Genomic DNA, 71,489 nt, shown 5'->3' on the forward strand with positions numbered 1-71,489 from the left:
TATTTAAGAATCTGGTCTTGGTCTTACAGACAGCCACCTCTGAGAGTCTTTAGTTCTATTTGGATGTTCAGGATATACAGTTAACGTTGTGTGAGGTAGGAGAGTGTGGATGCAATTGCTCTCCCTGCCCCCAACATTGGGGGATCAGAACCACATACAATCAACTTTCAGTGAGCAGACCGGTGTGAAATTCCCACCCACCCTTGCCCACCCTAGTTGCATGGGGCACAATTTAAGTTATTTTCTGCTTTCCTGTTACAAAACAGAAAGCAGTGGTGGCTGCTGCCTATTGGGACTGGTGGGGCGGAAGACTGGGAGCCCACAGCAAGGGAGCCAGAGTCAATGACAGGTGGAGGCCACTAATTCTTGTTTTGCCTCCATTCTCCTCTCTGTGGAGTTCTACAAGGGCACAACTGAGACTAAGGAGGGGGAGGAACCTGACAGGCAGTGCCACCCTCTTGGATGGTTGTAAAGAGGCTGGCAGGTGGGGGCTGGCTGGGGGCAGAGTGCAGTTGGTGGGGCACTGCTCCATTCGCCCTAGCGGGCCATCCTCTACTGGCACAAACTCTGAATTGATGGAATGCAGATGCATCAATGATTGCAGAATTTCTGTTGTCATGTGGCTAATGAAGTTACAGTATACATCATCCTTTGGCATGAGCTGTCTCATGATACAACAACCCTAAGGCAGCCTTGGAACCTTCACAGCATGAAAGTGCCCTTAAGCTTTGCGCCCAGCTCTGCCCAGTTGCTGCCATGCGAGTTCCGACAAACGCTCGCAAGCACATGTGCCAGGCTTGTGCCCTGCCTTTTCTCTTTCCTCATGAGCTTGCCTTTCTTGTGGTCTATAAGATTCCCTGATATTTTGGAGAAGTTGGACATCATGTTGCCCATCATTTTCTGGAAGGAGGCATTTTGTTGTTATTTTCACTATTATGTGCATATTTACACACCTTTTCCCCTAATGTAGGTACACATTGTTTGGATAGAGAACTGTGTTTTACATTATTCTCAGTGGTATTGTATTTGCTGGCATTTTATTATTCAGCCCAGTCACATACACTGTAAAACGCAGCTCAGGATGAACGCTTGTGATTGCCTTCCTTCTGTCTGACTGGCACTTCTGCATCTAACAAACAAATCAGAAACCTATTGTATAAGGGGAGAGGTGGGGAAACTGTGCACTTCCAGATTTTCTTGGACTTCAACTCCTATTAGCCCTAGCCAGCTTGGTAAATGGTCAACTCCCATCAGTTCTGTCTATCAGTTCTCCACCCTCGAAATTTAGTGTCAGAACATAGGAACACAGGGAACTGCCTTAAACTGAGTCACACCATTGGTCCATTTTATTCACATTTTGTCTGCAGTGGCTGGCAACAGCTGTCTAGGATTTCAGACAGGAGTCTTTCCTATCCCTGCTTGGAGATGCCAGGGACTGAACCTGGAACCTTGTACGTGCAAAGCAGATGATCTATCGCTCAGCTACAACCCTCACTCAAAGCTGCTTAGCACTTAACCTTCTGGACTACAAGAGAGAAGGTTATTATCAGTGTTTTTTTCAGTTCATTTACAAAGGGTATTAATCAGGTTGGTAGAACATTAATAATTAATTATCAATAATAATTAATATTGTAATCAGTGATGGCTGATTGGGCCTGGTGGGGCAGAAAGCAGAGAGCCCAACAGTAGGTGAAGGCAGAGCTTATGACAGACCGAGCCAAGAAATGCTAGCTTCTCCCCCATTCTCCTCCCTGCTGAGTTCTACAAAGGCAGCACTGGGGAGGAAGCTGAGAGCCAGGTGAATGCACAGGAATAAGAGTTCTCCCCTTTGCCCAGTGGCTATTCATATTCCTCATTTGTCCTCATTGTACCTACCTAGAACAATTAAAATCCATCCTAGAAACAATCAACAGTGTTTATCAGAAGAAGATGGCCAGTAATGATCTGACCTTTGCCTTGGGCCAAAGAATGACCGACTGTTCGTCTGCTCTTTCTCTATTTCTATATGTCTGGTACAAAATCTCTTCAAAACCAGAAAAAAAAGATCCTGTTCCAGCAGAATTCTTATCCCTTTCAAAGCCATTAGCCCTAATAATAGCACTGTTTCATTGATCATGTGAGTAATGGGAAGTCAATTACTTATGTTTCTTCTGACACCATATATGCGATGGATGGTGATCGTCAGGTTCAAGGGCCGAATGTGGACCACCAGCCTCTATATCTGGCCCTTGGCATTCTCCCCAGACACCCCCCTCCCCAGGCCACATCTCCCACCAGCCTTGCTTTGCACCTTCCTTGAATATTTTGGCTTAGGCGGAGTGTCTCCTTGCTGGAATGGAAGAAAGAGATGCATGCATTTGGAAGCTTGCCTACAGTAGAAAGGAAAAGTTCGTATTTATTTCTCTGCCCATCACTAGCATATGGCCCTTGGAAGGTTGTCCAGAAAGAAATGTGACCCTGATCTGGACAAATATAAGTCTCAATGAATTAATTACAAAAATAAAATGCCTCACAGCAGACAGTGAGATAAATAATGTAGTTTTTGTCAGAAGCTGAAATGCAGCAGAACAGAAACAGAGCTGCGACGAACACGGATTGGAAAAAAATAGATGCCTTCTGACATCCCTGCTTTTAAAGAGGTTTGTCCAGAATTGACAAGTTGTGGGCATTCCAGAGTCCTTTTCCCTCATGCACCTGCCCAGGTCATGTCATGGTCAAATAGCTGGAGATTATCCGTTTCCTATGCAATAGTGTGCAGTCGTAATTTGTTTCCTGGAGCAGCATCCACACAACTCTCCCTCTATACAAGTTTTTCTCTTAACTGTGAGTTGGTACATTTGTACCCTGCCCTTCCTCGCAAGATCTCAGAGGTGCATTGTAAAAATCCCTGCATTTTCCAAGTATTCAAAAGGACATATTTTGTTGTGGCCGCTACTCATCGCTTCTCCATTCTGCAGTCCCAAAGTATACTTCACTACCCCAAGCAGCACTGACACACAGGCCAGGAGGCTCTTCATTTCAGCCTTGGGGGAGCCTAACAAACTCTGTGAGAAAATCCACGAGTCACCGATAATCAAAACACGTTTTGTTTACTGTAATCATCATAATTACACAAATATATACAATCTGAGTGAACTGATCCTTGGTCACATAGGACAGCGGAGACCCAATATAGGCATCTATTTACAGTATAAGAAAACATAATACAGGAATGTTTTGGGATGCTTCTTGGCTCCAGTCAAGCTTTCGTATAGACCAATTCATGGAGGATAAGGCTATGGGCCACGTTGGCTGGGTTCTACCTCTACTGTTGGAGAACTGAATACCAGTTGCTGGGATTCACAAGTGAGGAGAGTGCTGTTGCACTCAAGTCCTGCTTGAGGACTTCCCGTAGGCATCTGGTTGGCCACTAAGATAACAGGATGCTGGACTAGATGGACCTTTGGCCTGATCCAGCAGGGCTCTTCTTACGTTTTTATAGCCTCAACCATATGCAAACAAAATAATTTTATTGGTTTTCGTCAAGAGGACATCAAATGTACCCGATTGGTCCAACCGATAACTTATGAATTATCACCAAATCAAGAAGTACGAGTGTGTGCAACTGTGCTTGGATATGCTAGAGAGGTATAGTTGCTTGAAGATAGCGCGCTGGGTGCTTGTACATTCATCAGTGTATCAAGAAAGCGAGAAGTGGCCCTTTGGTTATAACCACCTTCCCCAAGCTGCTGCTCTCTAGATGTTTTGGAAAAACTGGACTCCAACTCCCATCAGCCTCAGCCAGCATGGCCAGTGGGTCAGGCATGATGGGAACTGTAGTCCAAAACATACAGAGGCCATCAGGTTTGGGAAGACTGGTTTATCACGTGCGTACAGTCCCACCATAATCCTTACTGGAACTTCCAGTATAAAATTGAAGCAGTTTCTGATTCTTAGTTTCCCAAGGCATACATGGGACTTTTATCACAGGGATGCAGAAATAGAGTGTGGATTCCTGGCTAGCCCAAAGTACATAGTCCAATGTGGCTATGGTTTGTTCCCTTTAAAATGCCCCTTTCCTTTTTTTTAAAAAAAAGCATCAGCGTCTCACTGGAAGGAGAGGAGATTGGTGAGGTGGCAGCTCAGCACTGCACTTCCTGGGACTTCATTCCTGGATCACCATTCCACTGGCATGGGAGTGGGTCTGCAAGAGGGGAAAGCAAAAAGACAGGCAGGTTGTGTATCTTCACTGGGAGTCGGTGTGCTATAATGGTTTGGATGTTGGACTGTGACCTGGGAGACTAGGGTTCAAATCCCCACTCAGCCACAAAGCTCACGGAATGATCTTGGGCCAGTCCCTGCCTCTCAGCCAAACCTACCTCACAGGTGTCGTGGGGATTAAATGGGGAGGGGGAGAACCATGTATACCACCTTGAACTCTTTGGAGGAAAAGGTGGGATATATAAATGCAATGAATAAATAAATCTTCACTGGCCTTCCGCCAGACAGTTCTGCTGAGAGGGCCGGAGAGAAGGAAACTAAAAGAACATGTCGCCTTGCCCTTCCACAGCAATCAGTTGTTGCATGCTCACTTGAGACCTTTTGCACTGGATACTCACTAACCAGCGGAACACGGCAGTACAGGAGCAGAGAAGTTCCGGCCCGCGGGCCTGATTAGGTCTGACGTGCATCCCAATTTGGCCTGTGATGCTGTTCTCCTCAAACCACATTCCCCTGATTCCACACATGGCAAAGCCAACTTGCGCTTTGGCTGAAATGAGTTTAGGTCCACAAAGCCTCATGCCACAATGTACTTCTTAGGCCCGCAGTCATTGATGTGATCGCTGTGGGTGCCAGTGTGCCCGCCACTCCCTCCTATGGCGCCCATGAAAGTCTCAGTAAAAATCCACAATCTTCCTGGTCAGTTTCTGTTTGCATTGACTCATCCTCTCCTACATTGAACACTTCCCTTAAACATTCCCATATTGCATTGGATGCCAGGACAGTCACCCACCCTCCCTTCCATCCTGTACAGTGGAGAAGTGTGAAAGAGCATGGAGGGTACTGGGGGGGGGGAGGCCTACGGTTTGTTCCCTTTAAAACATTCCCTTTCCCCCCTTCCCTTTTTTTTTCAAGCAGCAACGTCTCACTGGAAGGAGAGGCTGCACCATTTTGTGGCCCTCTTTCGTTTTCCTTTTTAGATATGGCACCTATTTTGCATTAGGCCACCCTCTCACAGCAGCCATTTTGTGTTGTGCCGTGCCCCTACAGCAGCCATTTCATGACTGGTGCCTCCAGCACTTTCCCGAATCCCAAATGTGTCTACTTGCCCAAAAAGGTTGCCAACTCCTGTCTTCGGCCCTGTCTGCACTATACACTTAAAGCACTATCATACCTCTTTAAACAGTCATGGCTTCCCCTAGAATCCTGGGAACTGGAGTTTGTTAATGGTGCTGACAGTTGTTAGGAGACCTCTATTCCCCTCACAGAGCTGCAGTTCTCAGGGTGATTTAACAATCGATCCCAGAGAAAACTGGGAACTGTTGCCCTGTGAGGGGAATAGGGGCCTCTTAACAACTCCCGGCACCCTTAACAAACTATCCTTTCCAGGATTCCGTGGGGGAAGCCATGACTGAGTGCTGTGATAGTGCTCTAAATAGATGGGCCTTAGTCATTAGGGTGCCAGAAAGCTCTGTTGCTTTTGCTGCAACCGACTCAGCCATCTACCCTCTGTAAGAAGCTGCACCCATGTGTGCTTTACCTTCATGGAACGATAAATCCATCCTTGGAAGTCGTTGACCTTGGTGTACACTCCTGGCTTATTGGCCAGGGCACAACCAGTGCCCCAGCTCACAATGCCACAGAGCCGCCAACGGGAGGTCCGCGAGATGCCATCCTCGCACACAAAGGGGCCGCCGCTGTCACCCTGCCGCGTGGAAGGAAGCAAGGGTTACAACCTTTGTTCATTCCAACAGGCCCTAGTAGGGCACAGAAACTAGGATCACGGGGATGGTAAGGACTGGGGTCAAAAGCAGAAACACAGGCCGATCAAAACAATGGATGAAAACATTTATCTACGGGTTGGAATATGACTGCAATGGCACCTTTGCAGGCAAATCTAAGTTTTGGAGGGGCAAGTTACAGCAGGTAAGTGGCACAGGGAAAGGGTTAGCCTGGGTGTTGATCCAAATCCGATGCCCACATTGACTCCCATGGCTGCCATTACCTAAAAAAGCATAAAATTAAAAGCCCAGGAGAGACCATCACATAGCAAACATACCATCTAGTACACCCCAAAGGGTCATCAGCTAAAGCACATGAAGGGAGAAACACTGATAGAGCCTCTGTTACTCTTCACACCGGAGAGGGGGGCGTAAAAAAGCCCTTTGCCCTCCACTCTGGCTGGCAAAGAAGCCAAGGCAACTTTCATTATTAAAAGCATCCACAATTATTTCTGAGGTCTAAAAATTGTGAGAAACTGAGGCCCCATCTGCTCTCTACGTTGATATACATTTAAAGCAGTCTTATGCTGTGGTTTGTCAAGGGTTGATGCTGAGTAGGGTTGCCAGGTTCAGGGCCTGAGACTGATCCTGTATCTTTAGGAGGAGAGAAAGGCAGCCAAGTGCAGGTGTTCCTGCAACCCTGTAATGGGAAAAACCACAAGCACTTGGCTGACTTTCTCTTCTCCTAAAGATACAGGATCAGTCTCAGGCCATGAACCTGGCAACCCTAATGCTGAGAGTTGCTAGGAGGCCCCTATTCCCCTCACAGAGCTACCATTCCCATGGTTCCCTGGGAAGAGGGATTGACTGTTAAACCAGTCTGGGGATGGTAGCTCTGTGAGGGAAACAGGAGCCTCCTAACAACTCTCAGCACCCTTCACAAGCTACAGTTCCCAAGATTCTTCGGGAGAAGCTACAACTGTTTAAAGTGGTATGATACTGCTCTAAACGTATAGTGCAGATGGGGCCTGAGTCGCTGACCTGGGCCCCATGATTTTTTCCCCCTGGGTCACTTTGTGCCTAAACAAATTCATCATGCATCCTACTATGCTCCGTTTCTCAGAAAATCTTCTCCTAACACCAAGGATTGGAGAATCTGTGCTGCACCCCCCCCGACTCCCAAGTCCCAAGAGCCCGAGCCAGCAAGGCCAAAGGTTAGGAATGATGGGAGTTGTAGTCCAGCCACATCTGGAAGGCCACCAGATCCCCATCCCTGCCTAATGCAAACACACACACCATATGCCTTGCTGTCTCTTGTTTAAGCACAACCTCCCCCTCTTGCCCATCTTCAGTACCTCACCTTCTCTGGCTTCCCTACCACGGCCATAACCCATTGCCAAGCACAACCTACCTGGCAGGCATCTGTGCCCCCAGCAGCAAAACCAGCACAGAACATCCTGGGCCTGATCTGACTGCCATAGTAGTCGGGGCTATTGCAGACGCTGGTGCTGATGATGGGCACGTTGGCTTCTTGCAGCACATCTGACTGTTGCCCTGGGAAGGGGAAGAACCGAAGGGTCATAGGAAGCAGCCTTATTAACAGGTCAGACTATTTGCCCATTGACCCAGTATTGCCTACTCTGGCTGGCAGCAGCTCTGTAGCACCCGAGGCAGAGGTCTTTCCCATCCCCTGCTTCCTTGATCCTTTTAACTTAAGAGATGCCAGGATTTAAACTTGGGACCTTCTGAACGCAAAGCTTGTGCTCCACCCCTGAGCTATGTTCCCTTCCTCAAAGAGGTGCAACGTGTAAAGGGAGTCTGGAGAAAATGGACAGCGAGATGCTCTTCGTCTTCTTCCATAATACTAGAACTCGGGGACATCCAAGAAAGCTGAATGTTGGAAGATTCAGGACGGACCAAGAAACAACAACACTTCTTCACACAGTGCATAGTTAAACTATGGAATTCGCTCCCATAAGAAGAAGCAACGGCCACCGTTGTGGATGACTTTAGAAGAGGATTAGAAAATCTCATGGACAACAAGGCTATCAATGGCTACTAGCCACAATAGCGATGTTTCACCTCCATTCTCAGAGGCTGTATGCCTCTGAATACCAATTGCTGGGGACTGCAAGTGTGGGGAGGGCAGTTGCACTCAGCTTGTGGGCTTCCCATAGGCATCTGGTTGGTTACTGGGAACAAAAAGCTAACTAAACAGGCCTTTGGCCTGATCCAGGAAGCTCCTCTTAGGTCCTTATGCCTTGCAGCTTTTCCAAAGCAGGCGGTCAAATCAGGGACCTCCCAGCTGAGTGGCTTCGGCAAAAGCATCTGAACAGCAAGCACTCCATCCCTCCTCTAGTCTGCTGGAACTGAACACCAGCACCTAGGAACTTTTACCGAGTCATGGCCCATCTAGCTCAGTAATGTCCACACTGACTGGCAGCAGCTCTTCAGAGTTTCAGACAGGCACTGTTCCTTGTCCTCCTTGGAGATGCTGGGAGATTAATCCTTTTGCACGCAAAGCATGTGCTCTGCTACTGAGCTACACTTCCAATATCCTTAAAGTGTTGAAAGATGCTGCGACTGACACAAAACCTTGCATCTCAGGCTGGGTACACACCTTACATTTAAAGCACACGGCTTCCCAAAAAGAATCCTGGGAACTTTGGTTTATCCCTCACAGAGCAACCATTCCCAGCACCCTTAAACTACAGTTCCCAGGATTCTTTGGAGCAATGATATGTGGATGATATGAGGAGGGCATTAGATAGGGAAGAATTCACCTTTCTTCTCCTCCTGGATCTCTCAGCGGCTTTTGATACCGTTGACCACGGTATCCTGTTAGATCGCCTGGAGGGACTGGGAATAGGAGGCACTGTTTTACAGTGGTTCCGATCCTTTCTCTCTGACAGGCATCAACAGGTAGCATTGGGGGATGAGGTCTCAGACCCTTGGCCCCTCATTTGTGGAGTGCCACAGGGCTCTATCCTCTCTACCATGCTATTTAACATCTATGTAAAACTGCTGGGAGCCATCATCAGGAGTTTTGGGCTGCGGTGTCACCAATATGCTGATGACACGCAGCTCTATCTCTCTTTTAAATCCTCACCAGAGTTGGCTGTGGAAACCTTGTCCAAGTGCCTGGAATCCGTGAGTGGGTGGATGGGAAGGAACAGGCTGAAGCTCAATCCTGATAAGACCGAGGTGCTGCTTGTGGGTGACCGGGGAAGGTTAGGTGTTGTTGACCTGAAGCTTAATGGGGTGAGTCTACCCCTGAAGGATCAGGTCCGCAGCCTCGGGGTTGTTCTTGATTCCAAGCTGTCCATGGAGGCTCAGATTTCGGCAGTGAGCCGGGCAGCTTGGTATCAGCTACACCTTATACGGAGGCTGCAACCCTACCTCCCTATTCATCAGCTCCCACTGGTAGTACATGCTCTGGTCACCTCTCAATTAGACTACTGCAATGCGCTCTACGTGGGGTTACCCTTGAAAACGGTCCGGAAATTACAACTGGTGCAGAATGCGGCGGCTCGTCTGCTCACAAACAGCCGCCGCCGTGATCACATTACGCCAGTATTATTTCATCTACATTGGCTCCCAGTTGTTTTCCGGGCCCAATTCAAGGTGTTGGTGTTAACCTTTAAATCCCTATACGGTCTCGGCCCAGTTTACCTGAAGGAGCACCTCCCGTACCACCAACTAAGCTGCCTGACTAGATCAGCCACGCAGGGCCTTCTCTCAGTCCCACCGACGAAAACAGCTAGGTTGGTGGGGACTAGAGAGAGGGCATTTTCAGTGGTGGCCCCCACTCTGTGGAACTCCCTCCCGTTCGATCTTCGCCATGCCCCTTCCCTGGATATATTTCGCCGAGCCTTAAAAACTTGGCTCTTTGGACAGGCCTTTGGGATCTCCGGGATGGGCTAAAATTGTTTAAAATTGTCTATTGATTGCCCTACATTGTTTTATACTGCTGCTATTTAAAATGGTTAATGTTGACTGCATTGTATTTTATGCTGTATTTATATTGTATTTTATTGTATTTTAACGTGTACGTCGCCTAGAGTGGCTTCGGCCAGATAGGCGACACAAAAATTAAATTTATTATTATTATTATTATTATCAAGTCATGAGCTTTAAATACATGGGGTGATATCCCATGTTACTCCTACTCAGAGTAGACCTACTGAAGTTAACGGGCATGACTAACTTAGGTTCATTAATTTCAATGAGTCTACTCTGTGTACGATTTAGCAGAATATAATCCATAGTGTCTGTACAGCTATACAAGCCTGCAACCAGAACTGTACATATCTTGCATTTAAGGGGAAGGGGGGGGGAACATATCAAAAGTTCAGTGCCCAGAATTCTGTACCTTGGCAAGCTGAATTCTGCACCCTAAGAGAAATTAGGGAAAAAGCAAGCAAGCACGCAAGTATCTGCCTGCTTTGTATAATTTATTCAGCATCTACTGGTGAACTATAGAAATCTGTAGGGTGCTTAAGCCAGACTCCTGCCCCTTCAGTCAGATCTTTATTTGGCTTTAGAGAATTTTTCCAGGCATGGCCTACATAAGTTAAGTTAAACTGTCCTTAAGGTCTACAAATGTGTTAAAAAAAGTTCTCCCTTATGTTGGTTGGGTTGTGGGGATCGGGGTACTTACTATCATATGATTTGGAATTGTCAGTATGTTTTTGAATTTTAGTGCGAGCGATTAGTGAAATTAGTTTCAATTATTGGACGGGAAGTTACTTTAGATCCTAGATTCTGTCTGCTCTCTATTTTTGTTGGTCCCAATTCAGAGTTAACGTATAAGGAGTTAATCATTTATTTGCTAACTGCAGCGCGATTAGCTATATAGCCCAGGGCTGGAAAGATGCCTCTTCGGTTTCATTGGACACCTGGTTTCAAAAATCCCTTTTCCTTGCAGTTTCTGAGAAACTTAACTTATCGCCTCAAGGAGCTTAAAGGACTAGCAGATCCATTCGACTTTACTGCCATATGGTGGCCTTTTATGACTTACATGGAAAGGCAAACACATGGATGGACGGTTCCAACAAAATATGGTTTTATTTGGTTCTCCTGAAGACCGGTACCTAGCTTTCCCCCTGCTTTTTTAATATAAGATATCCCTTTTTCTTTTATCTTTCAATCCCCACAGGTACATTTGATGTTCTCTGTTTACAATCTGTATTCCCCCTAGTCTTATCAATAGTATCCGTTCAGTTCTGTTCCATCCACTCAGCTGAGAATTATGTCATCTTATATTTGTTATAATTTAAAAAGTGTCTTTTGTTCCTTAATTAATCTGTACTGTATATTTCAAATAAATATTGTTAAATAACAACAACAACAATAATAGACAACGGCTGAAGTTTTTAGGTGGATTATGCAACCAACAGCAATTTCTATATTTGCATAATGAGATTGCAAGATGCAGACAGCTCCATCCACTGCAACTTGTAAGGGCTGCAGCAATATAGAAGTGGCAAGAGGTACTTACCATAGTACTGGGTGTTGCCCCAGCCAGTAACTGTACAGGTCTTGCCATCCACCAAAGGTTGACCCAGTGCTGGGAGGCAGATGGGCTGGATGAATTCTGTGGAGAGAAAGTATCATCATCAGCCAAATGAATCTTTCTACCCTGTCTCCTAAGGTTCTGTTTGTTTTTTGTTAAATTTATACCCCAGCCTTCCTCCTGAATTCCCATGATCCCTGACCACTGGCCCATCTCTGGACTAGAGCCAAGGTTCACTTTAAGAAGGATGTAGACAAAGTGGAACAGGTTCAGAGGAGAGCAATGAGAAGGGGACTGGAAACAAAGCCCTATGAGGAGAGGCTGAAAGAACTAGGCATGTTCAGCCTTAAGAAGAAGGAGGGAGATATGACAGCACTCTTCAAGTACTTGAAAGGCTGTCACACAGAGAACGGTCAGGATCTCTTCTCGATCATCCCAGAGTGCAGGACACAGAATAATGAGCTCAAATTGTGGGGACCCAGATTTTGGCTGAACATCAGGAAAAACTTCCTAACTGTTAGAGCAGTATGCCAATTGAACTAATGGCCTAGAGCCAATTGGTGGGCTCTCCAACTTTGTAAGCATTCAAGAGTCAGCTGGACAGCTACCTGTCAGGTATGTTTTAAGTTGGATTCTTGCATTGAGCAAGGGGTTGGACTCAGTGGCCTTATAGGCTCCTTCCAACTCTTACTATTCTATGATTCTAAGATACCCCCACCTTCCCCATCACCATCTCCACCGCAGTGTTCTCACCATTAAAGGAAAAGGGTGTCGCCAAGTGCATCAGGGCAATGTCGTTGCTGTTTTCCTCGCTGTTGGGATCCAGGAAGGGCTGGTACCCACCATGATACACAATGCTTGTCACACCCACCTGCAGCCCCTTAGTGGAGAACTGGGAAACGGCACCCATGAACACTCGCCACCGGCTTGCCACTCGATTCCTCCTGCAGAGAGATCCGGGGGGGGCAGGAGAGACACAAAAAAGAGATTGGTGAAGGACGACAGCCATACAGCACTGCCAGGATTGACAATGGACTGCAGGCACATGAAAGGGAAGCAACCAGCCACGCTAGATCCTTATTCCTGGTTCTGCGAGGCTACTACTGCTGAAGTGGAATAATAGTGGCATAAATGTATGGTGCGAATGAGACCGAAGCCCCACAGAGAAACCTAAATGGAGTAATGAAACAAGCAAGCAAACATACATTTGCACAGATTTGTTTCTCATGATTGAACCCAACAGGGCTGTTCAATTCAATTTTTCCATTTGTTCCTAAACTCATGCATGGAAAATGGAAATGGACTGCCTTCAAGTCGATCCTGACTTATGGCGACCCTATGAATAGGGTGTTCATGTTAAGTGGTATTCAGAGGTGGTTGACCATTGCCTCCCTCTGAGGCTAATCCTCCCCAGCTGGCTAGGGCCTGCTCAGCTTGCCACAGCTGCACAAGCCAGCCCCTTCCTTGTCCGCAACTGCCAGCTGGGGGACAACTGGGCTCCTTGGGACTACGCAGCTTGCCCACGGCTACACATGTGGCAGGGCACGTAACCCCTGAGCCACTCCCTGTGGGGGTGACCTTTAGCTGGCCCTTGACACCCGGGAGACACGAGCGGGGATTTGAACTCACAGACTCTGGACTCCCAGCCAGGCTCTCCTCCCCACTGTACTATACCCCAGCAAACTTCCTAAAACTGCAGGTCAGATCCTGAGACTAGCAGCCTTACAAAGCTGGAAGCCATACTCATACTCAACACAAATTATCAGTGCTTTTTTTGTGACAGTACTCACTGGTACCGAGTGCGAGCACCTCTTTTTTTCCTGCCCATCTCAGCCATTTTGTGCGTGCACCCACAGCACTTTTATCAAGGTATGAGTACTGGCACCTCATTTTTTTATTTTTATTTTTTTACCGAAAAAGCACTGACAGATAGACCTGGGACTCACTCTGGGAAGCAGTGTGCAGCTGTGATAACCCATTCGTTTGAGATGATGGAGCCACCGCAAAGGTGCGTCCCATCATAGCGCAGGCTGACTTGCCACGGCCACTTGCCCAAGCTGGCATCTTGGCCTCCCACAATCCGGTCCATAGATAACTTCCGGCGTCCGCAGTCTGCAAAAGACACAACAAGTGTAAGTTCTGCAGGAGGCAGAATCAGGCACAGAAACATCCCAGGTATTCAGATGATATCGCTTAAAATTTGGGAGCATCTCCCAGCCACCATCCCTGTTTCTGCACACAGAGCTGGTACATTTTTGTTTTCTTTTTTTAATACAATTAGGAACTTGAAGCTCTGTGTATGTGTGTGTCACATAGACACACACTTATATATATTTGGGATATTTAAAAAAGTCTGTCCCATCCCTGTAATTGCTGCAGAGCAAACAAAGAAAAACAGATACATTGGGTATAAGCAGAGTTTCATACTTGACATGCAGACTAGTGTCCTGAACAAGAACACCAACTTGAGTTCCAATGGCCTGGACCACATGAAGCAGAGGAGAGGTCCACATAACTTCTACATGCATCAAAAGGATTCACAAGGGGTCGCGAGGCCATATGGGCTAGTCCTGTCCCCACTGCTGTCAAGCCATACCCTCCGCTATCCAAGGGGAACCACCTCCCTGTCATCTAAGCACTGTCACCTCATGAAATACAAACTTACAAATGGAATGCCAAATGGCCATGTTAAACCAAGGGCCTCGCTTTGCTGGGCTAATAAAGGAAGACCAGGCCTTCTCCACCATCTCAGTGTGTTGTCTGCCATCAGGTAAGCCTGCTGGTGGAGGAGGAGCTCGCCAAAGGCTGATGGCTAGAGCCAACTTTGCCTTTGCTCAATCTGATGCAACCGCCTATATGCTTTCCTGAGTTCCCATTTGCATGAGCGCCAACGCCAGTAAATCCCAAAGGAGTGTTTTAGGTGTGAGCAAGTCAGAAGAAGAAAATGAAAAGACGTTTATGGCATTTGAAGAACAGAAGGAGAATTGGGAAAGACTTGGAAGAATGTCAAGATAGCAGACTGGGAGAGAGAGAGAGAGAGAGAGAGAGAGAGAGAGAGACCTGTACGCAGGCAGATGGATCAAGACGGTACCCTTGGGAGGGTTCAGGGTTTCCATACCTTGGCATAGCGTTGCCAGGAATTGGCCTGTCAGGCATTCACTGTGAGAGACAGAAAGAGAGAAGGTTCAGCTGTGAGGCGGAAAGAGGATGAGCCATCACAAGATTCCAGATTCCTTGCAAGCAGAGCTTTCTGCTGGGGGCAGAATTCATGATCCAGTCTATGATTTCCAAGATACTAGTCCTTATGACTACACAGGGATAAAGGGGGTGGGCAATTCCTCGCTAATTCAAAAACTGAAACACAAGCAGAGTAGGATTTACAGTGGCCCTAAAAGTCCCTTGGTCTCCCTGGGGCTAGCAAAATGAGAATGATGTAAAATAGGGAAATGAAGTATATTTATACATAATTTCATAATTTATACAGGTTGCAGATTTTCTTACTGCAAAATTGGATGAGTGAGGGTGCTATTTTTTAAAAGAAATACCATTATGAACAAACAGGACTGACCTTGGCCATGTCAAAATCACACACTTAATGTGCCTTAGCACCCTTACTTTGTTTAGTCCAACTGTACCTAATACCCTCTCCAAGGTCAAGCTCTATACAAAATGACAACAACTCATGGTTATGCAAGTTTGCAGTACAGGCTGGCTGTGTTGATCTGCTGATAGGCTGACCACCCCATAATGACACCAACAAGCCTCCCCTCCCTACTCCTCAGAGCATTATTACACTTTTTAAAAAAAATAAATAAAAACTTTTAAATGAAAAGGCAACAAATACATTCATGAGCATGCATGAGATGCTCTTAAAAACAAACAAAAAGACAGGCAGCCTGCCCATAGAGGTAACACTGATGGCTGAGCGAACACTTTATTCACTGATAGGCACATCCGTCCTTTAAGCTGCAGAGAATGGATCATCCTGCTAGTGATGGATGTGCTTTTCCCATTATGTCTGCATTAACACAGACAAACGGAGCAGGATTGAACCCTCACATCAGCTGATGGCAGGGGATTCAGTCCTGCTTTCTGCAGAGATCCACTGCACCAATCAAACCTGCCCATTGAGATGATGTCACCCTATTGACGGGTGGTGTGGTTTAACAAAAACAACTTCACAGGCCAAATTGGAACCCTTAGTGGGCCAAAATTGGCCCAAGGCCTGGAGATTCCCCGCCGCTGCCCTAACAGGCCCAGGTATAAGTAGTTCTACAGGGCCCACGGCAGAGGAAGGGAGCCTAATAACCTCCAGAAGTTGCTGAACTCCATCAGCCCCAGCAAACATAGTGAAGAGTCAGACTGATATTGGTGAACCCTTTAGTGCTCCTTAGCCACCATCGGGGCTTGTGGTTTTGAGATCTGTGGCCCTCCAGAGGTGCCTGGACTAGAACTCCCATTATCCTCCCAGTCCGTCTTGTACTTTACCACACAACGATGGCCTCGCTCAGCCTTCGTGCAAAAGGAAGGCGGGACTCATCCACGCAGAAGTAGCCTGATGTTCCATTGGCCCCTGCACTGTCAGCAGCCAGGACTGAATGGGAGAGAGACCTAGAGTGGAGGCAAGCACACAAGAGAGTCAGAGCCCATGCAATGATGTGTGTACAGCCCAGTGTTCTCTGTGCCTCTGTAAGCTTGAGGAAGGAGCCTAAAGGGAGGGTGTTTTGTGGAAATCTTCATCATCAGAATCAAGAGAGAGACACACACCCCAGTCTTTTTAGTGCATTTTCAAGGATCATTATAAAAGGGAAATGAGAAGTTGTCTTAAAATGGCCACTTACTGGCTACGATTGCCCCTGCGACCTTTATAGGCAACAGTGCGCTCACACTAAAATGAGCCACCCGCATAGGCAGAAGACAATTCTCAGCCATGGCATCCCTCTTAAAGCAGGGATGGGGAACCTGTGGCCCTCCAGATGCTGCCGAACTCCTACTCCCATCATTCCTGACCACACTGGCTGTGGCTGACGGGAGTTTGAGTCCAACAACATTTGGAGGGCCACAGGTCCCCCACCCCTGCTTTAAAGCTAAACCTGCCGATTCAACCTAGGGCCTTCTCCATGCAAAGCAGGTGCTCTGGCATTGAGCTATGGCTCTTCTGCCTCCCCTCAGGCTCAAATGAGCGGCACAGTGCAGGCTGTTTTGAGATAAGTCATGCCACTGAGTAAAACAAATCCAGCCTTCCACATTTAGAAGGGGAATGATGGCTGCATTATTGTCCCCATCCAAACTTGGTGTCTGCCACTGACCCCACCTCCTTAACAGCTGTGCATTCAATGTGCATCTGCAAAGGGGCAGCTGGGCGTGAACAGGGGCTCACACACAGCCCCCTCATTGCAGATGTCCACACTGAGCATCCAGGTGTTAATTGACCAAGCCGATTCAGATGCATCCGAATCTCATCCAAACTTTGGGGTGATCGAATAGGGGTACAAAACAGACCCAAACATTGCAGTGTGGTTCAGCTCAACCATTTGGGGAGAAAATGCATCCAATTCTATCCAGTGATCTCTGAATTGCTAGGAACAGTCTCCTTTAGCCTTCAAATGCCAGGAATGTTTTGAAATTCCTTCTGAAAGTCAGTTATGAGGGAGGCAGATGCACCTCACCTGGGAGGGCATTCCACAGACGGGGTGCCACCACTGAAAAGGCCCTACACAAATATAACACATGAAAAGAGCTGCAAGTCCCACAAAGACGCCAATTAGGATGGCCAGGTGAAAAGGTGGAGAGGGCTCCTGTGCACATTATGGTTGTGCATAGGAGGGCATCTCTACCAATGTAGTTTTTCTCCCTCTTATGTGACCAGCTGGGCCTGACATGGTTCCCTCTTCTGCTTCAGAACACCTGCTTCAAAATGTCAATGCTCTTCACTCTTGTCATCCCAGCCATTGTCTTGGTATACCTGACAAATCCCATCTCCTCGCAGCTGAGGGCGGCCACCTGGGTGTCAGAGGAAGACGAACAGAGGAGCCTCCATTTCCCTTCATTCTCATCATACACAGTGAGACGTAGGTCCCCGGGGTTCACCTGGACTGCATAGACACCAAACACAGTTGTGAGCCCTTTCCAACATCCATCCCTGCCTCACCCCACCTTTACTCTAGCTCCATATTGACTGATCCTTTTTTCATTCATAGCAATATCTCCCTCTTAGTATGAGGCCACCACCAGCCAGATTAGAAGTACCACAGGCGAACTTGCTTCGCTCTGCTTTTAGGAGCTCCCCCAAATACCTCCTGTGGTCCAACTCAGAACAGACAGCAGAGGTCTACCTGGCATGATGAGCAATTATATATGAATTTTTAAGTATTTGATAAAATTTCAAGCCACAGCAGATGGCAGATGGCCTAAATGATCCTTGCAGGAGCAATCTTCAACAAATGCTTAAGTTGGAGCCACATGGCATCAGAGAACTACATGGTTAATTCAGTTGTATGAATTCTCACACAATTCCCCACTCTCACCACAGGCCCTGCTGGATCAGGCCAAAAGTCTATCTAGCAAAGCGTCCTGTTTCTTATCATGGCCAACCAGATGCCTTCCAGAAGCCCACAAGCAGGGCCTGCTGCCTCTGACGCTGGACATAGTCATCATGGCTGGTATCCACAGAGAGCCTCATCCTCTATGAATTTGTCTAAACACCTTTCAAAGCTGTCCAGAGTTACAGAAGTTGAGGTTTCTCTATGGGGCTCCACTGGAGTTCCTCAACGATTTTGTTCAACTGACATAGTTTTCACCTCTTGATTCATAGGGTAGTTTTAGATACTATATTAAATTAAGTTATTAAGATCATTCTTGTTTATTACATCCTGTGATTGTGTGGGGTCGAGGGGCTCTTGTATTCTGATTGTTTGCATTCTGGGTTTCATAAACCAATAAAATCAATCTGTCAAAGGTGGGGGGGCCATCGCTACATCTTAGGGAAGTGAATTACACGATTTAACGATGTGCTGTTCACATCACACACCTGTCACAAATTAGGCCTTAAGATGCAGCATAGGCGTAAAAATATTGGCCTGTCTTACAAGTTTGCTGCAAGGGTGGCTGTGAAAAGGCGCTTAAAGTGCTATGGGCGCCTTGGAAAAGCATTGCATAGACAATGAATATTATCAGAATTTTGGGAAGGACTGGTAATCTGGGCCCGGTGATGTGATGCCCTATGTAAAAAGAGAGGCAACAGTTCCTCTTGCAAACACTCACCAACGTACAGGCTTTCACCTTCACTTCCAAGTGCAGAAACCACTGCAATGGAGTAGAGACACAAGGATGAAGTTAGAACAGGGATGGGGAATCTTTTTTTCCCTGTCAAGGGCCTAATTCTCTTGGGCATAATCAGTTGGGGGCCATGTGCTAGTGATCGGCTGGGCTAGAGTCAGAATTGGGAAGTGCACCTCCTTTTTCTCTCTTTCTGCCACCCCTTTCTCTCTCTGGCTTCATACACACCATACATTTAGAGCACATGCCCTTCCTCAAAGAATCCTGGGAAATGTCATTTGTTAAGGTTGCTGGGAACAGTAGCTCTGTAAGGGGTAAACTACAGTTCCCAGGATTCTCTGGGGGAAGTCATGTGCTTTCAATGAATGGTGTGTATACAGCCTCTCTCTCTCCGCCTCCCCCTCTCCACTATTATTTTCTCTCTCTTTCTGTCATACCCTTTCTCCCTGTTATTTTCCCCCTCCTTGTCATTCACATGAAGTCAGACTGTAGGCCACAAGCATCCCCTGGGCCACAGGGTCCCCATTCCCGAGTGTGAACACCATTCAGCATGAGATACGAGGGAATGACAGAATCAGCAGATCCATCTTTGGCAGAAGTCCATATAGCACTAGCACTTCACCTTTGGAATGCTCACACCCCACACCCCTAAACTGCCCCTTCTGCTATAGAGTTTGCAGTTTGCCCAGACATAGTTTAGTCATTAAATCTGATGCATTCACACTGGGTCTTTACCCATGGATTTCAGCTGTATGTGACTTCAGCTGCTCCAGGATTTGCTCTAAGCCTGTAGTAATTTGGTGCTAAAGTTACTGCTGTTGTCTACAGAGTGTTTGAAAAGAGACTGGATCTTTTATGAATAGAGATTTGGGGCAACTATGTCAGTCCTCCTGGCCAAAAAGAATTGGACAGAGTGCTCTTTTCTCACACACACACATAATAGAAAGGCGCGCACACCCTACTGTGAAGGACACTGGCTTTAATGTGCATCATGTCTTGCAAACAATCTCTTTCAGCCATGCAGAGACTCTTACCGATAGCCCAGATCCCAGCTCCAATCCCAGCCAAGAGCAGGAAGCCGCTGGCTATCACAGCCGCCACTTTCAGCAGAGTCCATCTGCGTGGTTTAAGGCCCCCTGCAAGAGACAGAGAGGTGGCTAAACAGCAGAAAAAGAATCATATGAAATCACTACTGGCAGGCAAAACATGCAAATAAATTAAAACGAAAACGTTTCAAGAGCTTGAAATAAGATGTATCCCAGGTCAGATCTGTTTTAGGACAAGCTACTCCTTAAAGGCATGTTTAAGGTAGAAACAGATACTGTAATAACTGGAGGGTTTTCCCCCTTTTCTTCAGTGGTTAGCAGGCAGAGCCAGGAGCTTCTCCCATTAGTTTGTGGTGCTTCAGTCCAGAACCCACGTATCACACACACAGGCATTAGATATAGCTAGTGGCTCCAGCATTGTGCACCACCTTCATTATCCGCATCACCATGAATGGGGCTTCCCTTAGATTGGGGAGGGAAATTCTAAACAGACACCCCCAAGCATCCACAATTACTCCTACCTCTAGCTCTCCCATGCACCCCATTCACCGGCTCCACTCTGTAAGGTCACCCCCTCTCCCTGACCTCAAGCTTGCCAAGAAGGCTACTAGCCATGATGGCTATGCTCTACCCTTGTTGTCAAAGGCAGGATGCCTCTGAATACCAGCTGCTGGGGGTCACAAGTAGGGAGACTGCTGTTGCACTTGGGTTCTGCTTGCGGGCTTCCCACGGGCATCTGTTTGGCCACAGTGAGAACAGGATGCTGGATGAGACTTGGTCTGATCAGGCAGGGCAATTCTTATGTTCTTATCCAATGCCTTTCTTCGCCCCAAATCTGAGCATAACGCTGCTGCAAAGCAATCAGGAATGAACATGCCAGCCCATGTGCTCAAGAGGCACCACTGTGGAACTGGAGGGACCCGGCAGCCATCTCCGTACAAGATGGAGGTCAGCAAAGATGCAAAGAGCATCCACAGGAACGTAAGGAAGCTGCCTCATACCACTTCAGATTATTTGTCCATCTAGTGCAGTATTCTCTCTTGACTGGTTGTGAGCCACAACTACCCAATGGCAGAACTGGCTCAAGACACTGTGCTGCCTGAGTCAAAGTACAGTAGGGCCCCACTCATACGGCGGGTTACGTTCCAGACCCCCGCCTAAAAGCAAAACCTGCTGAAAAGCGGAACTCATTCAATAGAATGGCCCCCGACGCCCGAAAAACGGTGTAAAAGCGGAACAAGAGCCGGGGCCTTACTCTAATTGAAAGCTGCCGTATTAGCGGAATGCCAAAAAGCGGGCCGCCGAAAAGCAGGGCCCTACTGTACATGATAACCCTCTCCCCTTCCTTGTATTAGGGCTGACCAGAGTGGTAGCTGAATCCTACTTCAACAACGGCAATGGGACAGCATCCTCCGCTGTACCTAAGAGTAGACGCTAGCACAGGGTGTGCAGGGCAGGCCACATGGCACACATATCTCTGTTCTGCAACATGTAGCTCAGTGGCAGAGCATCTGCTTTGCATACAGAAGATCCCAGGTTCAATCCCCAGCATCTCCAGGCAGAGCTGGGAGAGACTCCCGGTTTGAAATCCTGGAGAGCAGCTGCTTGCCAGTGTAGAAAAAACTGAGCTAGATGGACCATTGGTCTGACTCAGTTTAAGGCAGCTTCCAAGGTTCCTAACTTCGCCACCACTGCCCGCCCCCATCATCCACCTCCTGAGGCTACCACCTCACTTGGCTTAATGGTAGGACCGCCCTTGCAAGAGCTGGGTTGGCAACAGGCCACACGCCCCTCCCTGCCGAGGTACAAGATGCCTTGTGGCTATTCTTTCTGCATCCTGCTTCATCAGATCAGGCAAAAGGGAAAGAGCAGGCGCACTCTATAATCTTTTCAAGTACCGTACCCTAGAGCTGTTGTGACTTCTATGAATTGCTCTAGAAGCAGGAACCGGCTGGACAACCAGGAAAAGTTTCTTTGGCCCTCTTTGCGGTCACTTGCTTGCAAAACCTTGGCACTTCTCCTGAAGTAATTCAAACTCACCAAATTCCCTTCTGGGAAAAACTTACTATAATTGATGATGCATTGCAAAATAAAGCCACAACTGCACGGTATATTTAAAGCAGCATCATGCCACTTTAAACAGTCAATGCTTCCCCCAAAGAATCCTGGGAGCTGTAGCTTGTTATGGGTGCTGAGAGTTGTTTAAAAACTCCAATTCCCTTCACAGAACAAGAAATCTCAGAGTTCCCTGGGAAGAGGTACTAACTGCTAAACTACTCTGGGAATTGTAGCTCTGTGAGGGGCTTAGGGGTCGCTTAACAATTCTCAGCATCCTTGTAACAAACTATAGCTCTCAGGATTCTTTGCGAGAAGCCATGACTGTTTAAAGTGATATGATACCGCTTTAAATATATAATACAAGTGGGGCCTTATTTTTCACACTGAACTATCCACCACGATCATTGCTCAAGACAGTATACTTTTAAAATGTAATGTACAGTAATGATGGCAAAGCCATGAAACTAACAGCAACAGCACAGATTTGGGGTTTGTTTTCTAAAGAGGAAGATTTTCACAGGCCAGCAAAAAACCACCAATGAGGTGGTTCAGGCCTCTTGGGGAGATAGTTTCATAATATGGGTGCCACCACTAAAAAGGCTTTTGTCAGAGAAGCAGACACTGGGGATCCAATGAGCCTTCAGAGTGGATTCAAAAAGGTCACCTAGTCTAAACAGTCCCCACGCCACGATACATAGAGAGATGTCTGCCCTATATACCAAGGGTGGGGAACCTTCCCTCCTGCAAGGTTGCTGAACCACAACTCTCATCAGGCCCAGCAAGCACAGCCACAGGCCAGGAATAATGAGCGTTGTTGTTCAGCAACATCTGGAGGGCCACAGGTTCGCCATACCTGCTATATACTACCATTGACACACACAACGCAGGGGCATGGCTGGATTAATCTCTGCTCTAAGGACTGTATAGAGTAGGGGCCCAGATAAATAGGAGCACCACCAATTGTTTCATTTTCTAGGAGGTCCATGGCATCACCCGCAGAGGCTTCAACCTGCAAACAAGAACAACAAAGACTCTTGCAGCATAGAATCAGCTGCAGCAAACTAACACAGTTCACCCTGTGGAATCTGTCCACCTCTGAAGAGAAAAGAATCCTGGAAAAAGGGTGCCAAGAGGTCACCTAATGGGTACGCAACCGCGCTGCCTTTTCCAGGCCAGTACGAAGCAGCCAGAAATGTTAATGTTTAAATCCTACTCTGGCTGGACGAGGGTTGCGGTGGGGGTGGGGGGAGAACCATGGGATTAGCAGCAGGAATAGGAGGTTCGAGGGCCTTTTAACAAATCCAACTCACCATCTTTTTCAGCCATTTCAAAACTGGTTAATCATCAAACCCACCGCACTCTCCTTTTTGAAATCCAGCTTCCCCAGGATAGGAGGCCTTTTGGGTGGTGGGAAGTATGGAAGCCCTATAGACAAGAAAAGAAGAACTGTCAGGAAACCTTAAACATCCAGCAGCTCCAGAAGGAGGAACAGTTGGGCATCGACTAGGGCCCCAAGGCCAATAGAGGGCCCGCTGACCTAACAGTGCTGCCATTTGCACAGAATAGCCAAGAAAATTAGATACAGCCTAAGAGAATTCTCAGTTCGCATATTCCATCTCTTACAGGTTAGATGGGAGGTGTACTGTGGGTGCCAAGACTCCCCTGCCCCAAATCCTGGGTCCAGCACTACCCATCTTTCCTCTTCTAAAAGTTGGGGGTTTGATACAACAGAGGTGGTGTGGGACAGTGCAGGGATGGGGTACCTGTAGCCCCACAAAATCTCTCATCATTCTGGGCCAATGGCCATGCTGGCTAGTGCTGAAGGAAATTGGAATCCAACATCTGGAGGGCCACAGGTTCCCCATCCCTAGTGGAGTGGCTAAAGATGCAAATGTCTACATTGTTACTTTGAAGTAACTGCCGTTGGCCTAAACATGCGTAGCTCTATAAGTGTGAGATGCAAAGGCACAAAGCTCTTGGACCCACCCCTGCCTAACATGAGGGTACCAATACTGATCTATTTTACAGGGTTGTCATAGTGATTTCAGATGACATGCATGTGAAACACTTTGAATATGCAAAGAAAGTAGTAGCAGTACACGATTATACATTTTTATTCCACCTTTCCTCCAAGGAGTTCAGGGTGGAATACATGGTTCTCCCTCAATCCATTTTATCTTCACAGGTAGGCTGCGTTAAGAAAGTGCGACTAACCCAAAGTCACGCAGTGAGCATCATGGCTTAGTGGGAAACTGAATGTGGGGAAAAAGTGGTGGGCTGAAGCTACATAGAGAATGCTTGGTCCTAAAGGAGGATGCATCTCTTTTAAGAGAGATGTCAGCAGCACAGGGACAGCTATCCTAAGACATCTAGACCTGGTGTGCACGGCAGAGTAAGCCAAGCTATGACTTAACAAGACTGTGTGAATGTGTGGGTTCCCAGAGATTATCTCTTCCCCAATCCTGTTTGCTGCCACGTCACACTAGGTCAAGGTTTGTCTTAGTAGGTTGTCTTATCTGGTACTCATGATGGAAAGATCTGTCAATTTCAGTTCTCTCAAGTTTCTTCTTTTTTCAGTCTTAGATTCAGTTCTCCATATTTCTGCAGTGATTTAGTGGTTAAGGTGTTGGATTACAACCTAGTAGACCAGGGTTCGAATCCCCACACAGCCATGAAGCTCCCTGGGTGACCTTGGGCCAGTCACTGCCTCTCAGCCTCAGAGAAGGCAATGGTAAACCCCCTCTGAATACCGCTTACCATGAAAACCCTATTCATAGGGTAGCCATAAGTCGGAATTGACTTGAAGGCAGTCCATTTACATTTTACATTTTTTAAACAAAAATCATCATGAAAATTCTCCAGCATTTTAGTGCAAATTTCTCCTAACACATTTATGTATGCGATTTTGATTGTATACATTCTTTGCAAACAATTTATCCTAGTGCAATGCATGTTTGTGTGTTATTTTCAGTAATATGTTTGTGTTTACGCACACTTTCCCCTAATATATGCATTTTTGTAAACACTGTTTGGTCAGCGAACTGCATTGCAAAATTCAGATAAAGGCACATTTTGAAGAATGGCTGTGTTTCAGTTCTCATACTGTTTCGGAAGGTGCGAATTTGATAAATTTAGCTTGAAATGCTAACTGAATCAAAATTCTTGTCCATCCCTACTCACGGTTAAGCGCTCTCTACACCACCCACAAGCTACACCAAACCTTGGCTTCATTTCGTGGTTAGTGAGGTGAAAGCTTAACCAGACCTTGGAAAAGTTACTTTTTTGAACTACAACTCCCATCAGCCCCAGCCTGGGGCTGATGGGAGTTGTAGTTCAAAAAAGTAAATTTTCCAAGCTCTGAGCTTAACCACAAGTCCCATTCAGATGACACACTAAGCCAAGCCTTGGCTTAGCACAGCATGGCAGCAAAAAGGAGCAGGGAGGAGCAAAGCAACTTTACAGGAGCCTGCATGCTCATGCAGTCTCGCTAAGCCAGAGGTGGTGAACCTTTCAGCCCAAGGGCCACATTCCCTCATGGGTAATCTTCCAGGGGCCACATGCCAGGAGTTGGTAGGGCCCAGAGGCAACCAGTTAGTGAAGTAATGGATATGACTCTCTAATGTTTTCTCAGTAGGTTATATTCCAGCCATACAAATCCAGAGGTTCCTATACATACACATTCCGCTTCTCTCCGTTCAGCAAGCAAGAGGCAGTACCGAAATCTGATAATACTTTCCAAGTGTGCAAAGCAGGGCAAGAAAAGGGCATGGCCAGGGGAGAGTCCTGAAGGCCAGACAGAGAGGCCTGGAATACCACATTTGGGCTCAAGCTTGAGATTCCCTACCCTGTGCTAAGCCACAGGTTGGCTTACTGTGTCGTGCAACATCATAGGCTACAGGGCTGCACAGTTCTTTTATCAGAGTGGGTGGAAGATGCTCTTAGAACAGAGGGGTGTTATTTTGTACCGTTATATTGTTTCTACAGCAGTGGAATGTGTCAATTGGAGAAAAGACTATACTCCATGAGATGACTTGAGGACCTTTTAGCAAAGGCAGGGAGATGGAAGGAGGCAGGTTCTCAACATCTGTCTTTCATCCACACACATCAACCCCACATAATTTACTATATAGCACAGGGGTCGGAAACCTTTTTTCAGTCCAAGGGCTGCATTCCCTCGTGAGCAGCCTTCTGAAGATGGCATGCCAATGGTAGGTGTGGACAGAGACTGGGTGGAGCAATGGATGTGACTCTTACCTTTGTACAGTAGATACATTCTACTTGCATGAGGCATGCAAACTCAGAGCTCTCTCTCTGTCTCTACACACACACACACCACACTTCTCCTCATCCTCCACCCAGGCAAAGAAGAGGCATTGTCATAGTTCAAAGACACATCCCACCCCAGCAATTGCACTCAATGTATGGGCAGCACCCCCATTAAATCAGCAACAATGTCTGACAGCTGTTGGAGATGCAAGACTGCCAAAGGTACTTCTGCGCACACAGGGTGGAACTGTGGGATGATTAAAGACTTTTGGGGAAAATACGAGAAGAAATTAGAGAAAGAGCAAACATCAATCTACTTTTAGCTCCTTTAACAATGATATATTGGACAATATAGAACACCAGGCTGTCCAAGGTTCTTTTGTCCTGGTCTCTCATATGCTAATAACAGCTTGAGTATTAATAGCAAGAATGTGGAAAACGCATATTGTACCAAAAATAAACCTCTGGGAGAGGAAAATTTGGGATATAAAGATTATGAAAAAATAAAAGATATAAAATATTAGAATGATAAAAGTAACTATGAAAGAGAAGGATCCAGTCAGTGAAAATTTGTTTACAATTTTTGTTGCACTGGGATCAATATAAAACAAATGAAATAGTAATTATGGATATATTAAGTATGATTTAATTAAATGTATGATTGTTGTATAGTATAGAATTGAGGTTAAAAAAGAAAAAGGATTGCACAGGAATGTGCTCGTTTTTTGTTTTATTTTCTGGCAACTCTGTAGAAATGTGTTCCAATTTTTTTTCACCTTTACTTCAGTCCGATGAGTCACTTTTCAAACAAGAACATCAAAGATAAGTTCAATTTCCCAGCACCATAACAATATCGTAACCTCAGTCACAGAAGACTATTTTTAAGTATTCTTCTATAAATGTCCCTTGTTAGAACTGAGGGTCTAGAACCCAAGAGGAAACTTCATATGTTTCAGGGCTTACAATACTGCAGGGAAATAACTTTCTGTGACACATTCTTATATCATGTTCACTCACAGAAACTCAGAGGAAGGTGTTGGGGGCAGTGGTATGTATCCCACTTTACAGAAGGCACAGTCCTCTGAAGGGCTGTCAGAGGACAGTATTTCAGGTGCAGGAAAACTTTTTCAGTCCAAGGGCCACATTCCCTTCTGGGCAATCTTTCAAGGACCACATGCCAGTGGTGGGCAGGACCGACAAATGATGGCAGAGCAACAAATGCTAAATTTACCTTTGTATAGTAGGCTAGCTTCTACACACATCCCCTGTCCAGGCAAGTAAGACTTATGATCAGCACTCAAAGACACATTCCAGCCAGGCAAAAACACTCAGGGCAGAAGCAGGGCGAGTGAGGGATGTGGCGTGGAGAGTCCCAAGGGCCAGACAGAGAGGCCTGGAGGGCCGCATTCAGCCGCTGAATCTGAAGTTTCCCACCCATGCTCTGTTTGAAGGCATCCTCTGTTTCAAGAGCTGTCCTGTCCAAGACCAGTTTAAAAATAAAGATTCCTTAGGCTACATACACACCATATAGTTAAAGCACATGATTTCCTTCAAAGAATCCTGGGAACTGTAGTTTACCCCTCACAGAGCTACAATGTCCAGCACCCTTTACAAATTACAGTTCTCACACACTCAATTCTTTGGGGGGAATCATGTGCTTTAAATGTAAGGTGGTACACAGCCTTAGTCCCAACAACTTCTGGAGAGCCACAGGTTCCCCATTCCTTAGAAGGTCTCTTCCCTATATAGAGGTGCCTAGTGCCTCCCATTATTTGGGATGTCCCAAGGTGATGATAATCAGGGAGGCGACAATGCCAGTGTATCAGATTCCTTTTCCTGGTCCAGAGGATCCTTGTCTATTACCTTGAGTAAACAAGGATGAGATCCCTCTTGTGCATCCAACAGTTTTCCAGCTGAAAATAGATACATATTTTCTGTGCAGGGAATCTACTCAATCTTACCTCGCATGGAATCAGTGAGCAACCTTAAACCTTTCTGGCATTTTTATGGCCAGGGTGGTTCAAGAGGTGTAAAAGGCTCCATTCCCTCATACACACCTTTGCTATGCATGCTTACAGCTAAACTGGGGTGTTTAGTCCTCATCAGGGATTCTAAGGAGCTCAAGGCAACATACACAGACCTCTTTTATTCTTACAGTCATTCCTATGTGGTAGACTAGGCACTGAAAGACTGACTAGCACAAGTCACCCAGTGAGCTTCATGGCCAAGTGAGGAGTTAAAACTTGGTCTCCCCAGACAGCACCCAGGATCCTCATGCAGCTGTCTGGACCCAGTGTCCCAGAATGACCCACTTCTGATGCCTGCTTTGCTCCCCCGTTTTTTAAAAAAACGCTGGCCCACTGCCCAAACAGCAGTGGATGTCTGAGTCTAGCTGCCATTTTAATTTCCCACAATACCTTCAACATACCATCGCTGCAGGGCATTGTGGGGAGTTAAAATGGCAGCTAGACCCAGCTCCTTCCCCCCATGTTACCTACTGTCAGGTGATCCCACCAGGGCCACCAGCAAAAGAGGGGGCTTACTCAAACCTAGAGCCAATTTTGTTTCTTGTCTGCCACTAAGGAGGGGGCAGTGAATTAATTAATTCAGAACAGTTCTAATTAATTAATGCAGAAGACTGGGGAGGAGGTGAGAGAGAATAGGCTAGGGAGAAAGCCTCCTAGCAATCCTCCTCCTCCATGGAGCCTATTTCCATTAAACAATTGTAGGAACTTCCCATTGAGATATACTTTCCATTAATCCCTGCTATCCATTAAGAAAGAAAGAAAGAAAGAAAGAAAGAAAGAAAGAAAGAAAGAAAGAAAGAAAAGTTTTTAAACATTTAGGTACCATACTTTTTCAATTCTATCAGACCAAGTCAACCCCAAACAATTAGTATCATGTTCAAAATTCAGAACGGGAGAAACTGAGCAAATGGAACAAGACAACTTGAGAAAGTTAAGTGACTGATATAACGGGGGAGTTTATAAATCTAAATTTGGTACATGCTGGCCAAATTTGGAACTCGCTCTGAAACAGCAGGTGCTTTCCTAGCCCATGAAAATATTTCATAATAATAATACACATGGATTGATATGTGGGGGGGGGGGTTAAGGATGTAAAAAAAGTGCGCACACACTCACATACACATACCCAAATTCTGTCCTGTCCTGTCCCTCTCTGCAATGAGGTTCGTGGAGAAGCGAGGTAAAAACCTCAGCAGAGAAAGACGCCATCCTTACCTCGCTGCCCTCACCGGGGTACTTGCCTTCCAGCTAAACGTGGCACGATCTTCATGGCTGAAGAGACAGGGAACGACTACGGGGTTAAAGAGGCGCCTCCTTGCGCAAGAGCTGGAGAGAGCGCTCGCCCGCCTGGGACAGCGGGAAGGGGGGCCGGGAGGAGGAGTGGAAAGGCTGGAGAAGGGGAGAGGGGAGGGAGCACCTAGACACGGCCGCTCAGCGGAAGCCGGAGCTGAGCAGCTGGGATCAGGCACAGACACCTGAGAGACGGCGGGGCAATAGTTGGGAAGGAACGAGAGAGGGGAGACCACGCCATGGGCGCGGCTAACAGGTGGGAGGCGCTTAAAAGGCCTGCATTCCAGCCCCTGCCAAGGCACTCGAGATTTTTAGGATTAAAGGGAAGTGGGGCATGGAGAGGACAGACAGACCGACGTCTGTGGTTGGAAAGGGGGGGAGCGGATTCCTGAGTTCCATTCCCAGCTTTGAAAGTGGATTCTCTGAAAGAGGGAGAAACCAGGACTCCTGGGTTCTTTGCAACAATGGCCCGGGATAGTGAGGATTCCTAAATAATGGGGGGGGGACGACCTACGAATTGCCTGTAGTGGATACACCTAGTTCAAGGATAGGGAACAAAGGGGCTTCCCGATGTTGTTGGACTCCAACTCCCATCACCCCAGCCGGCCTGGCCAATGGTCAGGGATGATGGGAGTTGTAGTCCAGCAACATCTGGAGAGCCACAGGTTACCCATCCCAACACGGTGTGTGTCTCCAATGGTGGCCAGACGCAATGATCCTGGCTTCTGAATAAGTGTGTGTGTGCGGGGGATATGTGTGGTTAGAGGATACTTAATTTCCATCACCAATATAGCACCTTCTAATCTGGAAGCGCTTCCTCCCTAAGAGCGCGGGACTCTGGAGTTAGGGAGATGTGAAGGAAAGGCACTTTGCGCGTTCCCAGAAGCCCCTACATCTGGGTCTCCTTCCTATATTTCCATTGGCGAGAGAAACTGGCCGGAACTGGGACCCCAATTAAGATCTGAGAGGTGGGTCCGGGGTTGTCCCGTACAGTGGACACCCTTCCAGTTTAAGATTTCCCTCCTGCGGGCACTATCCGCTTGCTATTATAGTGCAAGAAAGCTTCGGGCTAAAACAAAATCCGATGGTGAATGGATCTTTCCCAAAATGTGGCATCCACGGAGTGTGTTCAAACGGAGCAAGGTAAAAGTCTGCTCTTCTTGGCACGCCCTCCCTGCGCTCGAGAGGGTGCCTCCCTAGAGCGCGTTGAGATCACCAGCCGCTGGATGCACACGCCGCTTCCCTGCCCCCATGGCGCGGCTCCTTTCTCAAAGCGCCCATTGTCCACGGCTCACTCCGCACCTGCGACTCAAAAAGCCTCTCCAGAGGGGAAAAGGAGGAGGAGGAGCCGGTGGCAACACATCCGTCTATTTCACATATAAACTCGCTGGAAGAATCTCAGACCGCAGGCATAGGTTGACCAGGGCCCCTTCCTCCTCCTGCAGCCGCTTTCCTGAGGCCTTTGCGCTTCTTCAGTTCGGGCAAACGTCACCCAAGGAAAGGGAAAGTGAGAGGAGCCAGAGAGCGTGGGTCAATGGATGAAGATTTGAAATGGGTTCAGATCAGGACAAGCCCAAGACGTGTTGGGATCTGACGCAGAAGATCCAACTGAAGAAAAAGAAAAAGGGAAACATCTTTTATGCTAACTAACATGGGGCACAATTCCCCTCCCCACCCCTGCTGTGGGGAAGTTCTCCTGCACAAACGTCATGTACTTTCATGTGCAAACCTCATGCGCTCTCAGTGGTGCAGTTAGGTAATGGTCTTCATATGCCCCTCTCCTTAAATGGCAAGCCAGCTCTGCTGCATTTGGGGGCCCTCCAGCTCATTTTGCTGAATGGGACCCCCAACTTCTGCCCCAAAGTCTTGCCCAGGTGGCACTACTGTGCACTCATGCATAGCTCCTGTTCATGTTCCAGGTCTGAGCAGGAGGGGTTAGATGGGGCCTATATTTCATTTATATTCCACCCCTTCCTTCAAGGAGCTTGAAGTATTTGAAAGGTTGTCACCAGAGGAGGGCCAGGATTGCTTCTCAATCATCCCAGAGTGCAGGACACGGAATAATGGGCTCATGTTGCAGGAAGTCAGATTTCAGCTGAACATCAAGAAACACTTCCTAACTGTTAGAGAGGTACATCAATGGAACCAATGACCTAGGGAAGTGGTGGACTGTCCAACACTAGAGGCATTCAAGAGGCAGCTGGACAGGCACCTCTGTTGGGTATGCTTTAATCTGGATTCCTGCATTGAGCAAGGGGTTGGGCTCGATGGCCTTAGAAGCCCCTTCTAACTCTATGATTCTGTGAGCTCAGGGCAATGTATGTTCTTTCTCCCAACCCTTTCTTAAAATCCTCAAAACAACCCTGTGAGGTAAGGTAGGCTGAGTGAGTGACTGGTCGAGAGTCAACCCAGGGAGCTGAACTGAGATTTGAACCTGAGTCTCCATAGTACTAGTCCAACATGCTGATCCTTACAGTGTACCATACTGGCCTTCATGTGGGTCAGATCTGTTTTTCTCCCATGCTTCAACCCTTAATATCACTCAAACTATTATGCCTCCATTTCCTTCATGGTAGCACCCCCTCTGCGCTGCACTGTTAGACTTGAGAACCCACACATTCTTTGCACCTGCATAGGTGCCATGGATCCCTAGCATTTAAATGTAACACATATTTAGTAACTAACAAGGGCCCCTCCAGACTGACGCTTCATTGCAGGCATATTCTGCAACATGTTCTTGACACCATAAAAGTGCATTTGTGGTGGAGTCATTCCACTTTATTAGTTGTGCTGCAATGCTTCTTCCATGCTACCACATTATTGCTGACCAGAGAGGCTGTAGTGGAACAAAACTGGGATAGAAATAAATGAGAACATTTGAGGTATAAAAAGTTACAGGATGTCAGCAGGTCGTTACAGGATGTGCACTGATTGGAAAGGAAGCGGTGTGACCACCCCAAAACTTTTACAGACATAAACAGCATTGAAAGCAGGACTGTGTGTGACTGCCCCGATAGCATCACAAGCACAAATCATCATGAAGGTGCAGTAAAATGGATGTCTGGAGGAATTTGGCTGTTGAGAGACCCATATTTTTGTACTGCCTAAAATGCATGTGAGAATTGATGCTTTTCTTTACTGCAGGGTCAGCCTTACTGTGAAACAAAATGTAGCAGTCCATTTTGGCCAGTAGATTCCAATGGTGTCTGCTGTCATCTTTCAATATTTGTAGCTGCTGACAGCAGCATTGTAGCATAAGCCTTTTCTATTTGTTTAGAGGTACAAAGCTATCTAAAGTAGGGGTTCCTGAACTGTGGTCTGTGGACCACCAGCATTCCACAAGCTTCCATCACGTGGGCCGCAGCATGTCCACTTTAAATATTCATACTGATTTTTAATTGTATTTTTATTGCTTCTTTTATTTCTTATATTGTATTTAATTGTGTTGCAGTTTGAATTCTATGAAATGCAACTTGAAATACAATATAAGGAGTAAAAGAATCAATAGAAACACAATTGTAAATCGGGCAGCATCTAGCACAGTGCATTACAATGGCTACAACAAGCCGAAAAATCATGAAGTGGCCCACCAAGATTCTTAACAATTTTCAAGTGGCCCATGGGAGAAAAATAGTTTGGGAATCACTGGACTAAAGCCAGCAATGGTGCTATCAGGACAAGACGGTAGGGCAGACATCTGGGGCTTCACCCAGCAGAATAAAGAGAAGCAGCAATACTGGTATACCCACACTTTGAAGTAAGTGATGCAATAGACTTTAGCACCTAAGCAAGAGGTAGCTAACGTGAAGGCCTCCAGATGTGGGCTACAACTCCCATCAGCCCCAGCCAGCACGATAACAATCAAGGATGATGGGAGCTGCAGTCCACAACACCTGCAGGGCACCACATTGGCTATCCATGATCTAAAGAGTCTTGGGACAGCCCTGAACCTGAGCAGGCAGGATTTCTCTATATCTGTCCCAAATAGCTCTAATTTGCATTTTCCCAGTGTTTCTGTGTTGGATTGTTAGATAAAACCGCTGTACCTGCAGGGTTTAGGGAAGGCCATAGCTCAGAGCTAGAGCTTCTGCTTTGCATGCAGAAAGTCCCAGGGTCAATCCCTGGCATCTCTAAGTAGGGTCCTGTCTGAAACCCTGGAGAGCTGCTGCCAGTCAGTGTAGACAATACAGAGCTAGATAGGCCAATGGTCTGACTCAGTATAAGGTAGCTTCCTATGCATCTCTCCATCTGTGGAATATGCTCCCCAGTGAGGTCTGCCTGACGCCTTCATTGCCATCTTGTCAGCACATTCCTTTTCTCCCAGACATTTGATAGACTGAGATGATGTTTTGTTTTAATATGCTGCCAAACCCTGTGGCTGTGCAGGGGCGCTATTGCTATTGTTGTGTTGTTGTTCATTGTTATGTTTTTATAGTGTGCTTTATTTGTTTTTGTTTTAACATTGTGTACGTTGCTTGTGGACCTTCGGGTATCAAGTGACTAATAGATCTGAATCGTCATCCTACTTTTGTAACATACATCTGTCCTCCTGATCATTCTTTTCCCAATGTCTATGTGATTTTCCATGGTGGGTAATAACCAAGAAGGACTTTCATCCCAGGCTGGATACAGAACAGAGGGAGATATTGCCAAAACAAATGGGTCTCTTAGCTCTTGGTACACGCACAGCGGGAGTGGGAGAAAGGGAAGGGAAGAAGGTCAGCAGATCTCCCTGTTCAACAGAACAGGCTCAAGTGCAGCAGTGGGAGGGGGAGGAACCCTTTGGCAGCACACGCTCAGTTACTGATTACCTGGGTCTTCTGTGCCACCACAACTCTGAACTGGATGAGGCGGCAAGGATCAGGCCGGGAGTGGGCAAGAAACCAGCTGCTCCCACCAGCTGCCTTTTTCCATCCCCGCCCAACAAGAAAAAGCACAACAGCGGCCAAGATCACAGTCAAAGAGACATTGCGACTCTTGCCTCCCAGAGGTGGAGCTGATAGGATTTTAGAGGCTTTCCCCCAGTCCTGTCCTTGAAATGTCAATGTTCAAATGTTCTTTGCTGCAACACCGGGAATGCCACATTTCTCTAGATGACCAGGGAGACAGCCGACACTTAGGAGCATGCTGCTTAAAACGCCAGATGGCAGCACCTATGTTTTTTTTAAAAAATATATGAATTTTTATTTATTCAAAAAAATTAATCCTGCCTTTCAATGCAAATAAAGCAGCTAATAAAAATACCCACCACCAATAAACACCAAAAAGTAACAATTTTTTTAAAAAAATCCATACACAAGACTAAAACAACCATGATCAAAGGCAGTATACGTCTGTCTTTTGGGGGCTACATACACACCATATATTGGGGAGATCCACAACATACATTTAAAAACACATCCAATGCACATTTAAAGCACATGACTTCCCCCAAAGAATCTGGGAACTGTAGCTTGTTAAGGACGCTGTGAACTTGTAGCTCTTTGAAGGGAAAAACACAGTTCCTAGAATCCTTGAGGAAAGTCACGTGCTTTAAATGTGCATTGGATGTGTGAAAGCACATGACTTCCCCCAGAATCCTGAGAACTGTAGTTTGTTAGGGATGCTGGGAATTGTAGCTCTCTGAGGGGTTAACTACTGTTCCCAGGATTTGTTGGGGGAAGCCATGTGTTTTAAATGTATGATGTGCATGCAGCCTGGTTTGTTTCTGTTTTAAAATAGAGGCCATATTCTGATTTGAGAAAGGGCTTGCAAAGGCATGACAATCAGCCATTCATTTTGATGGCCAAGTCACATGTGGTGGGTCTAAGGCCAGCCCTACCATTAGGCATAGTGAGATGATCACCTTAGGTGGTAGTTGCAGTGTAGGGAGAGGGAAGCCGTGGCTGACCTACCATTCCTCCTGACTGCTCCCAGCCATTCCCCTCTGTTGGAGGACAGTGTTATGTGTGCCACATGGCATGCCCTGCATTCCCTAATCTAGCCTCCTGCCCTCTGGTGTGGTGGAGAGGATGCTGTCCCGTCCCCAGTGTTGAAATAAGATTTGACTCCCAGTCAAGTCAGCTTCTGTACATGGAATGGGTGGGGGGAGTACCATCTTGTTCTTCTCAAGCAACATAGGATATTGGACTCCAAACTCCCATCAGCCCTAGTAAGCCTGGCCAACAGTCATGAAAATGGAAATGGACTGCCTTCAAGCCGATCTCGACTTATGCCGACCCTACGAATAGGGTTTTCATGGTAAGCGGTATTCAGAGGGGGTTGACCATTGCCTCCCTCTGAGGCTAGTCCTCCCCAGCTGCTAGGGCCTGCTCAGCTTGCCACAGCTGCACAAGCCAGCCCCTTCATTGTCCGCAGCTGCCAGCTGGGGGGCAACTGGGCTCCTTGGCACTATGCAGGTTGCCCACGGCTGCACAGGTGGCAGGGCACGTGACCCCTGAGCCACTCACTGTGGGGGTGATCTTTAGCTGGCCCTTGACACCCAGGAGACACAACCAGGGATTTGATCTCACAGACTCTGGACTCCCAGCCAGGCTCTCCTCCCCACATAGAAAGCTTAGTCTGACCGTTGGTCCCTTTAGCTCACTATTGTCTAGTGACTCTCTCCCAGACAGTCATACCTGGAGATGCCAGGGATTGCACCTGGAACCTTCTGCATGCGAAGCAGATGCTCCACTATTGAGCTACGACTAAGCGGTTAAGTGTCTTGAGGCAGCCCTGGATGAGGCCATAGTTCACACGAAAGTAAGGTGGGTGGTACAATCTTACTTTAATAGTAAAAGGAGCGGATAGGAGAGGGCTAATGGACCCTCGGTGCCACTTTCAGGTTTGCGGGAGGCCCTCTGCAAAATGCTGTCAGTGAAGGCCCCTCTCTGAGTGGTCCTCCTCTTCACCATTGCTGACTCAGCCCATTCACCTTATCTCGTCTGACTCATCACAATCTCTTGCTTCAGATATTCCCACCCCCCATTTCCTGTCTTCAGTGACAGAAGCAAACCAGGAATGGAGAAAAATAACCACAGCAGCAGATTGAGGGGTGTTAAGGCCCAGGAGAGGTGAAACAGGGCCGGCGCCAGACTTCAGTCGGCATGATGCAACCATCTCGCTCCCGGCAGCAACACCACTCGGCAGCATCCCTTCTGTCTTCCTGGATGGCATTTTAGCGGTGGGCTTTTGAATGGGAGCCAAGCCATAGTAGGCCAGGGCATTGCACTTTGGGTACATTAAGCTGGTAGGTGGCCATTGAGGATGTAAGCTGAGCTTGACTCCCATTCCAAAAGGGACATTGCTGCCCACCCACTGCTATAATGGCCATCGGGGGAGAAAGGGAGGGCAGGAAGTGGTGGTCCAGCCAGGTTCGGCTGGTGAGGGGGCCTACTGAGCCCTTGGAGACCGCAGCCAGTACCCAATCTGGTTGACTGCTGGTGCCAGGCCTTATCATACGAGCATGGAATAGGAAGTCCCCAGAAGCCATACTGGCACCCTGGGCTGCCAGTAATAGCTGTTGATCCTTGTCATGACCCTTCTCGTAACAACCGTCAGGCAACTCTAGTTTTGCTTAGGAAGTAATGCATTTTGGAACCTGTCAGGGTTTCAGATGCCTCATACAGGATGATTCTTGTCGGAAGCTGGCCTTCCAGGATCCTGTTTCTGTTTTTCTAACTTACTAACAAAGCCTAATTCTTGCCTTGTTCCCTTGGCAGCCAATGGCATTCTCTCTAAAAGGCATTTTCCAGCTGTCTCTGCTGCCTATTCTGTTACACACACACACACACAGAGAGAGAGAGAGAGAGAGAGAGAGAGAGAGACCCTTGAAGACAAAAAAAAAATCTCTTTTGCCTTTAAAACTGCAAAGGAAACTTTTTTTCTTCCACCCATGGAGGAAACTATAACCCCAAAGCAAACAGAATTTTTAACAGAATCCATTCTTTGGGGCTGGAAAATAAAAATGGAAGTAAGATTTCAAATGACATGTCTTTTGTCAGATGAAGCCTAACTATTTGCAATTATCTGGAAAGGTGATGTAAAGCTGCATCTGGGACACTGGCAGTGGTAAAAGCAGCCGGGGGGGGGAGAGTTTCAAGGAGAATACATCTGGCAAATAAAGGGTTAAACCCTCATTCACCCCACAGCAAAGTTTCCCCTCTTCAGGCCACCTTATGACAGAGAAGGGGTCACCTAATTATCCTTATACATATCTTGCTGAAACTTGGCCGGAAAACTAGCGCAACCACAGGCCTTATATAACAAGCAGCAGCCAATAAGGCAGAGGCAGGTGTCAGCAGCCAACCAGGAGAACCCCTTTCAGACGGCAGAGCCAATAGGACGTGATATCTCTTATGTGTCAGTCCTGCTTGCTTTTGGCTTTCCTAAAAACATATACAGTTGGTTTGTTCCATGCTCTCTGACAAGTTTATCTGAGAGATTTTGGCTATTTGTATCACACATGTTGAGATTGTGCCAGGATAGGCCTCTAACTGTGTCAGGCAACGCTGAAGCACAGAATTGTGCTATGACTGTATTGACAGAAATAAATAAACTAGTGAATGTGTGTTCATGGTTTCCCCCCCATTCATATATTTACTGTATGGATTCAGTTAGCTCCTGTGTTCATATCCATGCAAAGAGGCCCTAGTGCTTCACCTTAGGCCTATCCCATATTGAGCGTGCTTGGTCACAATGGGAGGGGGTAGCACTGTGACATAATGAGGACTAGGCAAACAGTGACCTTTCTGGGACAGAGCTTCAGACCCATAGCCTCCAGTATGCTAGTACCGAGGCATCCTGTGGGCAGTAAGTCAGCTACAGATCCATGGGTTTGGAGGCAGAGGTGGATTAGGATGCGTACACTACACACCAGAGCTTGGAAAAGTTACTTTTTTGAACTACAACTCCCATCAGCCCAATCCAGTGGCCATGCTGGCTGGGGCTTATGGGAGTTGTAGTTCAAAAAAGTAACTTTTCCAAGCTCTGCTACACACCATATATTTAAAGCACATTTAAAGCACATGATGTCCTTGAAAGATCACTGGGAACTATAAATTGTTTAAGGTGCTGCGAGCTGTAGCTCTGTGAGTGGTGAACTACCATTCCCAAGATTGTTTGGGGGAAGTCCTGTGCTTTAAATGTATGGTGTGTACACAACCTAAATCTGGATAGCAGCGGGGTTGAAATGCAAGGGTTGGCCACGAGGGCAGAGAGAACGCTATAATAGCTTGCATACCCAGCATTCCTGCTTCTCGGCCTGGCTGTGGCTTTCTCTGGACTTTGGTGTTTTGTATAACATCTGAGTGCAGCGCATGACACAAGAAACCAATGTCTGCTCGCAGAAAATTAGAAAACTCTGTAACAATTCAATGTATGATTTCCACCTACTTTGTTTTCAAGGTTAGCTCTACAGCAAGTGTGGGGAACCTTTGGCCCTCTGGCTCTTGCTGAACTATAGCTCCCATCATCTCTGGCCATTGGCCATGCTTGCTGGGGATGAGGGGAGTTGGAGTCCTGCAACATCTGAAGAGCCACAAGTTCCCCAACCCTGCTGTAGAAGCTAACTAGAGAGTATGCCCCACTGAGTTACTTCTGAGGAAACTTGCATAAGATTGTGTGTGCTGTTAAGCTTGGCGACAGCTGGGAATGAGTACTGAGTTTAAGTCCTTATGGAAGATGTGCCTTTTGAGGAACAAACTGATGGAGAGAGAGAGAGAGAGAGAGAGAGAGAGGTGGCAGCATACATATGTGTTCACTTCAGTTTATAGGAACTGGATAGACCCTGAGTGGTCTAGGGATGGAACCAAGGAGCAGGGTCCAGCAGTTTGCAGAAAGTCTAGGATATGAATGAGGAATCTCGAGGCCCACAGGCCACATCTGGCCCTCCAGGTCTCTCCCTCTGGCCCTGGGAAGTCTCCCCAGGCCACACCTGCTCCCCAACCATACCTCTCACTGGCCCTCCTTTGAATCTTCACTGAGTGTTTTTGCCTGGCTAGAATGTCTCCTTGAACTCTGACAGTGTCTCGTGGTTGTCTGGATGGAGGACCGAGAGGGGTATATGTATATAGAAATGAGCCTACTGTACAAAGGTAAAATTTCCATGAGTGGTTCTGCCCACTTCTTGCTTCTGGCCCTTGCCTACCACTGGCAAGTGGCCCTGGAAGATTGCCCCAGAAGGGAATGAAGCCCATGGGCTTTAAAAGGTTCTCCATCCCTGGGGTTTTGGCTGGATCTGGGGGCATATATTAGTTCAGGAATGGAGCCTAGTGCAAAAGCTGTCTATTCATTGATGGTAAATGGCTGTTTCTTTCTCCTTCTCCTTCTCCTCCTCGGCTGGGAAAATGGCTTTGCTTCCTGGATTTTCTGGTAACTGCCCTGAAAGCAAAACAAAAAACAAAACCCTGTTCAACTGAACCATGTTCCGTTTTGTTTCCCTGGACAGTTAGCAAGGGAGTTCCATGCATAGGTGATAATAAGGGAGAATGGGTGGAAATCATGATGGAGAGCCAAGTGGCAGCTAAGAAACCCTCTTGCAAGTTGCAATGCACAGGAGATGGTTCCTGGGCCATCACGTTGATGTGGAAGGGGTTCCTTGAAGGCAGAAGGGTTGAAAACCCTTCTGGCTGAAGAGATGTGCATCTATTTAATCCTGAGAGGCTCAAAATTCTCCCATTCTGCCAGTGAACAGATGCAGCCTTACAAGTGCAAGTCATTCATCGCCACTCATCATATCTGCCACAGAGAAGCCTCACCAAGTCTTTCTAAGGGCGTGACCTCTCCCCTGTTTGAAAATGGTAGGTGTGTATTTCTTAAAAGCGCAAAATCACTAACATTGGGGACCATATATAAGGTGGGCCACCATGCTGAGATACCAACAGGGAGCCCAGAACAGGAAGGGGAAGATCCTCTCCTAAGATTGCCTTCTGGGCACTGAGCCCCCCAAGGATAATCAAAGACTGTTGTGTTTTCAAAACTAATTTATAAAGAGGGAAAAGTGCTGCCTAAACAGATTAGTTAATTTAATCATATAAATCAGGGGTGGAGAATATCAAGCCCAGGGACTGAATGTGGCCCTTTAAGTCATCTCTGTTTGGCTCTCAGGACTCTCTCCATACCATGCCTCCTCCACAGGCCACACTGGCTCTGTTCTGTGTCCTCCTTAAGTGCTTCTTCCTGGCTGGAATGCATCTTTGAACTATGATAATGCCTCTTGCTTGCATGCAGAAAGGATGGAGCTGAAGACTGTGTGTAGAAATGTGTGACACGCCCGCTATGTGTGTTCATTATTTTTTGGTCGTCCAAATGACGTCTCACGCTGTTATGCATTTTCGCGGGTTAAATCCGCTCCTTGCAATACCGGCAAAAATGTGATTTGCTGTTTAAAATCAGGAATCATCCACTGTGCCTTCAGGAGTTAGGATGCAATACTGTGGACTTTACAGCTGATGGGCAGTTCCTGGGCGTTTCCCCTTGCCCCTTCTCCTCATTACAGCCAATCACGTATCTGTACTTTTGCCCATGTGCGAGAATAAGCCCGGGGGGGGGGAATTGAACCAATCATCACAATGGTGGGGTGTTGGGGGGGTGTCTGCTACTACTGCACAGATGCATTTTATTTTTTGCCAGCCTGCAAACTGGGCAGCAGCTCTGGGTGAGATCTGCAATGCACAGCAAGCGAGAAAGGGGGGATGGTCGGTTTCAGCCTGCCTCCCAAAGCTTTGTCAATTTCATTCTACTTGCTGGGGGTTTTGATTCTAATCAGAAAAGCATACATTTGTTTAAGTGTAATATGCAAATACAAACAAGAAAAGGGCTGCTGGTGGGTTTCAGCCTGCTCCAGAAAGCTTTGTCAATTTCATTCTCCATGGGAAGGAAAGGGAGAAGGAGGGGGGGTGACACATTTCTTGCTTTTTTGGAGAAATAAGTGCAATTGCCAGCATGTGTATCTCCTTAAATATCAATAAAGGCAGAAAAGCATACATTCGTTTAAGTGTAATATGACAAATACAAACAAGAAAAGGGCTGCTGGTCGGTTTCACGCCTGCCCCAGAAAGCTTTGTCAATTTCATTCTCTGTGGGAAGGAAAGGGAGAAGGAGGGGTGTGTGTGACACGTTTCTTGCTTTTTTCAGAAGTGACAATGAAGACCTCCCTCTAGGTTCTATTGTTTTTAAAAGTATTATAAGCCACCTTGAGTATATAAATCTTTACAATAAATGAATAAATGTTGGGGTGTGGGGAGGTAAATCATCTATCTGCCCAGGACAGGCATGAGGAACCTAGGGCCCTCCAGATGTTGTTGGACTCCAGCTTCCATCAGCCCTAGCCAATATGGCTAATGGTCAGTGATGACGGAAGCTAGTCTAGCAACATCTGGAAGGCCACAGGTTCCTCAACTCTAACCTAGGAGAATATAAATGTAAAGGGTGGTATTCAATGCTAATCCTAATTAGAGCAGACCCATTCAAGTTAGTAGACATCACTCACTTAGGTTCATTAATTGTAATGGGTCTACTCTGGGTAGGACGTCTCTGCATACAACCCAAAGTTTGCAAGAAATGCTTGCTGAGCAGAATGTGCATTTCTGTGTGAGGGTGTTTCTTCATCTTCATAGTTTCAGCTCTACAGAAGTCATACGAGCATTCTTAGCGAGAGTAGCGACACATCCAGTTCTGGCTTCAGCAGCACCATTGGGAGCCCCCAAAATATTCTGTGCTCGGTCAGCAGCTTACCTCACACCTTGGATGACTTGCTGGCTGGGTTGTCAGTTCCGAAGAAAGATGCTCGCAAGCCCCCACCGAGTCGCCCTCTCCTCAGCAGCAACCCAAGTGTCCCTGTGGACCTAGACATGAGCGACGGGGAGACAAGCATCTCCGACAGTGGCTCAGAGTCTCCTGTGTGCGTGGAATTGCCACCACAGCCCTTCATTCACGAGCACACAGTCAACTGCATCAGCGCTCAGGTGAGGCCTACTGCTAAGAGATGGCCTATCTGCACTGCCACTAGGTTACAGTGACTGGAGGGCCAGGGCTCACTCTGAGCCAAAAGTGAGACCCTGCTTGATCTAGATGAGAGTACACCACCTGAACATGGGGAGATCACACTTACTGCACCATTGAGGGACCCATATTGTTATATGCACCCCAACTCTCTGAGCAGTAAGAGGTTTCGGGGTTCCAGGACTTCTCTAGGTTTATGTGGAAGGAAGCTCCTGAAGAGCGATTGGAGTTTTGTATTATATGGCTTATTTACTCCTGTGATGGGGAACCTGCAGCCTTCCTGGTCTTACTGAACTGTCACTCTCGCATCCTTGACCAATGACTATGCTGGCTGGGCTTATCGGATTTGGAGTCCAACAACACCTGGAGGGCCCCATCCCTGATTTACACACAAATATAGGTTGAACAAAGATAGAAAGTACAGATTACCCATCTGAAGAGAGGTTCCAAATTCATTGCTACCCGTCAGATTCCTAGGAAAATTGCTGCCAGCACCATCAGTACTTTTTGCAGAGAGCAATTCAGCCTCCTGTGTCCTTTTGTTCGTCCCTACTCCTTTTGTCTCAAAAACAATTGCAGGTTGCTTGCTTTGTTCTCTTTTTTCACAGATTCTTGGCTTGTCCCTCTCCTTGGCTAATGGGGGGAATAATCTTCCCTCTTCGCTTATGTTTTCTTGAGCCATCTTAGCTCCCATTGAGACACATAACCCGAATGTCACAGGCTATAAATAGTCTTTTTTTCAGGCCTTAGGATGTATTGCCGTAGGGTAACCCACCCTTGATAGCTCTGCTCACAGAAATCTTAGAGGGGAAAATCGTGGAGTTGGAAGGAATCTCAAGGGACCATCTAGGCCAACTACCCCGCAACAATATTCTAAGTTTCAGATGTCTGAAAATTATTGTATTTGGAATATATTGTTGTATTAGACACTGGCATGGTTTGCACATAACACAAAGCCAAACAACGGCTGTGCATGAAGGAGCTAGCCTGTGTACTCAAAGTAAAAACCACAGCCACTTCACTCCTCTCCTGGTTCTACTGCTGCTGTGTTACTGGGAGCATCCAAAGTCAGGCTTGTAGTTTTTCTCCCCCAGACAACCCACCAGCGGTAAGCCAAGAATGGACCTTGGCTACAGGGTCTGGAGCAAGACACACTATGAGTCGAAGTTCGTGGTGTAGCTGTTAGAGTGGCACTCTGGGACCTGGGAGACCAGGGTTCAAATCCCTGCTCAGCCATAAAGCTCACTGGGTGACCTAGGGACAGTCCCTGTCTCTCAGCTGCACCCATCTGAGAGGGTTGCTGTGAGGATAAAATTGGGAGGTGGAGAACCATGTTTGTAAGCCTTTTAGCTCCTTGGAAGAACTGTGGGATATAAATGTAATAATAAATAAATAGGTTCAGATATAACATTAAGGTTAACTACTGATACTGCAGCAGCAGGTCCAGAAGGGAGGTAGAGGTGTGAAGGCCTGGGGGGCAAAAACAGAAAAATTCAAGGGAAATAGTTTTTTCTCCATTTTTTTCCTGAAAAGTAGGGGAAATCTGAAAAAAAAAAACCAGGAAAAATGGGGTGGATTTTTTTTCAATTGTTCCTGTTTTTGTTTTTTTCTGGGCCTTTACATCTCCAGGGAGGAGTGAGGCAGCCACAATATTTGCTGTGAGTACCCTCATGCTCACTCCTTCACGCATAGCCATGGTTTAGCTTAATGTTACATCAAAACGGGCAGCTGACAATGTATTTAACAGAGTGCTATTCTGACACTCATTTGGGGACAAATTAAAACATGGAGTGCAGTCATGATTATGCCCATTGGTCCTGGCACTAGCGCCCTGCTCTTGACTTTCACGTGTGCATGGAAGCTCCTGAACATGCATAGGCTCCTATATCCATGATCCAAGACTCTCCATTTTCAGAGATAATAAAAAACTATAAGGGAAGTCCATAGCCTGCTAGTAGAACATGTGTTTTGCATATAGAAGGTCCCAGATTCCATCCATGGCATCTTCAGATAGCAGTGGGAAAGAAGCCCTCTCTGAACTCATTGAGATTTGCTGAACATCAGTATAGACCAGTATAGACCAGCGACGGGCAGAACATAAATCAAGCTCCACTGATAGATCTCTGGGTGATTTGTAGTAGGTTGGCAAGGGTTTCTGGCTCCCAATTGGCTAATAACTAAGAAGCTTTCCCATATAAATTTCCCACATAAATTAGGTTGCTGACAAAGAAGCTGAGCATGTGCAGCCTGTTCCTTACTTCTTAGCATTCACCCACCTGGCTAAGCCAGTATTTTGCTCCTGACACTGGTTGATGTTTCAGGGCTCTAGTAAAAAACAGAGTAGATCCCCCAAGCCTGAAGGCTGCCCATCCCCAGAATATAGACAGTGCTAAGGTAGATGGACCAATTGTGTGGCACAGGGATGGGGGAGAAATTAGTTTCAGTTTGCATTTAATTTATCAAATTCGCACTTTCCGAAACAATATGAGAACTGAAACTCAGCCATCCTTCAAAATTCACACTTACCTGAATTGTGTGATGCAGTTCTCCAACCGAGCAATGTTTACAAAAATGCATATATTAGAGGAAACTGTGCACCAAATGAATATATTGGTGAAATTAACATACATAAATACATTATATTCGGATACAACACTTGCAAAAATGTGTATATGACTCAAAACTACATACAAAAATGTATTTATTAGGATAAATTCACGCCAAAATGCTGAAAAATTTTCATGAGGAGTTTTTTTAAAATACTGCAGAAATGTGGAAGATCAGAATTTAAGATCAGAAAAAGGAGAAACTGAGAGAAGCGAAATTGACAGATCCTTTCATCCCTATGGTACAAGGCAGAGTCCTACGTTACTTTCAGGGGTGTAGTTGTCCAGGGTTTGGGGGGGTCTTAGACCCTTTATTTATTATTTTATTTATTTATTTATTTATTGAATTTTTATACCGCCCCACTACCATAGCTCTCTGGGCGGTGTACAACAAATACATTTTACATTTTGGGAGCAGGATCCCCATGTCTTCAGCATCCTATCAGCATGAAAGAGGAGTGTGTTAGCCACTGAGAAGAGTCTTCTAACATGCTTCCTTGTCCTTTCCTGCTGATTGGAGCCAATCAGAGTGAAAGGAGGTGAGTCTGCCATTGCAAAGACTCTTTTCAGCAGCTAACACTCTCCCCTTTCATGCTGATTGGCTTCTAGAGATATCTAGCATTAACAAGGATCTCATTCTCAACCCAGAAGCAAAATAAAAAAAGGGGAGGATGTGTAGCCGTGATTATCATGAGGGGACCCTGCACTTCTGAATTTATCACTACATAACTAGTTACTCTGTGTGTGCGTGCGTGCGTGCTCCATGCAAAAGGGAACCTAGGAAGTTGCCTTATACAGAGTCAGACCATTGGTCCATCTAGCTCAATATGGTCTACACAAGTGAACCCAAACTTTTCCCCTCCACAGACCCACTTGAAATTTGCTGAGGGTCTTGGTGGACCGCTTAATGATTTCTCTGCCTGTTGCAGCAACTATAAGGCACTGTGCTAAATGCGATATGATTTTTAATTGCATTTTTATTGTCTATTTTATTTATTATATTGTAGCATTCCGTAGAATTCAAACTGAGATACAATATAAGAAACAAAAGAAGCAATAAACATACAATACAAAACCAATAAGAATATTAAATGGGAACATACTTGGGCCACCTGAATGAAGCTCATGGGCCACAATTTGGGAACCCCCGTCTAGACTGATGGGCAGTAGCTATCCAGGGTTTCAGGCAGGGGGCATTCCCAGCACTACCTGGAGGTGATGGGCAGTAAACTTGAGACCTTCTGCATGCAAAGTAGATGCTCCACCACAGCTATGACCCTTCCCCTTAAACAAATGGAAGTCAAGGGTGAGACTAGTGGGTGCAATTCTGATAACCCATACACACACCTCCATGCATTCATTCAATACTTCATCAGCTCTTTTGTGATATCCAGATCTAGAGTCACTTGGGACGTCTGTGATGCTGCTGAGGACTGGAGAGTGTGCTCTCTGTTTAGGTTGGAAGTACATGTTATTTAAACTCAGTCTTGCTAGGCCTGCAACAGCAAGAGAATCCCAAAGGCTCTTCCAGACTGTCTCTATTTCCGGGTGGGATTTAGTCACATACTGGCAAATTTAGGCCATGCAGTTATAGCTGATTGGGGGATTTTGCGCAACACACACACACACACTCATTCTGACTTTTTGCAATAAAGAAAACACTGGGTAAAGTGTGAGATAACCCTTGATTTGATGCAACATCATTTAACTTCCCCACAAACAAATCAGAATGAATGCTCAGTAAATAGCCAACGCCATCTAATCTCCCTGCAAACAAATAAGAATGAATGCTCAATAAACAGGATGTCTGAAGTGCCCCCAAGATTCCTTGTATTGTCACAGAGAACTCTTAAGGGTCTCTGTTGGTTGATGCACTCTGCTTGCTTGCCTCCATCCCCTACTGGCCATGCCTATTTCCTCCGGACACAGGTGAAAGGACCCCTTACACATATTTCCCTGAAGGAGCGAGGGAGGGCAGGTCAAGAAGCTCCCCTATCAGCTTTCTGCATGATACTAATTCTCTCTCCTCCGCAGGTCTCTTGGTCAGGCCCGCGCAATGGCGAGCTGGTTTCCTTCTATGAGCTGCAACTCCAGGAGGCCAGGCTGGATGGTCAAGGCAAGAATATCCACTGGTTTTGCTCAAAGACCGAAGAACACCTAGATAATCTGACTCCTGACACTGCATACTTACTCCGCATTAGGGCTCTCAATGTGGCAGGTGCTGGAAAGTGGAGTGCACCCTATAGGGTGAGCTGCACAGTCCTGGGTGTGGGTGTGTGCTCTGCACATAGCATAGAGTCTGGCCTCCAAGGAATGTAGAAAGGCATGCCTGTTGCAGAAGTATCACTTGCAGCCTAATTTAAGGACACTGATCCTGTTGGAAAGCCAGAACTGTCAATAAATGCAATGTCGATAAATGAAACCTGACATTTCAAATTGGTAACATTTTTATTTGTAAAATTCAACGTGCAGGAGGTGGCATTTTTTTAAAAAATAAATCTGCAGGCTTTTTGGTGAACATAAGACTGTCAACTAGTTATGTGCCAATTTTAACATTTTTCACCCTGTGTTACAAAACCCATAGCCCACATGTCAGTTAGGGACTCCTGTAAACAAATAATAGAAGTATATTAACTCACTTCTTTGCAGCCCAATTTGAGCTACAAGGACTTGCTCAGTAAGTCCTCCCTATTTCAGCACTAGAACAGAAACAAGTGTGTGAAAGTAAAATATTCTTATGCGCACCCCTAGCTCCAAGTGATGAGAAGTTTCAGGTGATCCCAGCACATATCTTGGGCTTGGTTTCCTTGGAATGAAGGTCACTGGAGACTAGCGGCATTTTCCTGTGATAGAAGGTTAATCACACATATACATATAGAATGAGCGTAAGATGGAAAGGCACACAGCATCCCCACTCCAACAGATCCTCCTTTCCCAGTAGGTTTCTAGGGGGGCACCAAAACCATAGCTTTGAATTCTTCCAGAGAGTAAGTCAGGCCTCTGTGGCTATGTACACACCAAACATTTAAAGCACATTTCCTCGCCTAAATAATCCTGAGAACTGTGTTTATCTCTCACAGAGCTACAATTCCCAGCACTACGGTTCCCAGGATTTGGGGGCAGGGTGGGGGCTGGAATGTGCTTTAAATGCAGCTTGTGTCTCTTTCGAGCTCCAGTTCCGAAAATTGTCAGGTTATTGTTTTCCCTCAAGTGTGCGGACAACACCTTGGTGACTCCACCTGTAGCTAGAGGAAGCAAGGGGTAAGGAGAAGAAAGACGCCCCTTCCCGAAGGACCTCCAACTATTTACAATACAAAGTTTACATTGCAGAGTAGATACTTAACAGACCCGGCAAGCTATTTACCCAATAGAGAAACTAGTTGTGATAATTTCAGCAGTCCCCTTTTTCTGCAGAATTGTGTCTACAGCTACAACATTACAGAACTGAAGGGGACCCCAACAACCCATCTACTGTAAATCCACATTCGTGACAGTATACACGTGTACACTGGTGCTTAACCTCTTTAAGCACTGATTTTTGTGCATCTAGGAGATTGATTTATTTATTACATTTCCACATTATATCCTGCCTTTCCTTCCAGGAGTTCAAGATGGCATACATGGAGTTGGATGCAGACAAACAAGTTAGTTGAGCCTTACTCATCCTGAAATTAAAGGCGCAGCTAATTTTTCACATTGATTTCAATTGGAGCTAAGTACAGTCTGGATCCAAATCCATAGTTTTCTCCCTGCGACCTCCCTGTTTTATCCGCACAACAACTCTGGCTAAACAGAGAGGTAGTGACTGGCCCTTTATCTCCTGGGGAGCTTCATGACAGAGGTCACATCCACACTATACAATTAAAGCACTCATATTCCACTTTAAGAGTCATGGCTTTCCCCGCAGAATCCTGGGAACTGTAGTCTGCTAAGGGTGCTGGAAATTCCAGCTCTGTTGGGAGTCTCCTTACAACTCAGCACCCTTAACAAACTGTAGTTCCCAGGATTTGGGGGGAGAAGTTGTATTTGTTAAAGTTGCATAAGAGTGCTTTAATCAGTGGTCCCCAAACCTTTTCCCCCACAGACCAGTTGAAAAACTGCTGAGGGTCTTGACCGACCACTTAATGATTTTACTGTCTCTTGTAGCAATGCTCAAAGCTGTATGATTTTTCATTGTATTTTATTGCTTCTTTTGCTTCTTACATTGTATTTTCCATAGAATCCAAATTGTAATGCAATAAAACACAATATAAGAAACAAAAGGAGCAAAAATTAAAAATAAATATGAACATTTCATGTGTACATGCCACAGACCAGCTAAATGAAGCACTAATGGTCCATGGACTACAGTTTGGGAACCCCTGATCTACTCAGAGGTAAGTCCCACTGAGTTAAAACCCAGGTAAGTGTGCATAGGACTGCAGCCTGTCCCATGCTCACACAAGAAAGCAGGCACATATTTGATGTTGCATAAGATCAAAGATGGTGCATGCCACAGACCACCTGAATGAAACTCATGGACCACTAGTGTGTCTTCTTTAAATGTATGATGTGGATGTAATTATGAGTGGGGATAAGAGTCTAGATTTTCCCCAGTCCTAGCCCAACACTCTTGCTGCCCTGGGCTCCTACTGGGGGGAAGGGCAGGATATAAATCTAATAACTAACTAACACCACACGGGCTCTCTGGGCAAGCCAGCTTTGTCAGGCATAATATGCATGATCACAATTCAAGATGCAAGCAAGTCCATGTCTGTTTTACTTCCATGCTTTCCACATTTGCTGCAGAAAATAAAACACCCTTGTAGCTGCATTGCTCTGTTGCTAGCTGCAACACCTCTAACAGATTTCTAGCTTGCTGCTTTGCATCACCGCCACCATCATCATCGCTCCCCATAACAAGCCCTTCTTTTTGCTTCTTGCAGTTTGGCACGATGCCGCCCGTGGCAGGCATGCCCCTGGATCCGTCTCCTGTCACTGTCACCGTGCGACGATGCAGGAAGCCCCAGAAGAAAACTATCTTTTTTCCAGCCCCCTAAGGAGACCTGTAGCATAGCAATAAAGGATGGCACCTCCCACTTGCTCCTCTGTTACTTCCCCCATCTCCCTGTAACTGCTGTCTTGGTAAATTTTCTGCACACACAAAAAATCACTTCAAGCCCGATGAAGAAGGGAAGGGGAAATCCACCGTGCATATATGTACATTGCAGATCACAAGCACACTTTTGTCTATTTTGGTGTACGAATAAACAGTAGGAAGCTGCAATTGGTTGTGGACACAAGCCAAAACAGGTCAGTAGACAAAAGATAAAGGACTTGTTGATTAATCTAGACTATTATTTTTATAGCATCAAAAATAGTCACAATCTTTAAACTGTATGCCTGCAAACTGAGCTTGCTTGTTTTTAGTTTTTTTCACCACCATCTTGCTATTTTAGATGCTTCATAAATTGAAATTAATATTGTGCCATAGATTACTACTCTAAGAATGAAATTGGAAGGCAGTGTACAAATTCCCAAAAGTAAATAATTACATGGAGATTTAGAGCAAACTAAGCAAGACAAGCAAGATCAGCTGGACAGTTGCCTGTCGTGCATGCTTTTAGTTGGATTCCTACATTGAGCAGGGGGTTGGACTCGATGGCCTTATGGGTCCCTTCCAGTGCTACTATTCTATGACAGCCCTGAGTAGCTTACAGTCTAAAACAGTGGAGGGGAACTTTTTTCAGCCAAGGGCTACATTCTTTCATGACGAATCTTACTTCAGCACTGGTGATGGGAGAATGTCCTCCACAGTACTTAACAGGAACAGCATAGCTTAGGTTGTACAGGGTAGTTTGCATCCCACATACAGAGATGAAAGGCCAGGGGGCTCAGGAGAAACGGCTGGGGAGGGAGGGGTTGCTGCCATTTCCTCCACACCTTCCAGGATCTGACATCCCTGTATGTAGAAAGCAAGCATGTCAGGGAAAAGGTGGGGGTCCATGGTCCCATCACAGCAAAACTTTGGGGCAGAAGTCCAGGGCCCACTCAGAAGAGTAAGCGCTGGTGTGTGGAGAATGCAACTGGGCTGGGTCACCATGTTTTGAAGTAATGCACATTGCCATCTTAAGGACCATCTTAAAATGGCCTTACTACTGGTGGGACTAGATCTGACTGCCTCCCATCTGGCTGATCTTACTGGCACTCTGTGGCAGCATCACAGGAAAGGGGTGCAGCCCAGTGGCAAAGCACATGTTTGTATGCAGATGATCTTGCCTTGGGTTCAATCCCTGGCATCTCCAGGTAGGACTGGGAAAGACTCCTGTCAGAAATGCTGGAAAGTCTCTGCTAGTCAATATCAAGCAATAGTGAGTAGAAGAGCTGATGGTCTTATTTGGCAGCTTCCACTCACTGGAGTGTACAGCTACTTAAAATATTAAATGCCAAGACATGGAAGGAGGATGTATTATCCTACTGAGGTCACAGGTGCTTATCCAATATACAACCACATTCTGTCCAGTGCTTCAAAACCAATGGATGTTCTAAGTGGGAGAAGAAATGCATTTTGGAGATGCAAAATATTGTGGGTCTTTTTTATCACTGGGAAAAAAATGTTATTTCCACCAAACCTGGATCCTGTACATTTATTGCATTAAAAAAACAGATAATCTAGAAACGCCCTTACAATGGAATGGACAAAAGCTGCAACTCCTTGTTAGGGCAGAGTTCCCTCTAATGCCAGTAGTATTTAATGTTCTTTTTTCCAATAGGACTATTGAAGATGGAAGATGGAATTAATATTGATAATGGAAGAATGGTTATGGAAATTATTGGACCTAATAGATTCGACGAGATGGATTAATCGATATGTTTATTTGGATTATGGCTATGACAACAAGATTATTATGGGATACTGATAATGGAAGAATGGCTACTGAAATTACTGGATTTAACAGGATTATTGAAGATGGAAGATGGAATTAATATAGATAATGGAGGAATGGCTATTGAAATTACTGGACCTAACAGATTTGAATCAAGATGGATTAAGCGACATGTTTATTTGGAGAAAAATTGAAAGATATATCTCTCAAGGAATTGAAATCTCTTTTGGACTTTTTGTGGAAAGAATAAAGTAATGTTTATGAGATTTGATGATTAATTAAGATAACTACTGGAGGAAAGTGATTTTGTAATATAATTTTAGAGACAGGATTGTTATATATTGTAGACCTATGGTTGATCTGCGACAAATCGGAAGTCAAAATTTTAATTTTTTTGTATAATTGTTTTTGTTTTGTGTTGTTTTTTTGTTTTTGAAAATTTGAATAAAAATTAATAATAATAAAAAAAATAATGTTCTTTTTTCCAGCAGATTTCAGTAATGGGTTTGCGGAAGTTCCCAGTGTTAGCCAATTGGCACCATGCACAGCAGGCTTTCCCCCACTGAAACTGGAACCCTCTGAAAACCTATAGGATGGGTCTCTTCAGAGCTCAACTCAAGAAAGGACACATTTGGGTTGAATGTGGTAATAGCTATTCCAAAGTGCTCTTCAAACAATTCATGTCTTCATCCAAAATTCATGGCTGAACACAGCTATCATTAAATCACCAAATATGCCAGGCTAATCTCCACAGCTGCATGACAACTATCAATGAGAAAAGTGAATGTTTACTGAGCCCTTTTATGATGGCGTAATGTGTAGGGTCCTTCTTCTTTAAAGCAAGTTGTGTGATGCCGTTTCAATGTTTATGTCCTATGTATGACTTTAAAGTGTAATTTGAGACATTGCCACAGGACGGTGCCAGAGAACTGGGTCATGTGAGGGCACGTAAAATACAAGAGCCTCAATGCCACTTTTGAGTCAATATACACTGTACATTTAAAGCACATTATTTGTTCCAAAGAATCCTGAGAACTATAGTTTACTCCTCACAGAGCTGCAATTGCCAGCACCCGCAACAAAATACAGTTCCCAGGATCCTTTGGGGCAAATAATGAGTTTTAAACGTATGGTGTGTATGTAGCCCATATTGACTCAAGAACCCTGTAGTGAGCAACATGGGGCAATTCACCACTGCTCAGTCTAAATTACCTCACAGGATGAAATAAGATACCTCATAGGGAGAAGAAAGGGCACAGCAACATTAAGCCATCCTGAGCTATTTGGATAGAGGTTGGAATACAAATATGAGAAACACAATTTAAATATATAAACTAATAAAGACTACCTTTTGACAAGTCAGTGAAGCTGTCTTATACCAAGTCAGACCATTGGTCAGTAGTGTCTGCTCTGACTGGAATTGGCTCTCCTGGATCTCAGGCAGAGGCTCCATTTGTTTTTATTGCAACACGTACATAGATAAGAGATACTGGTTTGAATTTTGTCTTAATCGTGTCTAAATTGAAAAATGCACTGTTTGTGGGCTTTTTTGCCTTTTTCCTTTCCCCTCAATGTATGGAATCTGATTTATATTTGGAATTTGAATGCCAGTGGACTGTTAATAAACCTGATTTGTTTACGACTATACATATATCCTTCCTTTCCTCCAGGATCAAGGCAATGTGCATGGTTCTCATCCGACACAATGTGATCCTCACAACAATCCTGCAAGGTAGCTTAGGTTGAGACAAGGCTCAGGGTCATTCAGTGTGCTTCATAGCTGAGCAGGGATTTGAACCTGGGTCTCCACAGATATTATTTATTTATTTATTAAATTTATATCCCGTCCTTCCTCCCAGGAGCCCAGGGCAGCAAACAAAACTGTTTGCTTACTTATTTAATATAAGCCACCTACAGAACTTTCTGTTATAGGGCAGCATACCCATGCCACAAATAATTTTTAAAATAAAGAAATAAAACCCCATCATTCCTTCTAAGTGTTACATGTCCCACCTTTGCTTTTCTACACATGCACGTCTCACTTCACCACAGGAATGACTCACTTCAACCAGAACTTCTGAAATCCAATCTTTTTTATTATTATTTATGAACAAACCCTATTCTATTGTGATGGCAGCTGGTCCCTAGGACCAGCCCCGGGGGTCTGAGGAGAGGGAAGGGCACAGTATTCTCAAAAGAGCCAAAATGGCTTGACTAGGTGGCGCTGGCTCTAGGAAGGGGACATGTGAGGAGGGAAAAGGCATGAAGGCATCATACGAGGACCTGGGTGTGCACCAAACACAGGGGCCAACATCAGGAAGTAAATTTGACATGATGCAATGAAGGGCAGAATAGTAACAAACTTTGCGGACTCGGCAAAAGAATCAACATCTGAATCCAAGGGCCCCTCTTTCAAATCCAACTTTTGTGGCATCTCCCTTCTTGCAAGAGGTCTTGAATGAAACCTTCTGTCAGGGCGACAGCCTTAAGGGAAATCCTGTCAGACAATAACGTGGCTTACTCCTGGCAGGATAGGTGTGTGGATTGTCAGAGTTCATATATCCGTATCAGATATTCACCTATCCAAGCTAATCACTCATTAAAACCTAGTGTCCCCATCTTAATGTCCTCTCTGTAGATCAGGCCTTAGGCAGTGGCCATCTTGAATACCTTCTTCCACTCCAATTCGCTGCTGGCTGTGGTTACACTGGGAGCAAAAAGATCAAGGTAGAGGCCTAACTCATGACATGTAAGGGAGAAGGATGGGGGGCAGGCAATTCCAACCACAGGAGCCTCCTCTCCTCAGACCCAAAGAAAGTGCTGGTAGCGAAGTAACCAGGAAAAAGAACCTCAAAGCGCAGAAAATGTGCAAAAAATCAGAAAGCGCAAGTGCAGGTGCTTGGAAAGGAAAGAGGCCTTGGGCTGGCACAGCAGAGCCACAGCAGGGAAAGGGGCCCCAAGCTTTGCATCATGTGTGGGCAAGCAGCCATGCCACTGTCTCCTCATGCACTGCAGCAGGGGCGACTCTTGCTCGCCAGAAGGTGAAAGGATGTGTCTAAAAAAAAGAGCAAGGTGCCTGCCGGAACAAACCAACCCCTTCCCTTTATGAAACACGTGCATCTGTCCCTGGATGGCTGGGTCAAATACAGAGCTCTTGTTATTAAAAATAGCATGCTTAGTTAAGGAAAAAAGGCCGTGCAGTGGGGTGGGGGAGGGCCTGCTTGGCTCCAGATCTAGTCTTCTCAGGGGCTGCTGATGCCTTTGCTGAGTCATTCTTCCTCTCCTCCACTCCTAGGTCAAGCCTCCTTCCTGGAACAATGTTAACAAACACACAGCATTAGATAAAGGTTGAGATATAATCATAAGCCTGTTGCTTTCCTGTCCCCAGCCCCACCCCCAAAGGGTATTGAGGCCCAGCACCAAGGGTTGGCATCATTGGGTATCTGCCAAGGCATATGTCTCATCTGGAGTGGGGGGGGCACAACTGCCAATCCCTATAGCCCCCTGACCCTGTTGCTCCACCTCCTTGCTGTCGCTGCCTGTTCACCTGAGTGAACATGCAAGCCATGGCAAAAGGGTGGAGAAGGTGTGGTGGCTTCTGTTCATCTTGCCTTCACCTTCTAGAACAGAGGTTGCCAAATTGGTTGAGCCCATGGGCATGTTTGCAAACTGGAGAAACTGTTGTGGGCATGACATACACACATACAACCCAGTATACACCACTACATATTCTATTGGCTACAAAATAATACCTCTTTCCAGCCTAATTTCACTGTAGAGCATGGGTAAAGGAAGGGATCCTGTAGGCACCAAGAAAGGCCTCTGCAGGCACATGTGAGCCCCCGGGTGCTCCATCAGAGACCCTTGCTCTAGACAGCCATGCAGTTTGGGCCCAGAGGAAATGGGCAAATGAAGGGGGGTGACAGTGGTATAAAGAAGGTGGCCCCCTACTGGGGGCATCATGTCCAGGAGCCCACTAAAACCTGGAACCAGCCCTCGGTTTCTGGCTCCTTTAACAACGGCATGGTGGAGAAAGGCTCAACAGGTGCCAATTCTCCCAACGTTGTACCAGTCCGCAAAGAAGCTGCATCTGCTGCACAGCTGTTAAATGCATGTGAACGCCCCTCTGTAAGTCAGTTGGCAGCCCTAACCAGGAACAGAACTTTTCTCCCTTGGTATGTCATGCAGTCTCCCCCTGCAATATAATCTAAAAGGGGAAGTGGCAACAGGATGCTAATTAACCTTTTCCTTCAGAGGTCTGCCAAAATCACTCTTAATATTACAAGCTGTTGGGGGGGCGGACATTAAATGCAACTGCAATCCACTAGAGGTATCTTCTGTTCTGTAGCCCTCATCCCCTCTTGCAACAAAGCTTCATTCTGTGTAACTCCATTTGCTTCCATTTGTCCCTTGTTAACCTCTCGCCTCTCTCATGCTTCTCCTCCCTTCTCTTGTCTCTCCTACTCATCTAAATTTTGCTTGGGGCAGAGACATCTTTTGCTGATGTTACTCTGGCAAAGCAGATTGATGGAGCAGCAATAATCGTAATAAGTTACCTGCCAGCCAGGAATCCCTGTGCCCACCGACGGCCCTGCAAGGGCTATTCAGCTACTTGCACCCCTGTACAGTTTTCCTTACTTTCCGCTGTGATGGCCAAGTACTCGGAGCTGTCAGGATACACAAGAGAGAAGTGGGAGTATTTAACAAAATATATATACCACTTGCTTGTAGAAAACTGCTAAGAGAGTTACAAAAAAACATTAAAACCATCAATTAAAAACAGTTAAAACAAGTAGTTTAAAACATTTTTAAACAATTGAACATATTTTATTTATTTAACAACATATGTGAGAGGTGATATTTGCACAGTCTCCTCTCCCCCCCCTCCCATAACCAGCCCTGGCATCAGCACATGGCACCTTTGGGCAGCTGCCAAAGCACCACCGTGGCCCATTGCTGATGCCTATCCTGGGGCCCTCTTTGAAATAACAGAGTTGTTTTGCCTGGTGCTCTAGTGAACACCAAGTGAATGGGCCTGGGAGCCGCCCACCATTTTAATTTCCCACAATGCCCTAAAGCGACACTACATCAGGGGGATTGTGGGAAATCAAAATGGCAACGACTCACAGGCCCAGCCACCTGGTGCTCACCACAGCATGGCAGCTGCTGCTGCCCCTGCACTGCTGCCAGATAAGACCACCAAGGCAGCCACAGTGTTAGGGGGAGGTACATTTTCCCAAGCCCTCCCCCCACAAATCTGAATCTGCCCTTGCCTATATATCCCTGTTCCGTCTAGTGGCTTATGAGCCAGACTGGATCTGCCAAAGCTCAGCCAGCCCCTCAAGTGCACCTGAAAGGCACAGCAAAGATATTTTAAGTGTGCATCTCGAATGCAACCACAGGTTGAGTGCAGCCAAGTGAGCTCAATCAGCAGGTATCTGCAAGCATGTGTTTTATCATATAGAAATTGCTGCTGGGGAATAACTAATGGCCCTTGATTTCAGCTGAGCATGCAGACCGACAAGCAGGATAATAGTAAAAGCAAGGCTGAACCTGGTTTTGTCACCATGCAGTGTATAAATCACAGGAGAACCTTCCACTGGAAGGGCCCTTGGCCTGCTTCCCAGCTCCCTGTGCACCAGTAATACATGGCCCACTCCAGCTGCATTCACCTCCTATCTCCTTCCCACTGTGTCACCCTGTGTTCTCTGTCTCCTGAAGGGCCAGCACCAGCATTTGGCATCCTTGGGCAACTGCTGTGGCCTTGGTGCCATGGCAAAGTCCACTTTTGGCACCAACCCTGGCTTTCCACACCAGCGGCTGAGCCTGGGAGTTGCCTGCCACTTTTAATTACCTCAAATGCCCCCAATGTAGAGCTGCCCTGGGGCATTATGGGAAATTAAAATGGCAGGTCTCACGTAATGACTTAGCACAGATACACTGATACCTCTGCCACCACATAATTCCACTGGAGCGGGTTCCGCCCATGTAAGAGCTGGCCCTGGAGCTAGCAGTGGTCCCGTCGCTCTCTTCCCTAGCTTTCGACCCCTGAATGTGCACGCACGCACACACTGTGACCTTACACCTATCCCCACCCACACTTCTTACGCATTCTCTTGAGCAGCTGCTTCCGTTGCCGCTGAAATCTTCTTGTAGCAGTAGATCATCTCAGCCACTAGCCAGATGGTCAGCACAACGATGAGAACGTACATCATGATCTCAGAAACGATGGAAGCTATTTCCCGGTTTGCTTGGAAAGGGAAGACAGAGATGAGGATGTGCAAAACACAGATGCACGCGCACACACACGCGCACACGTTCCTAGCTGCATTTGCTCTGGCTCTTTCTTGATGGAAGAGCGCCAGGTTTTGAGTCATGTTTCTTCTGCCATGCAAGTTGGCCCTCCTTTTAGCCTTTAGCCCAGGTGTGGAGAACCTCTGTCTCTTTTGTGGGCAATAATTCCTGGGGGGGTAATCTGTCGGAGACTCACTGCATGCTAGAATTGGGTGGGGCCAAAGCCAGTGGTAGTCAGGGCCAAATATGGTTGGGGCTGCACCTTTTGTGTTTCTCTTTCTACCACCCCTTCCTTCTCTCTGCCACTCCTTCCCACTCCTAGGATGGGGAAGAAATTTGGTTCAGTTTGCATTCTAATACAAGCCTACCTAATTTGCACTTCCCCCCAAAATATGCAGACCGAAATGCAGCCACCTTCAAAATTCACACTTCTCCAAATTTGTGATGAGTTTTTGTGAGGACTTCAATACTGGCCCTGCTCCTGTGCCTTTAACAGCAGTCTGGACACCTCAAAAGTTAGTGAGTTAAAAGGGACATTGTGTGGGATTTTCATTGTGATCCACGGAAAATCAAAAGAGGGAAATAATCCAACATAAAATCACATGTTGCTCAACTGTGGCCGGTTCTTCATCTGTGCAGTGATGTCTCGTCGTGTGCTTTCTACTGCCACATCCCTCACTTGTTTTCTTCTTATGCCATTTTGTTTCCAGCAGCATCAAACAATGTGATTGTGACTATTTCCACCAGTTGCGGAAGGCACAACCACACAATACAGCTGTTTTCCACAAAACAGCTCAGGCACAAAAGTAAAAAATTGAAAGTGGCTTGCAGTCACTTATATTAAATTTGACAGGAAATATGCTAGGCCAGGTGTGGGTGCTGGGGAGGTGGCACCAGGTTTGCACATATGCGCAGAAGAATGTCATTTAAATGAGTTTTATTTAGTTCTCCTTTTTAATTTATTAAATTTGACTAGCTAGACCAAAGAAGCAGAATTAACTGCATTTCCCCCTCCTTTTTCTTATGTGTATGTGTGTACATGTTGTCGCATCCACATGATACATTTAAAGCACATGGCTTCCCCCAGAGAATCCCGAGAACTGTAGTTTATCCTTCACAGAGCTATAATTCCCAGCACTCTTGATAAACTACAAGTTCAGGAAGCCAAGTGCTTTATATGTATGCTATGGATGTGACATGTGTGTGCTGAAGAGTAGGGATGCACAAACTGGCAGCAGGAGTTGGAACCCAACCAGAGCTTGGAAAAGTTACTTTTTTGAACTACAACTCCCACCAGCTCAATCCAGTGGCCATGTTGGCTGGGGCTGATGGGAGTTGTAGTTTTAAAAAAGTAACTTTTCCAAGCTCTGAACCCAACAACACCTGAAAGGCACCAGGTTTAGGAAGGCTGGCATAGGCATTTATCCATTTGTCCTTTGCCTTTTTGTAAAAAAAGAAATATTTGGAAAACAGGTGCAAACACCTCCAGTCACAAATCAGTTGTGGGGAGGTGCCTCTGAGACATCCCTGGTGTTGCCAATCGACACCATCCACTACTTCTGCGACAAACTTGAGGTATAGTGTTTGGTTTTCTTTTTTTTCTCTCTGCCACAGCTGAACGAAAAGGGCCAATTGGATGGAATATAGTAAGGGTGCTTCCAAACCAGACCCTTTGCTCTGCAAATGTGAAGTCTGACTTCACCCTGAGCTGGTGTTTTGCATATGCAGTGTGCACAGGCTTCCTAAAGCTGGACAGGCAGGCGGCTAAATTGTGTCTTTTCAAGGAACTGGAAGCATAAAACAAGCTAACAGTTTAACAAACAAAAGTTCCCTGCATCCATGGTTAGAAAGACCACCTTTCACATTTTACCGTTCAGACCTTATCAATCAATCAATCATTTATTATGGTCAAAAACCAGCACTATAAAATATTAAAACAATAAAACATAGTTCAGACCTTATTACAGTAACACACTAGAACCAAAACAGACTCCAAATATAAATGTGTGCCCTTAATCTTCATCACCACTAGGTACAACTGGCTGCCACTGACTAATCAGCATAGAACCGGTAGCTCTATGCAAATACAATAAACGTGCAGGCTTCCCAGATGCCTCTGGCCAGCCACTGTGGGAAACAAGATACTGGAAGAGATGGACCTATGGTCTGATCCAAGAGGGCTTTTGTTTTGTTTTAGACTAGGCATGGAGCCAGCCAGATCCTTATCTTCATAAATGCACAGACATGGGTGTAGGTCAAGTTTTGACAGGCAGAATGGGCCACCCAGGTCTAAATTGCCTGATATATCAGGTGTCTAGTTTTTGCAATCAAACCGTTTGAGCAATAAAGTGTATGCAGCGCATAGGACTTCCTCAGTTCATTGTCAGTGCTGGGAAAGTCCTGGGCGCAATGCTTCCCAAATGACAAGTATCATCTGATAGTCACTGTTTGGGAAGCCTTGTCTGCAGCACATCCCAAGTGCCGACAATCAGTTGATAGTTAATGCTTGGCAACTGCTGCGCAAGAGGCTTTGCAGGCCCTGCTGACTAGCTGGGCCTGTAAAGCCTCTTTCATCCAAACCCCACCTTTACCTGCCCCACACTTGACATCATATATGACGTCAGGTGTAAGGAAGGTGGGTATGGCTTAGCCAAAATGGCCTGGTGGCCCTAATTAGACCTGAGGTTCCTCACTCTTGTTTTAAACTCACCAGTGCTTTGCACCCCGCCAAGATTCCCTCACCATCCCAGCTTCTCCCTCCACATCTCCTTTGCTCCAGCCTTGTACTTACCTTTGTCTACCACCTCAACATGGATGGTCTTGTTGACCATGATGTTATGTGTGAAGTCCCCTGGATAAAAGAGAGTGCGGTTTACAGTACAGACGTACTCGCCCATATGATCATAGGACACGTTAAGCAAGAAGATGGAAAGATCCTGCAAGTCCCGGATGTTTTTGGTGCCATTCCAGTGAACCAGGTCCACAAAGTGAGGGTCATACACGGTGAGATGCTCATCTGGGTGATAGCGAAGAATCTGGAGGAAAGGTCGGGAGGGTCAGATCAGTCCTTGGAGAAAGATGCACACGCATACACACAAGGACAAATACACAAAGATTTCTTTGGCAAAGGTGGCCCTTATATAAGACAAGATGCATTCATTTCTAATCTTGCCTCTGCTATGGACTTACTAGGTGGACTTAGGCAAACCACTCCCTTTTGCAGCCTTAGGCTCTCCCCCCCCCAGCCAAATCTGCAATATGGGGGATAATTTATTATTAAGAATTATTAAGAATATTAAGAATATTTATATCCTATCTTCCCAACAGTATCGCTAATAATAAAGGAAAAATTCATCAAACAAGAGACTAAAACATTATTACAAGAAATTATAAACATCACTAAAACAGTATTAAAAACAAGGACAGCCTTGCCATACAGGGTTGCTGTACAGCAGAGATAGGGAACCTGTGACCTTCCAGATGTTGTTGGACTCCAGCTCCCATCATCCCTTGACCATTGGTCATGCTGACTGGGGTTGACGGGATTTGGAGTCCAACAGCTATAAGGAGAACATATCATATAGAAAGCAGGATTGGACCAAGATGAAGGAGGTGTGAAAATTGGAGGGAGAAATAGCAATAATTTAAGATATGCAGATGATACCATACTACTAGCAGAAACCAGTAACGATTTGAAATGAATGCTGATGAAAGTTAAAGAGGAAAACACAAAAGCAGGACTTCAGCTGAACATCAAGAAGATTAAAGGAATAACAACAGAAGAGTTATGTAACTTTAAAGTCAACAATGAGGACATTGAATTTGTCAAGGATTATCAATACCTCAGCACAGTCATTAACCAAAATGGAGACAATAGTCAAGAAATCAGAAGAAGGCTAGGACTGGCAAGAGCAGCTATGAGAGAACTAGAAAAGGTCCTCAAATGCAAAACTGTATCACTGAACACCAAAGTCAGGATCATTCTGACCATGGTATTCCCGATCTCTATGTATGGATGTGAAAGTTGGACAGTGAAAAAGGAGGATAAGAGAAAAATCAACTCATTTGAAATGTGGTGCTGGAGGAGAGCTTTGTGCATACCATGGACTGTAAAAAGGACAAATAATTGGGTGTTAGAACAAATTCAACCAGAACTATCACTAGAAGCTAACATAATGAAACTGAGGTTATCACATTTTGGACACATAATGAGAAGACATGATTCACTAGAAAAGACAATAATGCTGGGAAAAACAGAAGGGAGTAGAAAAAGAGGAAGACCAAACAAGAGATGGATTATTATTCCATAAAGAAAGCCGCAGACCTGAATTAACAAGATCTGAACAGGGTGGTTTATAACAAATGCCATTGGAGGTCGCTGATTCATAGAGTTGTCATAAGTCGTAGTCGACTTGAAGGCACTTAACACGCACAGCATTTGGAGGACCATGGGTTCCCCGCCCGTTATAAACATTGCAACCAGATAATGTAAGTAAAACACTTTGAGCACTTGAAAGCACTGTGCAAATACTGATTATTATTGTTGTATTATTAATGTTGATGAGGACAATCATCCTGTAAATGCCATCTACCAGCACAACTCTTGTGGGTTTCGTTTGCACTCTCCACGCCCCTCACCCCCAGGAGCATTCAATTTGTCTTCTCTCTCTCTGATGCCTATACATACAGGTGCTCCTAAAATGGTTAATCATTGATGAAGTTAGTAAAAATAGCCCCAGGAACAGCTGACTGGAACACCGAGCATCTGGAAACTCAAACAGTCAACAAAACCACTGCAAAGGCATAAAAGTAATGAGTTGTATTCATCTAATTCCTACTCAAAGTAAACCCACCGAAATGAATAAAGCTAAGTTAGTCATGTCTATTAATTTTACTGTGAGTAGAACTAGCACTGAATACCACCCAATGCAATTAACACTTGGGAGAATGGAAGGTCCAGTTCATCAAACTACCTGCTTTACCAGTGGATGATGCAAGACTAGTGTGTCCGCACTGTGGGTATCCATTTCATGTATGGCTTCCAGCATTTAGCCAATATATTTGTCAGATTAAAACAGTGCCTCCCCTGCTCACCTGAGCAATCAGGACAGGGTTATTTTTATTTTATTTATTTAACAGAATTTAAATAACAATTACTAGAACAATAAAGACCTCTAAGTGGTTTACAACTTCAATCTAAAACATTTGTTAAAAACACAAACAAAAGCTAATATTTAAAACAAATTACATAAAATTTTAAAATACGAGTCAAATTAATGCCCCCATGTCACCCCCTGAAAAAGACCCTTACACCACCCTGCAGATGCTAAAAAAAAACCCAGTTTGAGGCACATGGGCTACTTTTCCGAGGTTTCATCCCATGCTGCTGCGGTAATGTTTAAAGGTCTATCAACGTGTGGACAGAGGGGCTAACTGTTTCCTCTGGTCCAGCATCGTAAGGAGCCATCCAATTATTCCTACCCACAAGGTGCTGAGCCTTCAAAGGTTTACGGCACTGCACAGCAGAGTGAACCCAGGGGAAACCAATCCCCATAGGACTGCTGGAATGCACCAAAGGGACCCGTGTTCCTGTTTTTGCATTGTTTTGAAGGTGATAATAGCTTCAGGCAGAGAAATTCAAAAATATGATATGGGGAGGGAGGGAAAACTGAAGGCAGACAAAAGGCCAGATCCAATCTGCTATACATCCCAAGGTTCAATCCCTGGCATCTCCAGGTACGGCTGGGAATGTCCCTTCTCTGAAACCCTGTAGAGCCACTGTTTCTCTATTTTATTAACGTTGGCATTACACTTTTCAGATTTAGATATACAAACCCAATTCTGTATTGCTATCCATCTCTGCAGGTTGGGTTTATATGTCCTTGTACTTTCATCTACTTGTATATTCAGGTCATTTATTTATTTAGTGCAGTTGCGCCCTGTTATTCAGCCAAAATGGCTCCCAGAGTGGCTTTTAGATTGCAGGTTTACAATCTAAAAAAACACAACACACAAGGGAAGAGAGGCAGGGAGGGAAGAAGAAAAAAACAAACTCAGGCACCAATTCTTAGAGTAGTTCTTACTACCAGCTGCCATAGAAACACTTTCAAGGGTAGGAAGTGCTTGATAAAGCTGGTCTCTCAGCAAAGCTGATGGAATGGATAATTGGCTCCCCTCTCTGAGCTCCTATTTTGAAGCTGGCTATGCCCCCCCCCTCAGCCACTACTATGCACCTGCCTCAGGGATGAGCTTTGTTGTTGGGGAGGGTTGAGGGAATGAAGTACATCTCCCAAATCTGTTCTAGATCTGTCTGTATTTGTGATGCTGGTGAAGGTGCTTGCAACATTTTCCTGTCCAGGGAGGGGACAGATAATTGATTCCACCCCTCCCACTGTCCCAGAAGTCTCTCTGCAGAATCGTTCCTCTTTCCCTCACCACAGCACGCACCTTGACGAACTCCTCTGCTTCCTTCTCTCTGAAGTACCACTCGGTGAATGCCTCAGCTTCCGTCTCGCTGCGCTTCTTACATGAGATGCACAAGATCTGGAAGGTCTTCCCGACCACAGCCTCAGTGTACGAGTCCACCTCCACACAGCCACCCTGGCACAATGTCACTGGAAAGGGGAGGCAGGAAAGAAATGACATCAGAGATGATACAAGCTTCTTGTTACCTGATTCTGGCTTTAGCACAATTGGCTTATATCCTCTCTCAACAAGAGCGGCCATCTTCCCCCCACCCTCCTGGCAGCACTCCTGACACTGCTGGCTTCACATTTTGGGGAGCCCAGCTGAACAAGATGCCCTCCTCCCAGTCACCTGAAGGATGGCCTTCTTCCTGATATGTTGGCCAGATCACTGAGATCATTTAGAGAAACCCTCCTGACTCAGTTGTTGTTGCTGTTATGATGATGATGATGATGATGATGATGTTTATATCCCACTTTTCCTCCAAGGAGTTCAAGGTGGTGTATGCACTTCTCTTTCTCTCCAATTTATCCTTACAGCAACCCTGTGAGGTAGGTTAGGCTGAGCGATAAGTGTCTGGCCCAAGATCACCTTCATGGCTGAGTGGGGATTTGAACCCTGGCCTCAAAACATTTTGCCAGTGGAACAAGTATACCATAAGTGACTTAAACTTAGTGCTACATTGGATACAACCTAATGTGATTCAGTGTTGGTCATGTGTTCTGTATTTTATGATGTTTGAATGATTTTATTGTACCCCGCCATTATTTTTTTATGAGTTGGTGGTTAATAAATATTCTTAAGAAATAGATTAAATAAATAAAAATCTACCTGTTCACTATCCCTTTCTCTCCGGCCCCAATCCCCACCCCTACCCAGATTGAAAGGGTAGAGGAGTGAGTAAGCAACTGCTGCTCCTTCTCACTCCTTTTACTCACTTGACATTTTGCTGACCAAGGCAAAGGACAAGATGGAGCACTCCCATTCCACAGGTAGAGTGCAACCAGACTGGCAGTAGAATCACAGGCCCCCATCTGCACTATATATTTCAAACACTATTATACAAAATAAATCCCCAGGGAACTCTGAGAAGTGTAGCTCTGTTAGGGGAACTGGGCTCTCCTAACACCTCTCGGCAGCCTTAACAACCTACAGCTCCCAGAATTCTTTGGGGGGAAGCCATGACTGTTTGAAGTGGTATGATCGTGCTTGAAACGTACCGTGTGGATATGTCCTTATTTCAGTGCTGACAAGAGAACAGTGACCTTCACCACCCCTGGGGCAGCAGGCTAGTTTATGGGATGCAGGGCAAGCTAGCTTAGGGGTCTCAGGGGAAATGAGAAATTGTTGCCCTGCCCCCTCTCCCCAGTATCTGCCACTTGAGGTGGCTGACTCACTCTGTCTAATGGGCCGCAGAGAGAGTGAGTGGGTGGCAATGGCTTGGAGGAACAGCAGCAGGGTTCTTGAGCCTCACACAGCTGCAAGGCAGGCAGAAATTCCACAAGGAAAGCCTTTCATGACAGGGCAGTGCAATGACAGGGGAATGCTTCACCTGTTGAATTTCTTCCTTTTAGTTGTTAAAGCTGCAGAATGCCTCTGCCACAGGGATGAGGAGGGGGTGTCAGACTAGCTCCCTTTCTTCATTTTCCCTTTCCTTCATCCGTCCATAGGTAAAGTTATTTGTCAGAGCCTAAATAGCGGTTGGGTTATGATGGAAAACAGCAGCAGCAACACCCAAGACCCACAGAGTTGACATTTCCCATCACCGTCCCCTCCCCTGAGCCTTCATAAGTCACCACTGCCATTTAAACCTAAGGTTATTATGTTTGTTGACGTATTAATTTTCACCTATTATGTATTAATTTTCACTTAATGCCACTTATTTCGGAGCTGACACTCCCATTAGGCAGAGTGAGGCAGATGCTTCAGACAGCCATTGTCACGAGAGGGCAGCAAATTTTAGTTACTTCATATATTGTTATTGTATTCTTCCCCCCTCCCCAAGGGAAAGGGAGAAGTGATTCTGAGATGTTCTGCCTCAAATCTCAAAATAACTTCACAAGCCTTAGGTAGGGTTGCCAAATGTCCTGCTTTCCAGAAGACAGTTCTCTGTTTGAAGGCACCCTCTATTTGAAGGGCTGTCCAGTCCAAGTCTGGTTTAAAGATAAAGGCATGGTCGCACGTTACACTGAACACAGAAGTGTTTCTGTGAAATAATGTACACAGGCTGATTTGTATAGCTCAACTATTATGTACACAGATATACAGACACTGAAAGTTACATGTGAATAACTGTACAAATCAGGTAACTCAATTCAGTTCATATTTAAAGTTGAGTCTATAAAATTCATACTTGCCAAAACAATATAAGAACCAAAACACAGCCATCCTTTGAAATTCACAATGCAGTTCTCCAACCAATGTTGACAAAAATGCCTATCTCAAAGTGTGCATAAATATGTATATATTCATGGAAACAATATACAAAAACACATTATATTAGGAGAAACCGCTTGCAAAAATGTGTACATTAGTCAAAACTGCATACAAAAATATGTTTCTTAGGGTAAATTTGCTCTAAAAATGCTGAAGAATTTTCATGAGGATTTTTTTTAAAAAAACCACACATTCCTGAAGGAATGTGGGAGGACTGAATTTAAAACTGGAAAAAATGAGAAACAGAGTAAATTGGCAGATCCTTCCATCCCCATGTACGAGTGTACAGCTCAACTTAAATAAAATAAAAAAAAGCTATGAAAAGAATTCAACATTTAATTTATCCATGTTAGTAAACTCATTGTTAGTTTTTCAGTGCATTTTCCAAGAGAGTTTGACAGGGCCATGATCTATGCATGTTGCTGTCTTCTCAGTAACAACCATTGATTCCAGTGGGGCTGACCTCCAGGTAAGTGGTCACAGGCCTAAAGTTGATTTGGGGAAATATAATTTATCTATCTTAAGTATCCATTCTACCAGGTGAAAGAGACAGTTGTTTGTTACATAGGGGATACTTCACTATTTTGATCTGTTACACAAGCCACTTTAATTTTTTTTATGCAAAAGCACACAACCCTTTTTCCTTCAAGAGAATAAAGAAATAAACCAGAATACAATGGTCAGCCCTCATTGGACTGTTTCTGGGTGTTTCCCACCTCTTCAGTTTATTATACAGTATAAGATTTATTATACAGTATTTCTGCAACCTTACTGATACCTCCTCCTTGTGCGAGGGTGGGGCTGATTGGCTCCATAGGCAATGGCACTCACACCTGAACACTAGAACTAGAGAGAACGGTAAATAATACTTAGCATTATTATTATTATTTTGTTTGTTGCTTGTGTTTATCGTCTGTGATCTGATTTTATTGTGATACTTCTGTATTTTAACCTTTTTGTACACCGCCCAGAGAGCTACTTGCTATGGGCGGTTTATAAATGGAACAAATAAATAAATAAATAAATAAATACCGTGTACATAGTTACACATATTGCACATTCATTGAATGTAATGTGTGAACACCCCTTCCAAAAAGGGAGATCAGAGGACTTGCAGTTGCCCATCAGTAAATAGCACCTGGACTGAGCAAGTGCACAGACCATTGATCACAGTCTCAGCCACCATGTAATTTATTTCTGTTTACATTATAGCAGCCTTTCCCAACTAGCGGGCCACCAGATGTTGTTGGACCACAATCCCCATCTTTCCTGACCAATGGCAATGCTGGCTGAGGCTGATGGGAGTTGTGGTCCAGCAACATCTGGTGGCCCACTAGTTGGGAAAGGCTGCATTATACCGTTTCTAAATCATCCATTCCTATTGGATCTGTGGAATTTGCCCTTTTACAAGTGCCATATAATGTTAGTTCCGCATCTGTGAGGAGTAAAATTGTTCAACATGGCAGCACCTTTGCTTTGCAATTCCTTGCCTCGTAACATTCAGCAGGCACTTTTGTTATATTGTTTCAGATGCTTGCTAGAAACGGTTTTTAATTTTTTTATTGCAGCAAGTTTGCCAGACATATGTTATGCATACTTTGCTTACATATTCTGTGGATTTTTATCTGTATGTTTTGAGAATTATTTTACTGGCTTCTGTCCACAGCTCAGAGATTATTTTTTATTACATGGTATATAAAACTTAAATAAATACATGCATTTTGCATTTAAATTTATAAAATAGCATATGTAAATATTAGGCGTATCTGGTGTCCAATTTTTTGGTGACAAGTAAATTGCCAGCTTAGTCTTGAGTACTATACACCTTGATTTTGGGGGGGGGGAAGGATATGGGGGGCAGATGAAAAAGATGATGGGGCTCCTGCACCTTTGATACTTGTACTGAAGGCATTATTTCACCCACTGAAATGCCTTCTGCACCACTGCTGCAGATACCCTAGCATCACAGTGTTGGAAGGGGCCTATAAGGTCATCGAGTCCAACCTCCTGCTCCCTGCCCTCTTTTACACTCAGTACCCTAAAGGGATGCAAACTGCCTTTCTGCCACAGGCAGCAAAATACCCAGGTTGTCTAGATGCAAAGGAGGACAGGGCTTCTGCGCCTTTAATAGCGGTATCAACGAGGGAATTTCAGCAAGTGCAACTGGCAAGATGATCTCCTTTGCTCCTTCACTGGTTTACAACAACCACGGAGAAAACCTCAGATTCCCTTTTTCATCTTTCCACAAGGTGTCAGCTGCTGCCCAATTAATACAAGAATAGCCAGGTCCTCCAGTGTGAGTTCTGACTAATGCAGTCGCACAACAGACATTGACAGCTCTCGCCAGCTCAGTGAGCCTGCCGTGACCCTGTGCTTGGAGCACAGCCTACAGCTGGTGGAAGGAGAGGGCCACAGGACTATCCGCAGCAGAATGCTTCAGGAGGGGTGGATGGGGTTGAAGGGTGCCCATGGGCAGGAGAAGCGGAAGAAGTCAAGGAGTATGAAGCAGGGGCCAAAGCTGGCTAGAGACATCTGTGCTCTGAAGAGGATGGTCCGAGCAATGCCACACAGGCACATCCCTGGGCTGTAACTGGAGCTCATTGTTTTTTAATGGCCCTCTGAGACAAAGGCAGGAAAATGGCAGCCCCTTCAGGAATCTGCTGCCTGACACAAACACCTTCACGGTAAGTGTCATGCAGGGAAGACACTGGCAACGTGGCAGGTAGCAGCATGCTGATGCAGTTGCTGAGCATCACCTGCAGGGGGTTACACATGCTGATGTCAAGGGGGGGCACCAGAGGGTATTTTGTCCTCAGACACACTGACCAGTTCCTACACTTATAGATTGGTAGATATGAATCCAGCAACTTCCTCTAGGGAGGTGGAGAGCAAAGTTTGAGCCTCACAACAGCTCTTAGGCTGAAAGATAGCCACACCCACGAACCTTCACAGCTGACTGTGGATTTGAACCTGGGTTGAAGCATAACATTCTAACCACTAGGATTGCTGACCCCTGAACCAGCCCATGCTATGTGCCTCTTTAACAGTAGTCTGATCTAGAACAATCACCAAATAAAACTTCACTGAAGATCAAATCAGATGGTAACTTCATGGATATGGTTCATTTGCTTGTGACTGGCCCTGTCTCTTTTATTTACAGACATGAACTCACGGGCCCCACTGATCTGGATCAGGAGGATATGGGGGGGGCGCTTAACATTTTCTCTAAGACCCTGCCTCGCACCATTTCCTGCTGAAAACCTCACCTGTAGAAGATGCCATTTGTGGGCAATAGATAGGTTAAGAACCCTCCTTCCCCATACCACATAAAGAATCTGGACATTAAATTTGTTCCTCAAAAATTCCAAAATACCCAGGAACATATATTAGGGTAAACATGTGAACTCTCATTAATACTTTGACCCTGCAGAACCCTTCTGACTCATCTTTAATGCTTTACTTTATGTTTACATACTCGCTGGATCATCACCTTGTAGTGGTGAGTGGGCTTGCGTGTTTCAGTGAACCCGGTGAGCGATGCCGTCGGGAGTCATGTACTCCCAGCAGGGTCACCCATGGCAGTAAGGTCAAGGGAGAGGAACCAGACAAAGAACGATCCAAGAAAGTCCTCAACGGCAGAACAGGCGGAGGATAACAATGTGTATGTTACAAAGGCTGTCAAGGTGGATGAAGGCTGCAGCAGATAAAGGACTTCCAATCGTTGTGGTACCCATGCCATTAGATCAAAGCCTTTTTCTGTCAAGATTGTGTGTTGATCGTGGTGCGCCGATCTCCCCACGTAAAACAAAATGACGCATAACAAAAGTCCCATGGAAAGACTTTATTTTGGAAGACAATCTTACTTGGTCTCGAGTGATCGCCAAGCAAATTTATGTTTTGCAATCGTGAATTATTGTCCGTGCATACAAAAGGCATTAACTGTAATTTTTCCTTTTTTGTATTCTGTTACATCTTACTTCATTCATTAAAGAAAAGTATTTTGCAACCAACAAAAACAACCCTGCATAGCATGGTCCTGATCTGCAACCTCTTCCCATCCCAACCCCCCACTTCATGGGTCCTTTTTATAAACAAAGGGATCTCAGCAGTCGCAATCAGAACTGAGGGGGAAAGTTTTCTCGATTAAAACTGAGGAAAATACCAGCAGAGGGAAAAATGAACTGGGGAAAAGGCTCTATAAACAGATGTGGTCCACCACAAGCAGATGATTCTAATACCTGCGTAAAATTTGTACCAGAGCAAGGATGGGGAACTTGAGGCCCAGGGGCCAAATACAGCCCTCTAGGCCTCTCTACCTGGCCCTCAGGATTCTCCCCAGTCCACACCCCCTCCAAAGCCACACCCCTCACCATTCCTGCTTTGCATCCTCCTTCAGCATTTTTGTCCAATTGGAGAGAAAGTATGAAGAAACTAGCC

At 45.7% G+C, this 71,489-nt stretch overlaps 3 protein-coding genes across 5 annotated transcripts in view; 1 reads left to right on the forward strand and 2 right to left on the reverse strand.

Annotated features, from left to right (window-relative positions):
- Nucleotides 1–3,070: 3,070 nt before the first annotated feature.
- On the reverse strand, nt 3,071–29,571 carry HPN (hepsin). 2 transcript variants are annotated; one of them, XM_061597259.1, is made up of 13 exons: nt 29,327–29,571; nt 23,129–23,243; nt 19,749–19,850; nt 18,700–18,741; nt 17,402–17,531; nt 15,925–16,047; nt 14,555–14,595; nt 13,383–13,548; nt 12,190–12,380; nt 11,422–11,517; nt 7,333–7,475; nt 5,741–5,905; nt 3,071–4,183 (listed from the first exon to the last, which is right to left on the reverse strand). In XM_061597259.1, exons 2-13 carry the CDS (start codon nt 23,142–23,144, stop codon nt 4,145–4,147), a joined length of 1,254 nt encoding a protein of 417 aa, XP_061453243.1. In that variant the 5' UTR covers nt 23,145–23,243; nt 29,327–29,571; the 3' UTR covers nt 3,071–4,144. The 2 variants fall into 2 exon arrangements, with proteins under 2 accessions (XP_061453243.1, XP_061453244.1); XM_061597260.1 differs by having other exon boundaries at nt 29,238–29,571.
- Nucleotides 29,572–29,865: 294 nt separating this feature from the next.
- FNDC8 (fibronectin type III domain containing 8) lies at nt 29,866–50,163 on the forward strand. Its single transcript, XM_061597725.1, has 5 exons — nt 29,866–29,878; nt 30,847–30,908; nt 42,001–42,348; nt 47,026–47,238; nt 49,917–50,163. The coding sequence occupies exons 1-5, from the start codon at nt 29,866–29,868 to the stop codon at nt 50,028–50,030; spliced, it is 750 nt and encodes a 249-aa protein (XP_061453709.1). The 3' UTR covers nt 50,031–50,163.
- Nucleotides 50,164–53,932: 3,769 nt separating this feature from the next.
- Nucleotides 53,933–71,489, reverse strand: part of SCN1B (sodium voltage-gated channel beta subunit 1) — a 34,048-nt gene continuing 16,491 nt past the window's right edge. For both annotated transcript variants that reach the window (XM_061597365.1, XM_061597367.1), the window contains exons 2-6: nt 64,599–64,765; nt 60,943–61,186; nt 57,966–58,107; nt 56,414–56,524; nt 53,933–55,166 (exon numbers count right to left, since the gene is read on the reverse strand). In XM_061597365.1, coding sequence (XP_061453349.1) covers nt 56,458–56,524; nt 57,966–58,107; nt 60,943–61,186; nt 64,599–64,765 — 620 coding nt within the window. In that variant the 3' untranslated portion in view covers nt 53,933–55,166; nt 56,414–56,457. The remainder of the gene's footprint in view (nt 55,167–56,413; nt 56,525–57,965; nt 58,108–60,942; nt 61,187–64,598; nt 64,766–71,489) is intronic.

The sequence above is a fragment of the Rhineura floridana genome, chromosome 15, assembly GCF_030035675.1.
Source record: "Rhineura floridana isolate rRhiFlo1 chromosome 15, rRhiFlo1.hap2, whole genome shotgun sequence".
Taxonomy (NCBI): domain Eukaryota; kingdom Metazoa; phylum Chordata; class Lepidosauria; order Squamata; family Rhineuridae; genus Rhineura; species Rhineura floridana.

Excerpts from the sequence above, each read along its gene's own strand:
- HPN (XM_061597259.1), bottom strand. Across the intron at positions 13,549-14,554 it reads CCTGGCAACGCTATGCCAAG|ACTGCGGACGCCGGAAGTTA; the intron begins GTATGGAAACCC and ends TGTCTTTTGCAG. Across the intron at positions 7,476-11,421 it reads GGGCAACACCCAGTACTATG|GGCAACAGTCAGATGTGCTG; the intron begins GTAAGTACCTCT and ends TCCCCTTCCCAG.
- FNDC8 (XM_061597725.1), top strand. Across the intron at positions 30,909-42,000 it reads GTCACCCAAGGAAAGGGAAA|TTTCAGCTCTACAGAAGTCA; the intron begins GTGAGAGGAGCC and ends TCATCTTCATAG. Across the intron at positions 42,349-47,025 it reads TCAACTGCATCAGCGCTCAG|GTCTCTTGGTCAGGCCCGCG; the intron begins GTGAGGCCTACT and ends TCTCCTCCGCAG.